At 42.8% G+C, this 72,089-nt stretch overlaps 7 non-coding genes across 7 annotated transcripts; all 7 read right to left on the reverse strand.

Annotated features, from left to right (window-relative positions):
• Positions 1 to 6,269: 6,269 nt before the first annotated feature.
• On the reverse strand, positions 6,270 to 6,351 carry TRNAL-UAG (transfer RNA leucine (anticodon UAG)). Its single transcript has one exon. It is a non-coding gene; the product is annotated as a tRNA-Leu (tRNA).
• A 17,915-nt stretch (positions 6,352 to 24,266) lies between these two features.
• On the reverse strand, positions 24,267 to 24,348 carry TRNAL-AAG (transfer RNA leucine (anticodon AAG)). Its single transcript has one exon. It is a non-coding gene; the product is annotated as a tRNA-Leu (tRNA).
• Positions 24,349 to 31,778: 7,430 nt separating this feature from the next.
• On the reverse strand, positions 31,779 to 31,860 carry TRNAL-AAG (transfer RNA leucine (anticodon AAG)). Its single transcript has one exon. It is a non-coding gene; the product is annotated as a tRNA-Leu (tRNA).
• A 6,916-nt stretch (positions 31,861 to 38,776) lies between these two features.
• TRNAQ-UUG (transfer RNA glutamine (anticodon UUG)) lies at positions 38,777 to 38,858 on the reverse strand. The gene has a single exon. It is a non-coding gene; the product is annotated as a tRNA-Gln (tRNA).
• A 1,348-nt stretch (positions 38,859 to 40,206) lies between these two features.
• TRNAL-AAG (transfer RNA leucine (anticodon AAG)) lies at positions 40,207 to 40,288 on the reverse strand. Its single transcript has one exon. It is a non-coding gene; the product is annotated as a tRNA-Leu (tRNA).
• Positions 40,289 to 41,665: 1,377 nt separating this feature from the next.
• TRNAL-UAG (transfer RNA leucine (anticodon UAG)) lies at positions 41,666 to 41,747 on the reverse strand. The gene has a single exon. It is a non-coding gene; the product is annotated as a tRNA-Leu (tRNA).
• Positions 41,748 to 43,097: 1,350 nt separating this feature from the next.
• On the reverse strand, positions 43,098 to 43,179 carry TRNAL-UAG (transfer RNA leucine (anticodon UAG)). The gene has a single exon. It is a non-coding gene; the product is annotated as a tRNA-Leu (tRNA).
• Positions 43,180 to 72,089: the final 28,910 nt, after the last annotated feature.

Genomic DNA, 72,089 nt, shown 5'->3' on the forward strand with positions numbered 1-72,089 from the left:
GGGTCACACCATAAGTTTGTCCCCTTTTATGCCCATATCAGCCAGAGATGCAGATGTTTTATGTGCAGCATGAGATGGTGCATTATCATGCAGAAAAATGATCTTGCTGTGAAATACACGGTTCTTCTTCTTGAACCATGGCAGGAAGTGCTGTTTGAGAAAATCCACATACATTATGGAGTTCATCTTTAGCGCCTTCAGGGATCCTAAAGGGGCCGACAATCTCTCTCCCCATGATTCCAGCCCAAAACATTACTCCACCTCCTCCTTGTTGGCGCTGTAGCCGTGTTTGCGTGGGGTGTCCATCAACCAGCCATCCTCCACTCCATCCATCTGGACCATCGAGCGCTGCACGGCACTCATCCGTGAACAAAACAGTTTTGAAATCAGTCTTCATGTAATGTTTGGCCCACTGGAGCCGTTTCTGCTTGTGTGAAGTGGATAGAGGAGGTCGACAGGATGGCGTATGCACAGCTGCAAACCTCTGAAGGACCCTGCATCTTGTTGTTCGGGGGACGTTGGAGGCACAAGCAGCTTCAAAAACTTGTCTGCTGCTATGACAAGGCTTTTTTGCCGCTGCTCTTTCAACCTGACGTAATTGCCTGTAGGAAAGAGTCCTCAATTTGCCCTTATCAGCACACACACGTGTGTACTGTGAATAAGCTACATACTTCTTGATTGCCAAGACACTTCATCCTGATCATCGCACAATGTTGATTGTAGTCATGCCTTGACCTAAACACTCCACAATTTGTTGCTTCTCAGCAGCCGACACATCCTTTTTCTTTCCCATTTTGGCAGAAAATGTAGGCTGCTTAATAATGTGAGACAGCCTTCTAAAGTAGTCTTGCCTTTCATTGGACACACCTGCCAAACTAATTAGCACAGGTGTCTGCAATTGCTTACAGTGATATAAAGAGCCCTGACACACATCACCATCAATGAGTTTAATTGACAAACAAACAAATTCTTCCCTTATCACTCCTAAACACTTTTTGCATAATAATTTGGAACACAGTGTACATGTGCTTTTCCACAAAACACCAGTGGTTCACGTAGTAAATCTTACAGTTCTAACTTGCCAACCGTGGTCTGTATGGAGTTGTTCAATAAAGGGCCCAAAATTAAGATAACATAGATGGGAGAGGTCTCTATGAATAGGAAATCCTAAGTATTTGATACCCTGTGAGGGCCAGGCAAAGGGAAAGTTGGACTGGATGGAATCCTATATGGATTTGGGGAGGGAGACATCGAGGGCCTCAGACTTCGCTGCATTGATTTTAAAATTTGACCATGTAACAAAGTGATCTATTTCAGCCATAACAGCATGGATGGATATATGTGATTGAGTGATATATACTAGGACATCATCAGCAAATAGAGAGCACTTGTACTCGGTGCCTCCCACCTCAATCCACCTAATATTGGGGTTATGGCGAATTGATGAGAGCAGGTGCTCCGTCACTAGGATGTATAAGAGAGGGGACAGAGAACATCCCTGCCTTGTCCCATTGGTTATTGTGAAAGGTGATGAAAATGTTCTGACGCGCCCCCTGGGCCTTGGGACACCCGGAGTCGGACCCTTTTTGGTGGATGCTGGTGGTTGTAGTCTCCGTGGCGGCGACCCGGTTCCGTGGCTCAGGGCGGTCAAACCAGTGGCGCAACTATTTATGTGGTTTTGATGTTTTAATGTCCGACTACGCCACCCGTGGATTGCGGTCGAGGCGAACCGCCGCTCCAGGGCAGACCGCTGAGGCTGGTGTTGTGGGTGCAGCAGAGCGTAGCATAACTCCCCACGGGAGGAGTATAGCCTCAGGGCAGTGTATGCGGAGGATGGGGGCGATGGTGCAGGGCAGCAGCAGTAATGACACGGAGTCAGTGATGCAGTTTAGGGCCTTTACTCACAGTTCTTATTATCCAGACCACGTCTGCAGGTAACGGCTGCCCACGTCGTACTGTGTTCACCAGGTGAGGGGCTCAGACAACTCCCAGATAACTTTGGAGTGCTTCACAGGACCCCATTTGTGTGTCCTTTGTCTGGCCTTTCTTACCAACCCTTCTGTCCGGCTGCCTCGGGCCTCCTCTTGGTAAACTTGGCGCCAGTTTCCCTGACCCTATGTGGTGCCTTCCTAGCGGGTGTAGCGAGGGGCTGCGCCACATAAAATGTCACAGCCTCCTGTTTCTAGCTGAGGGTCGTTTCCTGCCTCCACTAGTTTCGGGGACCGGTCTCCCCCTTTGGCCTGACCCCTCCACGCAGGTGGATTCGGGCGTGCGGTGGCGACTCGCCCGTCCGCACCCCTGAGATCCCTTCGTTCCTCATTCCTGGAGCCTTCTCCGCTCCTCTTCCTTCCTTCTCCCTCTTCCAGGCCTGGGCCTCTGTTACTAGGCCCGCCTCCGGAGCAGAGCTCATGCAGAGCCCCTGCTCCCAGCCACTTCTGCTCAGACTTCTCTGCACTGAACTAAGATGGTGCCCACCTTTTATACTCCCTTCTCAATGCACCCAGGAACTGCTTCCTCCCTGCTCCTGCACTACAGGGTTCCCCTTCCTCAGTGTTCCCTCCCCCCACTCCAGCCAGGGACAGGGACTGTCGTGCCCATCTCAGGGACATATTGGTCGCCCTGCCCCACGGCAATGTGGTGTAATGCATTCAGGTGTCGGGTCCTGATCCACACTACATCCTTACCTGAGAGTGAGATATCACACCTCTGGGTGAGGTGCAATACCTTTGTAGCAACCGAGCCCACAGGGTGCTACAGTTCCATTTATCTTCAGCCTAGGTGACGTATTGCGATACAGGGCTGTGATTTTGGCTATAAAAGGGTCCCCTAGACCCCTACCCCAAGCTTTTTAAGAGAATCATATATGGCGTGCCAGGAGACTCTATGGAATGCTTTCTCAGCATCCAACGAGAGTATCTAATTACAAATTTTTAACTGCATCTAGCCCAGGAAATACTTTGTGCCTAGTAGCAGGGTCTGCTAGTCAGCGGATTATCCCGGCTGTTAAGCAAGCTACACCACCTGTAGTTTGGACACTTCATTTTTTCAAAGGAAATGCTTCGGGACCACGGGATACTCAGTGAAGAGCATCAGGAGGCACCACAAGGCATAGGGGCTCGGACTGGCAGTATGATGCCTTGCGGTGGACAGCCGAGCTCGATCCTTATAAAAGCTTTTTAACTGCAGCAGCTTTAGTGGACGCTACTGGAGCTGGAATTACGCGGCTGCTGGCATGAGACTTGCCCTCCAATAGATCCTTGTAAATGGATTTAAAGTGTATTTATTCAAATTAGAGAGACAATTTAAATTAAAAAGCTTAGAGCTGCCTCCACCACAGGGGGGCTCGCTCGACCCACCAGCGGACAGGCACCAGTATTGGGAGAGGGGGGCTGGCCGTCAGGGTTCACCGCTGCTCTGGCACAAACCCGGCGACACGGAGGTGGCACGGGCAGGAGCGGACTGAACGTGTCGGCTTCTCACTTTTTGGATTTTAGAAGGGCATGACATGCCTATATCTGTGTCTCCCCCTCCTTTTACTCCTCCACGTCTTTTCTTTTCGCCTGACTATATGTACTTGTCACTTTTCCATGTGTTTGTTGTGTCTTCTGAGCAGTTTGTCAGCTTTTGGACACCTTTGAAGGTGTTTTCTATGTGTTTCTATGTGTTTTTGTTTGCCTGCCATTGATTTTAACGGTGTTCGAAGGTGTTCGACGAACAGTTCGACGAACAGTTCGGCGAACACACGGGTGTTCGACGAACCGAACCGAACTCGAACACTACGGGGGTGGCTCAACACTAGACATTATACAGCAGTGCAGAGCAGTGTAGCTATGAATCCATCATTAGGGTGACTTACTGGAAAGCAGCAGAAGCAGCATGGATCTGTTTATGTTTGCTAATCACTCTACTCATCCTGTATTGCTAATCCTTAAAAGGCAGAAGGGATATGAGCTAGCAGTTAGACTTCTTTTGACCAATATTGATTTTGGCAAATTTTGAGAATGGTTGATCATTGATTGAACTGACATGGAAGTAACATAGATGGTAAATTATGTAATTAATTCTGATGCCTAATGCCATCATGACCAATCATATGCAGTATTCATACGTATGACTTGTTCACATGTACCTTTTCTTCTACAGCTCAGAGAAGATCACTTGATGTTACATTTGCTTTCTTAGAGAGCACAGAAGCAAAATAGGAATTTAAGAGTTCAGTCTTCTCAACATAATTATTGACCACTTTACCCTTTCATCCTTTAAAAATCCTATAGCATGTTTGGCTTTTCTTTAACTTTTGACTTAGTTCCAAAATCCTTTCTTATTGCTTTTGGTCTCTCTTGCAAGCCTCACTTCATTACTAGCTTTAACTCTTCTAACGCTAGCCCAGCTTTCCTTGCAGACAACATTATATTCTTCTTTAGATATGAACCCTTCTTTTCATTTGATATTCAATTCTTTGTTCCTTTTTAGCAAGTTTTTAAGTTCAGTATTCAGCCATCCCGGTCTCCATAAATGCTTTCCATTCTTCCTTATTTTTGGGATTGTTACTGATTGTGCAGTGAGAATTTAATTAAGCAAAATCTGCCATCCTTTCTGGACATTTCTTTCCTTTAGAACATCCTACCTTTCCTTCCTTTTTACTGAGTCCATTAAAAACTGCCTTTCTACAGTACAAGCTTAAAATCTCAGTTTTCGCAGGTTTTCCACCTTTTGTAGTTCAAAAGTATAGGATAGAATTACCGCTGCCTCCTAAATTCTCAACCCCCTTTACTTCCTCAACTGTTTCCTAATTTTTGGTAAAAATTAGATTCAAATAAATAATGGATTTGAACCCACACCTCCATAGAGACTGGAGCCTTAATCCAGCGCCTTAGACCGCTCGGCCACGCTACCTCATAAGGATGTTCAAACTTATTTAAATCAGAAATTTGCTAATGATATAAGTTGCAGAAAACATTGTGTAACTAGACAAAAATACAAATGTTATTATGCATGAGCAATTTAGTTATCAGGGATTTGTTTGTACATTGACTCTGGGGTACCATTTTGCAAAACTTATTACTTGTATCCAGATATTTAACTAATCTTTCCTCTGTTTTCTCATCCGCTAATTTTTAGATAACACTGAATTAGGTGCTATAGATTACTTGCTATGATCTCCCATATACAGGACACTCAAACATGAAGGATTCCTACACCCCTGCCTGTACGTAACAGATAATCAGAAGCAGCAGCAAGGAAGACATTATACAGCAGTGCAGAGCAATGTAGCTATGAGTTCATCACTAGGGTGACTTACTGGAAAGCAGCAGAAGCAGCATAGCTCTGTTTATGTTTGCTAATCACTCTGCTCATCTTGTATTGATAATCCTAAAAAGGCAGCAGGGATATGAGCTAGCAGTTAGACTTCTTTTGACCAAGATTGATTTTGGCAAATTTTGAGAATGGTTGATCATTGATTGAACTGACATGGATGTAACATAGATGGTAAATGATGTAATTAATTCTGATGCCTAAAGCCAGCATGACCACCCATATGCAGCATTCATACGTATGACTTGTTCACATGTTCCTTTTCTTCTACAGCACAGTGAAGATCACTTGATGTTACATTTGCTTTCTTAGAGAACACAGAAGCCAAATAGGAATTTAAAAGTTCAGTCTTCTCAACATAATTATTGACCACTTTACCCTTTCATCCTTTAAAAATCCTATAGCATCTTTGGCTTTTCTTTTACTTTTGACTTACTTCCAAAATCCTTTCTTATTGCTTTTGGTCTCTCTTGCAAGCCTCAATTCATTACTGGCTTTAGCTCTTCTAACGCTAGCCCAGCTTTCCCTGCAGACAGCATTATATTCTTCTTTAGATATGAACCCTTCTTTCCATTTGATACTCATTTCTTTGTTCCTTTTTAGCAAGCTTTTAAGTTCAGTATTCAGCCATCCTGGTCTCCATAAATGCTTTCCATTCTTCCTTCTTTTCGGGATTGTTACTGATTGTGCAGTGATAATTAAATTTAGCAAAATCTCCCTTCCTTCCTGGACATTTCTTTCCTTTAGAGCATCCTACCTTTCCTTCCTTTTTACTGAGTCCATTAAAAACTTCCTTTCTACAGTCCAATCTTATAGTCTCAGTTTTCGCATATTTTCCTCCTTTTGCAGTTCAAAATTTAAGGATAGCATGATCGCTGCCTCCTAAGTTCTCAATCCCCTTTATTCCTCAACCGTTTCCTAATTTTTGGTAAAGATTAGATCCAAATAAATAATGGCAGCGGTGGGACTTGAACCCACGCCTCCAGAGAGACTGGAGCCTAAATCCAGCACCTTAGACCGCTCGGCCACGCTACCTCTTACAGATGTTTAAAGTTATTTATATCAGAAGTTTGCTTTTGATGTAAGTGGCAGAAAATATTTTATATCCAATAAGACAAAAAGACAAATGTTATTATGCAACAGCAACGTAATTATCAGGGAATTGTTTGTACATTGACTCTGGGGCACCATTTTACAAAACATATGACTTGTATCCAGATATTTAACTAATCTTTCCTATGTTGGCTCATGCGCTAATTTTTAGATATCACTGAATTAGGTGGTATAGATAACTTGCTATGATCTCCCATATACAGGACACTCAAACATGAAGGATTCCTAAACCCCTGCCTGTACGTAACAGATAATCAGAAGCAGCAGCAAGGAAGACATTATACAGCATTGTAGAGCAATGTAGCTATGAGTTCATCACTAGGGTGACTTACTGGAAAGCAGCAGAAGAAGCATGGCTCTGTTTATGTTTGCTAATCACTCTGCTCATCTTGTATTGATAATCCTAAAAAGGCAACAGGGATATGAGCTAGCAGTTAGACTTCTTTTGACCAAGATTGATTTTGGCAAATTTTGAGAATGGTTGATCATTGATTGAACTGACATGGATGTAACATAGATGGTAAATTATGTAATTCTGATGCCTAAAGCCAACATGACTATTCATATGCCGTATTCATACGTATGACTTGCTCACATGTTCCTTTTCACTTCTACAGCACGGTGAAGATCACTTGATGTTCCATTTGCTTTCTTAGAGAACACAGAAGCAAAACAGAATTTAAAAGTTCAGTCTTTTCAACATCATTATTGACCACTTTAACCTTTTCATCCTTTAAAAATCCTATAGCATCTTTGGCTTTTCTTTAACTTTTGACGTACTTCCAAATCCTTTCTTATTGCTTTTGGTCTCTCTTGCAAGCCTCAGTTCATTACTGGCTTTAGCTCTTCTAACGCTAGCCCAGCTTTCCCTGCAGACAGCATTATATTCTTCTTTAGATATGAACCCTTCTTTTCATTTGATATTCATTTCTTTGTTCCTTTTTAGCAAGCTTTTAAGTTCAGTATTCAGCCATCCTGGTCTCCATAAATGCTTTCCATTCTTCCTTCTTTTCGGGATTGTTACTGATTGCGCAGTGAGAATTTAATTTAGCAAAATCTCCCTTCCTTCCTGAACATTTCTTTCCTTTAGAACATCATACCTTTCCTTCCTTTTTACTGAGTCCATTAAATACTGCCTTTCTACAGTCCAATCTTAAAATCTCAGTTTTCGCAGGTTTTCCACCTTTTGTAGTTCAAAAGTATAGGATAGAATTACCGCTGCCTCCTAAATTCTCAACCCCCTTTTCTTCCTCAACTGTTTCCTAATTTTTGGTAAAAATTAGATCCAAACAAATGATGGCAGCGGTGGGATTTGAACACTCGCCTCCAGAGAGACTGGAGCCTTTATACAGCGCCTTAGACCGCTAGGCCACGCTACCTCATACAGGTGTCCAAACTTATTTAAATCAGAAATTTGCTAATGATATAAGTTGCAGAAAACATTGTGTAACTAATTAGACAAAAATACAAATGTTATTATGCATGAGCAACGCAATTATCAGGGATTTGTTTGTACGTTGACTCTGGGGCACCATTTTGCAAAACATATGACTTGTATCCAGATATTTAACTAATCTTTCCTATGTTGGCTCATCCGCTAATTTTTAGATATCACTGAATTAGGTGGTATAGATTACTTGCTATGATCTCCCATATACAAGACACTCAAACATGAAGGATTCCTACACCCCTGCCTGTACGTAACAGATAATCAGAAGCAGCAGCAAGGAAGACATTATACAGCAGTGCAGAGCACTGTAGCTATGAGTTCATCACTAGGGTGACTTACTGAAAAGCAGAAGAAGCAGCATGGCTCTGTTTATGTTTGCTAATCACACTGCTCATCTTGTATTGATAATCCTAAAAAGGCAGCAGGGATATGAGCTAGCAGTTAGACTTCTTTTGACCAAGATTGATTTTGGCAAATTTTGAGAATGGTTGAACATTGATTGAACTGACATGGATGTAACATAGATGGTAAATGATGTAATTAATAGTGTTGAGCCACCCCCGTAGTGTTCGGGTTCGGTTCGGTTCGTCGAACACCGGGATGTTCGAGGAACTGTTCGTCGAACTGTTCGTCGAACACCTTAGAACACCGTCGAACACCGTTAAAACCAATGGCAGGCAAACAAAAACACATAGAAACACATAGAAAACACCTGCAAAGGTGTCCAAAAGCTGACAAACTGCTCAGAAGACACTCTCTTTAAAAAAGCCGGCCGGCAAATTCAGCAGCGGCATACACCGGTACCCGACAATTTAGACAAGAAGGAATAGAGCATCACACATAGATTAGATACATAGAAACATGTCAGTCACACATATAAGAAGCACAGTGACAGTGTTGGTTACTGCACTTGTCATTTAGTGTAAAGGATTTATTAAAAAAAATATTAGTGTTTTCATGCACCGTCTCTTTAAAAAAGCCGGCCGGCAATTCAGCATCTGTACCCGACAATTTAGAACAGAAAGAATAGAGCTTCACACATAGATTAGATAGATAGAAACATGTCAGTCACATATATAATAAGTACAGTGATAGTGTTGCTTACTGTACTTGTCATTTAGTGTAAAGGATTTATTTAAAAAAATAATAGTGTTTTCATGCACTGTCTCTTTAAAAAAGCCGGCCGGCAATTCAGCAGCGGTACCCGACCATTTAGAACAGAAAGATAGAGCATCACACATAGATTAGATAGATAGAAACATGTCAGTCACATATATATGAAGTACAGTGATAGTGTTGGTTACTGTACTTGTCATTTAGTATTAAAATAAAGGATTTATTATTAAAAAAAATTGGCGTGGGGTTCCCCTTAATTTTAGGCTCTAGCGGAGGTTAAGCAGACGGCTGGGGCAGATGTTTGAAGCCTGGGAAGGGGGTAATACCCACGGAGCTTCCCAGGCTACTAATATCAGCCCCCAGCTGAATACATAGCCTTTACTAGCTATTAAAATGGGGGACCCCCCAAAAAAAATGACGTGGGGTCCCCCCTAATTTAATAGCTAGCAAAGGCTAGGCAGACAGCTGGGGGCTGATATTAATAGCCCAGGAAGGGAGCCATGAATATTGGCCCCCTCCCAGGCTAGAAACACCAGCCGTCAGCCGCCCCAGAAATGGCGCATTCATAGGATGCGCCAATTCTGGCACTTAGCCTCGCTCTTCCACGCTGCCCTGGTGCGGTGGCAGGGGGTAATAGGGTTGGGGTTGATGTCAGCTTATAATGCCAGCTGACATCAAGCCCAGGTTAGTAATGGAGAGGCGTCTATAAGACACCCCCATTACTAACCCCATAGTCAAAGTTAAAAAAAACACAAACACCCAGAATAAAGTCCTTTAATTGAAATAAAGACACAATCCTTTATTGTTCTAAATTAAACCATACTTACCATCACGCCCATTCCAGCTGAAGCCAACGATCTCCTGCAATAAAAGAAAAATAATAAAGCAACCTCATCCTTACCTTTCCATGGTTCCCACGACAGCTTCAGCTCTGCTACATCGAGATGACAGGCTGGACCGCAGCAGAACGCTGCCATCCAGCCTGTCATACCGCAGACACTGAGAAGCGCAGGCTTGCTTGCGCTGCTCAGCGTCTCTCTGTGACGACATCCAGATGAGCCGAGTTCATGTCCAATGAACTCGGCTCACCTCATGCACGTCACTGACAGCGTGGGAAAATTCTCACGCTGAAGCGCTGATTGCAGGAGAATTTTCCCACGCTGTCAGTGACGTGCATGAGGTGAGCCGAGTTCATTGGACATGACCTCGGCTCATCTGGATGCCGTCACAGCGAGACAGTGAGGAGCGCAAGCATGCCTGCGCTTCTCAGTGTCTGCGGGATGAGAGGCTGGATGGCAGCGTTCTGCTGCGGTCCAGCCTGTCATCTCGATGTAGCAGAGCTGAAGCTGTCGTGGGAACCATGGAAAGGTAAGGATGAGGTTGCTTTATTATTTTTCTTTTATTGCAGGAGATCGTTGGCTTCAGCTGGAATGGGCGTGACGGTAAGTATGGTTTAATTTAGAACAATAAAGGATTGTGTCTTTATTTCAATTAAAGGACTTTATTCTGGGTGTTTGTGTTTTTTTTAACTTTGACTATGGGGTTAGTAATGGGGGTGTCTTATAGACGCCTCTCCATTACTAACCTGGGCTTGATGTCAGCTGGCATTATAAGCTGACATCAACCCCAACCCTATTACCCCCTGCCACCGCACCAGGGCAGCGTGGAAGAGCGAGGCTAAGTGCCAGAATTGGCGCATCCTATGAATGCGCCATTTCTGGGGCGGCTGACGGCTGGTGTTTCTAGCCTGGGAGGGGGCCAATATTCATGGCTCCCTTCCTGGGCTATTAATATCAGCCCCCAGCTGTCTGCCTAGCCTTTGCTAGCTATTAAATTAGGGGGGACCCCACGTCATTTCTTTTGGGGGGTCCCCCATTTTAATAGCTAGTAAAGGCTATGTATTCAGCTGGGGGCTGATATTAGTAGCCTGGGAAGCTCCGTGGGTATTACCCCCTTCCCAGGCTTCAAACATCTGCCCCAGCCATCTGCTTAACCTCCGCTAGAGCCTAAAATTAAGGGGAACCCCACGCCAATTTTTTTAATAATAAATCCTTTATTTTAATACTAAATGACAAGTACAGTAACCAACACTATCACTGTACTTCATATATATGTGACTGACATGTTTCTATCTATCTAATCTATGTGTGAAGCTCTATTCTGTCTGTTATAAATTGTCGGGTACCGCTGCTGAATTGCCGGCCGGCTTTTTTAAAGAGACGGTGCATGAAAACACTATTATTTTTTTTGATAAATCCTTTACGCTAAATGACAAGTACAGTAAGCAACACTGTCACTGTACTTCGTATATATGTGGCTGACATGTTTCTATCTATCTAATCTATGTATGATGCTCTATTCTGTCTGTTATAAATTGTCGGGTACCGCTGCTGAATTGCCGGCCGGCTTTTTTAAAGAGACGGTGCATGAAAACACTATTATTTTTTTAAATAAATCCTTTACACTAAATGACAAGTACAGTAATCAACACTGTCACTGCACTTCTTATATATGTGACTGACATGTTTCTATCTATCTAATCTATGTGTGAAGCTCTATTCTGTCTGTTATAAATTGTCGGGTACCGCTGCTGAATTGCCGGCCGGCTTTTTTAAAGAGACGGTGCATGAAAACACTATTATTTTTTTTGATAAATCCTTTACGCTAAATGACAAGTACAGTAAGCAGCACTTTCACTGTACTTCGTATATATGTGGCTGACATGTTTATATCTATCTAATCTATGTGTGAAGCTCTATTCTTTCGGTTCTAAATTGTCGGGTACAGGTGTATGCCGCTGCTGAATTGCCGGCTTTTCATGTTTCACTGTTGGCACTGTTCCCATCGATTTGGGCAATCACTGTAATGCCACAACCACCATGGCTGTGGCATTACAGTGAGTGGCAGACAATCCCTGCATGATTGGTGCTCTAAATAGCGCCAGACATGCAGGACACGCTTTTGGTGCACGAACAGTTATCGAACATAACCTCGAACAGCCGAATTTTTTGCATATCGTTCGGGTTCGTCGAACAACTCGAACACCGCCCAAAACAGCTCGAATTTGAGATTGGCGAACAGTTCGAGTAGAACACCGCTCATCTCTAGTAATTAATTCTGATGCCTAAAGCCAGCATGACCACTCATATGCAGTATTCATACGTATGACTTGTTCACATGTTCCTTTTCTTCTACAGCACAGTGAAGATCACTTGATGTTACATTTGCTTTCTTAGAGAACACAGAAGCCAAATAGGAATTTAAAAGTTCAGTCTTCTCTAGAGATGTGCGTTGTTCTACTCGAATTGTTCGCCAATCTCAAATTTGAGCTGTTTTGGGCGGTGTTCGAGCCGTTCGGCGAACACGAACAATTTGAGAAAAATTCGGCTGTTCGAGGTTATGTTCGATAACTGTTCGTGCACCAAAATCATAACTGGATTTTTTCTCAGTAATGATGAAAATTAATGTTAATACGCAGTTTGAGTGTACAGCGGGGTGGGGGGAGGAGCAGGGGATGGATCTCTGCAGGAACAATGAAGATCTCCATTTTTTTTTCTCTTTCCCGCATTTGCAGTGGGGAGGTGCAATCTGTCAGCCTATCAGCAGCGCACACACGGAGCGAAGTGCTTTTTTTCACACAAGCAAGGGCATGTGTCATTGGCAGTGTATGTCACATGTCCTTGCCCTATAAGACAAAGCCATTTTCCCCGTCGCCACCATTTTCTCACTGCTGCAGCTGCGTGTTAGACGGCACCGCTGTTGCTGTGTGCGCTAAACCTTGTTAATTTCAAGCCAATTTTCGCACAAATATACAGATAGCTTGGGAGTAGGGAATAGTTGTGATTGCAGTCCTTTTAAGGACTAGGTTACAGCATTTCCTACGACTTTTATCAGGGAGGTCTGTGCTCTTAAATAGATAGATTGTGGGAGTAAAGACTAATTGTAATTGGAGTCCTTTTCAGGACTAGGCTCCATCAGTTCCTATCAGTTTTTGCCAGGCAGGTCTGTGCCAGTGCTGTGCAAGTTTTTTTCACAGCATTTGGCTGAATCTAGCAAAGCTAATCCTTTTTGGCCTATTGCAGAGTGTGTTAGTCAGTGGAGTAGCCTATCTGTGTTGCAAAATATACCACCTGTGTATAGAATACCAATTTTTTTACTGCACCTAGTGAAGTAAAATATTTTGGGCATAGCATCATTCTATTAGTCCATCTATACTGACCTCCATCAGGTTGCAAACTGAATATAATTTTTTTCTGCATCTCGCTCTGAAAAAATATTTGGCCTTCTAGCAGTGTGTCGGACTTTCTCTATTAGTCCATCTATACTGACCTCCATCAGGTTGCAAATTAAAAATAATTTTTATCTGCATCTACAGTACCTCTGAAAAAATATTTGGGCTTCTAGCTGTGTGTGGGACTTATTGTATTAGTCCATCTATACTGACCTCCATCAGGTTGCAAACTGAATATATTTTTTTCTGCATCTACCTCTGAAAAAATATTGGGCTTCTAGCTGTGTGTGGGACTTGTTGTATTAGTCCATCTATACTGACCTCCATCAGGTTGCAAACTGAATATATTTTTTTCTGCATCTACCTCTGAAAAAATATTGGGCTTCTAGCTGTGTGTGGGACTTGTTGTATTAGTCCATCTATACTGACCTCCATCAGGTTGCAAACTGAATATATTTTTTTCTGCATCTACCTCTGAAAAAATATTGGGCTTCTAGCTGTGTGTGGGACTTGTTGTATTAGTCCATCTATACTGACCTCCATCAGGTTGCAAACTGAATATATTTTTTTCTGCATCTACCTCTGAAAAAATATTGGGCTTCTAGCTGTGTGTGGGACTTGTTGTATTAGTCCATCTATACTGACCTCCATCAGGTTGCAAACTGAATATATTTTTTTCTGCATCTACCTCTGAAAAAATATTGGGCTTCTAGCTGTGTGTGGGACTTGTTCTATTAGTCCACCTATACTGACCTCCATCAGGTTGCAAATTCAAAATAATTTTTTGTATGCATCTAGCTCTGAAAAAATATTTGGCCTTCTAGCAGTGTGTGGGACTTTCTCTGTTAGTCCATCTATACTGACCTCCATCAGGTTGCAAGCTGAATATAATTTTTTTCGGCATCTAGCTCTGAAAAAATATTTGGCTTTCTAGCAGTGTGTCGGACTTTCTCTATTAGTCCATCTATACTGACCTCCATCAGGTTGCAAATTAAAAATAATTTTTATCTGCATCTACAGTACCTCTGAAAAAATATTTGGGCTTCTAGCTGTGTGTGGGACTTGTTGTATTAGTCCATCTATACTGACCTCCATCAGGTTGCAAACTGAATATATTTTTTTCTGCATCTACCTCTGAAAAAATATTGGGCTTCTAGCTGTGTGTGGGACTTGTTGTATTAGTCCATCTATACTGACCTCCATCAGGTTGCAAACTGAATATATTTTTTTCTGCATCTACCTCTGAAAAAATATTGGGCTTCTAGCTGTGTGTGGGACTTGTTGTATTAGTCCATCTATACTGACCTCCATCAGGTTGCAAACTGAATATATTTTTTTCTGCAACTACCTCTGAAAAAATATTGGGCTTCTAGCTGTGTGTGGGACTTGTTGTATTAGTCCATCTATACTGACCTCCATCAGGTTGCAAACTGAATATATTTTTTTCTGCATCTACCTCTGAAAAAATATTGGGCTTCTAGCTGTGTGTGGGACTTGTTGTATTAGTCCATCTATACTGACCTCCATCAGGTTGCAAACTGAATATATTTTTTTCTGCATCTACCTCTGAAAAAATATTGGGCTTCTAGCTGTGTGTGGGACTTGTTCTATTAGTCCACCTATACTGACCTCCATCAGGTTGCAAATTCAAAATAATTTTTTGTATGCATCTAGCTCTGAAAAAATATTTGGCCTTCTAGCAGTGTGTGGGACTTTCTCTGTTAGTCCATCTATACTGACCTCCATCAGGTTGCAAACTGAATATAATTTTTTTCGGCATCTAGCTCTGAAAAAATATTTGGCCTTCTAGCAGTGTGTCGGACTTTCTCTATTAGTCCATCTATACTGACCTCCATCAGGTTGCAAATTAAAAATAATTTTTATCTGCATCTACAGTACCTCTGAAAAAATATTTGGGCTTCTAGCTGTGTGTGGGACTTGTTGTATTAGTCCATCTATACTGACCTCCATCAGGTTGCAAACTGAATATATTTTTTTCTGCATCTACCTCTGAAAAAATATTGGGCTTCTAGCTGTGTGTGGGACTTGTTGTATTAGTCCATCTATACTGACCTCCATCAGGTTGCAAATTGAATATAATTTTTTTCTGCATCTAACCCAGCCAATAGTTTTGGCCTAATACCACAGTTTGGCCACTCAGCTCTGCTCGGTTACCATCCATTGTTTTTTTGTGCAAACAACTCCAGAGTTGTGAATTAGTTAACCACCAAAATGAGTGGAAAAAGGCCTGCTGCTGGTGGAAAGGGGAATAGGCGTGTTGGGAAGGGGAAAAAAGGCTGTGTCTGTGGGGTAGGTGTTAAAGCAACAGTAACATCTGCAGAAGAAAGACCATCTTCCAGCCAAACTAAAATGTCTACTTCTTTTAGCGGACAATGTGATAAGATCCCTTTCTTACGGCCACGCCAATCGCTACAAATTCCAGATGAGGCACAAAAACAGCAGGTGCTTCAACGGATATCAAGTGCTCCTTTAAGTGGGCTCTCCTCCACATCAACTTCAACATCACAAATACTCCAGTCCTCAAAGGTGTCACCCCAATCGCACTTGCTTCCTCACAGCTCCCAAATCTCCAGCTGCCCGTCTAAGTATGAGGTAGAACAGATGGTTGGGTCTGCAGAGCTGTTTACTCATACTATAGCCTGGGAATCAGAGGTCGACTCCAGCGCTTCTGTGAATCCAGACGAGGAAATGATCTCCACCAGCATGTCGCACACAACATCACCGCTTCTTTGAGAAACTCTGTGTGTGACAGGGTGCATTTCACCACAGACACTTGGACGAGTAGGCATGGACAGGGGCGTTACATGTCGCTGACTGGGCACTGGGTAACTATGGTGACAGCAGGACAAGGGGCTGCTGTCCAAGTCTTGCCGTCCCCACGAGTTGTGCGTCAATCCTCTTTATGTCAAAGTTCCTCCACTGCTTCTGCCTCCTCAACCTCCTCTCGGTCTTCCACCTGCACCCAAAGCCTGTCTGGTCATGCCACAAGCTTTCTAACTGCGCAGAAGGGATCCTTTCTAACTGCGCAGAAGGCATGTGATGGTGGGGGAGATGGTTTTACCAGGGCGCATGGTAGCAGCCAAACTAGTGAGGAAGGTGCAGGAGCCCAGGAAGAAGTGGAGGACGAACTGATGGAAGACTCATCAGATGAGGGAGACCTTGATCACATTTCTGTTGTGCGAGGTTGGGGGGAGAGGACAGAGGAAGGAAGCATGATTGTTACCTCGCCACCAACACAACAGGGACTTGGTGCTCCTGGATGCGCAACACACATGAGTGCCTTCTTTCTGCACTACCTGCAACATGACCCTCGAATTGTGAGAATTAGAAATAATCCTGACTACTGGGTTGCCACACTGTTAGATCCCCGGTACAAAAGTAAATTTGCAGAAATTATTCCTGCCATAGAAAGGGATGCACGCATGCAGGAGTATCAGCAGAGACTGTTGCAGAATCTTACATGTGCTTTTCCACAAAATACCAGTGGTGCACGTAGTGAATCTCACAGTTCCAACTTGCCAACCGTGGGACCGTCAAGTGTTCAGCACTCAAACCGTAACAGAACCACAGTATCTGCTGGTAACATCAATTTTGCGGAATCATTTCACCACTTTTTTAGCCCATCCTTTGCAAGGCCACAGGAGACAAGAAGTCTGACACATAGTCAACGCCTAGAGACGATGGTACAGGAGTATCTCCAAGTAAACATTGAAGCCACGACTGTGTCACTGGACTCTTGCTCTTTTTGGGCTTCCAATCTGGATAAATGGCCGGAGCTAGCCACTTACGCCTTGGAGATCTTGTCATGCCCCGCAGCCAGCGTTCTGTCTGAACATGTGTTCAGCGCTGCTGGTGGTGTGCTGACAGATAAGCGCACGCGGCTCTCCACTGATAATGTAGACAGACTCACGTTCATAAAGATGAACAAATCATGGATCCGAAACGACTTTTCTACCCCTGTGTCATCCTGGGGAGAGTAAAAGCTTGATGATTGGTTAAAATCACCCTACCAACCGTTTTAAGCTTTCAAATTACAAATCATGTTTATCTGTATCTTGACTGGAAAATAATTTGGACTTTGTAGCAGTGTGCAGCACTGATCCTATTAGGCCATCTATACTAATGCTTCACCAGATTTAAAATGAAAAATAATTTTTAGCTGCATCTAGCCCGGAAAATAATTTTGGGGCTCCGAGATGCGCAAGACACATAAGTGCCTTCTTGCTGCACTACCTGCAGCATGACCCTCATATTGTCAGAATTCGAAGTAATCATGACTACTGGGTTGCCACACTCTTAGATCCCCCAAACTTTTCGATTAACCTTTTCATTTTAATAAAGACCAAAAAAATGGTCATTTTTGAAATTATAAGCATTAGCAGGTTGTTAGAAACTGAAATCAAACAGTTTTCAACTCAAAACTTTATTCTAGGTGATGTTACATTTTCACATAGGACCCCTTGTTCGAAAGGAGCTTCTGAACTCTCTCGTCCATTGAATTTGTCAGGTTTTGGATGGTTTCTGCTTCAATTGTTTTGCATGAGGACAGAATACCCTCCCAGAGCTGTTGCTTAGATGTGAACTGCCTTCTGCCATCATAGACACTCCTTTTAATGATGTTCCAAAGGTTCTGAATGGGGTAGAGGTCAGGGGAGCATGGGGGTCACACCATAAGTTTGTCCCCTTTTATGCCCATATCAGCCAGAGATGCAGATGTTTTATGTGCAGCATGAGATGGTGCATTATCATGCAGAAAAATGATCTTGCTGTGAAATACACGGTTCTTCTTCTTGAACCATGGCAGGAAGTGCTGTTTGAGAAAATCCACATACATTATGGAGTTCATCTTTAGCGCCTTCAGGGATCCTAAAGGGGCCGACAATCTCTCTCCCCATGATTCCAGCCCAAAACATTACTCCACCTCCTCCATGTTGGCGCTGTAGCCGTGTTTGCGTGGGGTGTCCATCAACCAGCCATCCTCCACTCCATCCATCTGGACCATCGAGCGCTGCACGGCACTCATCCGTGAACAAAACTGTCTTGAAATCAGTCTTCATGTAATGTTTGGCCCACTGGAGCCGTTTCTGCTTGTGTGAAGTGGATAGAGGAGGTCGACAGGATGGCGTATGCACAGCTGCAAACCTCTGAAGGACTCTGCATCTTGTTGTTCGGGGGACGTTGGAGGCACAAGCAGCTTCAAGAACTTGTCTGCTGCTATGACAAGGCTTTTTTGCCGCTGCTCTTTCAACCTGACGTAATTGCCTGTAGGAAAGAGTCCTCAATTTGCCCTTATCAGCACGCACACGTGTGTACTGTGAATCAGCTACATACTTCTTGATTGCCAAGACACTTCATCCTGATCATCGCACAGTGTTGATTGTAGTCATGCCTTGACCTAAACACTCCACAATTTGTTGCTTCTCAGCAGCCGACACATCCTTTTTCTTTCCCATTTTGGCAGAAAATGTAGGCTGCTTAATAATGTGAAAGAGCCTTCTTAAGTAGTCTTGCCTTTCATTGGACACACCTGCCAAACTAATTAGCACAGGTGTCTGCAATTGCTTACAGTGATATAAAGAGCCCTGACACACATCACCATCAATGAGTTTAACTGACAAACAAACAAATTCTTCCCTTATCACTCCTAAACACTTTTTGCATAATAATTTGGAACGCAGTGTACATGTACTTTTCCACAAAACACCAGTGGTTCACGTAGTGAATCTTACAGTTCTAACTTGCCAACCGTGGTCTGTATGGAGTTGTTCAATAAAGGGCCCAAAATTAAGATAACATAGATGGGAGAGGTCTCTATGAATAGGAATTCGTAAGTATTTGATACCCTGTGAGGGCCAGGCAAAGGGAAAGTTGGACTGGATGGAATCCTATATGGATTTGGGGAGGGAGACATCGAGGGCCTCAGACTTCGCTGCATTGATTTTAAAATTTTACCATATAACAAAGTGATCTATTTCAGCCATAACAGCATGGATGGATATATGTGATTGAGTGATATATACTAGGACATCATCAGCAAATAGAGAGCACTTGTACTCGGAGCCTCCCACCTCAATCCACCTAATATTGGGGTTATGGCGAATTGATGAGAGCAGGTGCTCCGTCACTAGGATGTATAAGAGAGGGGACAGAGGACATCCCTGCCTTGTCCCATTGGTGATTGTGAAAGGTGATGAAAATGTTCTGACGCACCCCCTGAGCCTTCGGACACCCGGAGCCGGACCCTTTTTGGTGGATGCTGGTGGTTGTAGTCTTCGTGGCGGCGACCCGGTTCCGTGGCTCAGGGCAGTCAAACCAGTGGCGGAACTATTTATGTGGTTTTGATGTTTAAATGTACGACTACGCCACCCGTGGATTGCGGTCAGAGTGAACCGCCGCTACAGGGCAGACCGCTGAGGCTGGTGTTGTGGGTGCAGCAGATCGTAACATAACTCCCCACGGGAGGAGTATAGCCTCAGGGCAGTGTATGCGGAGGATGGTGGTGATGGTGCAGGGCAGCAGCAGTAACGACACGGAGTCAGTGATGCAGTTCAGGGCCTTTACTCACAGTTCTTATTATCCAGACCACGTCTGCAGGTAACGGCTGCCCACGTCGTACTGTGCTCACCAGGTGAGGGGCTCAGACAACTCCCAGATAACTTTGGAGCACTTCACAGGACCCCCTTTGTGTGTCCTTTGTCTGGCCTTTCTTACCAACACTTCTGTCCGGCTGCCTCGGGCCTCCTCTTGGTAAACTTGGTGCCAGTTTCCCTGACCCTATGTGGTGCCTTCCTAGCGGGTGTAGCGAGGGGCTGCGCCACATAAAATGTCAGAGCCTCCGGTTTCTAGCTGAGGGTCGTTTCCTGCCTCCACTAGTTCGGGGACCGGTCTCCCCCTTTGGCCTGACCCCTCCACGCAGGTGGATTCGGGCGTGCGGTGGCGACTCGCCCGTCCGCACCCCTGGGATCCCTTCATTCCTCGTTCCTGGAGCCTTCTCCACTCCTCTTCCTTCCTTCTCCCTCTTCCAGGCCTGGGCCTCTGTTACTAGGCCCACCTCCGGAGCAGAGCTCATGCAGAGCCCCTGCTCCCTGCCACTTCTGCTCAGACTTCTCTGCACTGAACTAAGATGGTGCCCACCTTTTATACTCCCTTCTCAATGCACCCAGGAACTGCTTCCTCCCTGCTCCTGCACTACAGGGTTCCCCTTCCTCAGTGTTCCCTCCCCCCACTCCAGCCAGGGACAGGGACTGTGGTGCCCATCTCAGGGGCATATTGGTCGCCCTGCCCCACGGCAATGTGGTGTAATGCATGCAGGTGTCGGGTCCTGATCCACACTCCATCCTTACCTGAGAGTGAGATATCACACCTCTGGGTGTGGTGCAATACGTCTGTAGCAACCGAGCCCTCAGGGTGCTGCAGTTCCATTTATCTTCAGCCTAGGTGACGTATTGTGATACAGGGCCGTGATTTTGGCTATAAAAGGGTCCCCTAGACCCCTACCCCAAGCTTTTTAAGAGAATCATATATGGCGTGCCAGGAGACTCTATGGAATGCTTTCTCAGCATCCAACGAGAGTATCTAATTACAAATTTTTAACTGCATCTAGCCCAGGAAATACTTTGTGCCTAGTAGCAGTGTCTTCTAGTCAGCGGATTATCCCGGCTGTTAAGCAAGCTACACCACCTGTAGTTTAGACACTTAATTTTTTCAAAGGAAATGCTTCGGGACCATGGGATACTTAGTGAAGAGCATCAGGAGGCACCCCAAGGCATAGGGGCTGGGACTGGCAGTAGGATGCCTTGCGGTGGACAGCCGAGCTCGATCCTTATAAAAGCTTTTAACTGCAGCAGCTTTAGTGGACGCTACTGGAGCTGGAATTATGCGGCTGCTGGCATGAGACTTGCCCTCCAATAGATCCTTGTAAATGGATTTAAAGTGTATTCATTCAAATTAGAGAGACAATTTAAATTAAAAAGCTTAGAGCTGCCTCCACCACAGGGGGGCTCGCTCGACCCACCAGTGGACAGGCACCAGTATTGGGAGAGGGGGGCTGGCCATCAGGGTTCACCGCGGCTCTGGCACAAACCCGGCGACACGGAGGTGGCACGGGCAGGAGCGGACTGGCCGTGTCGGCTTCTCACTTTTTGGATTTTAGAAGGGCATGACATGCCTATATCTGTGTCTCCCCCTCCTGTTACTCCTCCACCTCTTTTATTTTCGCATGACTATATGTACTTGTCACTTTTCCATGTGTTAGTTATGTCTTCTGAGCAGTTTGTCAGCTTTTGGACACCTTTGAAGGTGTTTTCTATGTGTTTCTATGTGTTTTTGTTTGCCTGCCATTGGTTTTAACGGTGTTCGAAGGTGTTCGACGAACAGTTCGACGAACAGTTTGGCGAACACATGGGTTTTCGACGAGCCGAACCGAACTCGAACACTACGGGGGTGGCTCAACACTAGTCTTCTCATCATCATTATTGACCACTTTACCCTTTTCATCCTTTAAAAATCCTTTCTTATTGCTTTTGGTCTCTCTTGCAAGCCTCAATTCATTACTGGCTTTAGCTCTTCTAACGCTAGCCCAGCTTTCCCTGCAGACAGCATTATATTCTTCTTTAGATATGAACCCTTCTTTCCATTTGATACTCATTTCTTTGTTCCTTTTTAGCAAGCTTTTAAGTTCAGTATTCAGCCATCCTGGTCTCCATAAATGCTTTCCATTCTTCCTTCTTTTCGGGATTGTTACTGATTGTGCAGTGAGAATTAAATTTAGCAAAATCTCCCATCCTTTCTTGACATTTCTTTCCTTTAGAACATCCTACCTTTCCTTCCTTTTTACTGAGTCCATTAAATACTTCCTTTCTACAGTCAAATTTTATAATCTCAGTTTGCCTCCTTTTGTAGTTCAAAATAAAAGGATAGCATGATCGCTGCCTCCTAAGTTCTCAATCCCCTTTATTCCTCAACCTTTTCCTAATTTTTGGTAAAAATTAGATCCAAATAAAAAATGGCAGCGGTGGTCATGCTCGGCCATGCTACCTCTTACAGATGTTTAAAGTTATTTATATCAGAAGTTTGCTTTTGATGTGAGTGGCAGAAAATATTTTATATCCAATAAGACAAAAAGACAAATGTTATTATGCAACAGCAACGTAATTATCAGGGAATTGTTTGTACATTGACTCTGGGGCACCATTTTACAAAACATATGACTTGTATCCAGATATTTAACTAATCTTTCCTATGTTGGCTCATGCGCTAATTTTTAGATATAACTGAATTAGTTGGTATAGATAACTTGCTATGATCTCCCATATACAGGACACTCAAACATGAAGGATTCCTACACCCCTGCCTGTACGTAACAGATAATCAGAAGCAGCAGCAAGGAAGACATTATACAGCAGTGCAGAGCAATGTAGCTATGAGTTCATCACTAGGGTGACTTACTGGAAAGCAGCAGAAGCAGCATGGCTCTGTTTATGTTTGCTAATCACTCTGCTCATCTTGTATTGATAATCCTAAAAAGGCAACAGGGATATGTGCTAGCAGTTAGATTTCTTTTGACCAAGATTGATTTTGGCAAATTTTGAGAATGGTTGATCATTGATTGAACTGACATGGATGTAACATAGATGGTAAATTATGTAATTCTGATGCCTAAAGCCAACATGACTATTCATATGCCGTATTCATACGTATGACTTGCTCACATGTTCCTTTTTACTTCTACAGCACGGTGAAGATCACTGGATGTTCCATTTGCTTTCTTAGAGAACACAGAATCAAAACAGGAATTTAAAAGTTCAGTCTTCTCAACATCATTATTGACCACTTTACCCTTTTCATCCTTTAAAAATCCTATAGCATCTTTGGCTTTTCTTTAACTTTTGACGTCCTTCCAAATCCTTTCTTATTGCTTTTGGTCTGTCTTGCAAGCCTCAGTTCATTACTGGCTTTAGCTCTTCTAACGCTAGCCCAGCTTTCCCTGCAGACAGCATTATATTCTTCTTTAGATATGAACCCTTCTTTTCATTTGATATTCATTTCTTTGTTCCTTTTTAGCAAGCTTTTAAGTTCAGTATTCAGCCATCCTGGTCTCCATAAATGCTTTTCATTCTTCCTTCTTTTCGGGATTGTTACTGATTGCGCAGTGAGAATTTAATTTAGCAAAATCTCCCTTCCTTCCTGATCATTTCTGGTTGATCATTGATTGAACTGACATGGTTGTAACATAGATGGTAAATTATGTAATTAATTCTGATGCCTAATGCCAACATGACCACTCATATGCAGTATTCATACGTATGACTTGTTCACATGTTCCTTTTCTTCTACAGCTCAGAGAAGATCACTTGATGTTACATTTGCTTGCTTCTAGAGCACAGAAGAAAAATAAGTATTTAAAAGTTCAGTCTTCTCAACATCATTATTGACCACTTTACCCTTTTCATTCTTTAAAAATCCTATAGCATCTTTGGCTTTTCTGTAACTTTTGACTTACTTCCAAAATCCTTTCTTATTGCTTTTGGTCTCTCTTGCAAGCCTCACTTCATTACTGGCTTTAGCTCTTCTAACGCTAGCCCAGCTTTCCCTGCAGACAGCATTATATTCTTCTTTAGATATGAACCCTTCTTTTCATTTGATATTCATTTCTTTGTTCCTTTTTAGCAAGCTTTTAAGTTCAGTATTCAGCCATCCTGGTCTCCATAAATGCTTTCCATTCTTCCTTCTTTTTGGGATTGTTACTGATTGTGCAGTGAGAATTTAATTATGCAAAATCTCCCATCCTTTCTGGACATTTCTTTCCTTTAGAACATCCTACCTTTCCTTCCTTTTTACTGAGTCCATTGAAAACTGCCTTTCTACAGTCCAATCTTAAAATCTCAGTTTTCGCAGGTTTTCCACCTTTTGTAGTTCAAAAGTATAGGATAGAATAACCGCTGTCTCCTAAATTCTCAACCCCCTTTACTTCCTCAACTGTTTCCTAATTTTTGGTAAAAATTAGATCCAAATAAATAATGGCAGCGGTGGGATTTGAACCCACGCCTCCATAGAGACTGGAGCCTTAATCCAGCGCCTTAGACCGCTCGGCCACGCTACCTCATACGGATGTTCAAACTTATTTAAATCAGAAATTTGCTAATGATATAAGTTGCAGAAAACATTGTATAACTAATTAGACAAAAATACAAATGTTATTATGCATGAGCAACGTAGTTATCAGGGATTTGTTTGTACATTGACTCTGGGGCACCATTTTACAAAACATATGACTTGTATCCAGATATTTAACTAATCTTTCCTTTGTTTTCTCATCCGCTAATTTTTAGATATCACTGAATTAGGTGGTATAGATTACTTGCTATGATCTCCCATATACAGGACACTCAAACATGAAGGATTCCTACACCCCTGCCTGTACGTAACAGATAATCAGAAGCAGCAGCAAGGAAGACATTATACAGCAGTGCAGAGCAATGTATCTATGAGTTCATCACTAGGGTGACTTACTGGAAAGCAGCAGAAGCAGCATGACTCTGTTTATGTTTGCTAATCACTCTGCTCATCTTGTATTGATAATCCTAAAAAGGCAGCAGGGATATGAGCTAGCAGTTAGACTTCTTTTGACCAAGATTGATTTTGGCAAATTTTGAGAATGGTTGATCATTGATTGAACTGACATGGATGTAACATAGATGGTAAATTATGTAATTCTGATGCCTAAAGCCAACATGACTATTCATATGCCGTATTCATACGTATGACTTGCTCACATGTTCCTTTTTACTTCTACAGCACGGTGAAGATCACTGGATGTTCCATTTGCTTTCTTAGTGTCACGCTGTCACAGTATACTGGAGGTAGGGGGCCTAAGCTGACCCTAAGCTGGGGCCCTGACTAGTCCCTCAACCTGGAGGTACTGTTAAAGGTACAGAGGTCCAGGCCGCCAGCGTAACCCCTACCTCCTGAAGATCCCTGCACCTCAGTAATCTAGTCCTGAGAAGGACCCCGATCACAACCAAAGGGAACAAGAAATAATATGCCCAAACACAGTATTTAGACGAACGAGACAGTACAAGGGAAAAACCAAAACCACCTTGCATACAAACAACTTCTCAACTACAACAGAGGGAAAACCAACGGGAAAGGAGATAAATGATAAAGCGAGGAAAGGGGAAAAACACTTCCAAATACACTTATCTCAGCAACTCCAAACACCACGATCCGCTCTGTCAGTCTGAATGAAATGCTTTCACCGACACCTCCCAAACAGACCAGCAGGTATATGAAGGAGTCTCACTACAGAAGTATTGATTGCAGCTGGGCGAGGCTGGACCTCGTCTAGCACAGAGAGAGAGAGAATTAACTCCCTCACTGCCGAGAAACACAAAGCACCAACAAGTCAGCTGCGAGAAGTCAGGCTGTGTACTCGTGACGATCTTCGTGGCAACACACCCGTGACAGTACCCCCCCTTCTACGAGGGGCCTCCGGACCCTCAGGGCCAGGTTTATCCGGGTGAGTCGTGTGGAAGGCCCGAACTAATCGGTCTGCGTTAATATCCGACGCAGGAACCCACATCCTCTCCTCAGGACCATACCCTTTCCAATGAACTAGGTACTGAAGGGACCGGCGATTAAAGCGTGAATCAATGACCCTCGATACTTGGAACTCCAAGTTACCATTGACCACAACTGGAGGGGGAGGTAAAGGTGACGGTACCACCGGCGCCACATACCTCTTAAGCAATGATCTGTGAAACACGTTGTGAATTTTAAACGTAGGGGGGAGGTCAAGACGGAATGCCACCGGATTAATAATAGAACTGATTCTGTACGGCCCGATGAACCTGGGACCCAGTTTCCAGGAGGGAACCTTAAGTTTAATATTCCTGGTAGACAACCATACCCGATCGTTCACACTTAGGTCCGGACCAGACACTCTCCTCCTATCAGCCATACGTTTGTATCGGTTCCCCATAGTATTCAGATTCTTCAGCACCCCTCTCCATACTGAAGCGAGTGATGAGGAAAAACGTTCCTCCTCAGGAACCCCCGAAGAGCCCCCCCCACTGAAAGTACAAAACTGGGGGTGAAAACCATATGCCCCAAAAAACGGGGACTTACCAGTGGACTCGCTCCGCCTATTATTAAGAGCAAACTCTGCCAGAGGTAAGAAAGAAGCCCAGTCCTCCTGGTTCTCTGACACAAAACACCGGAGATATGTCTCCAAGCTCTGGTTCATACGTTCCATCTGACCATTGGTCTGAGGATGAAAAGCCGATGAGAATGACAACTGCATCCCCCGCCGTGCACAAAACGCCTTCCAGAACTTAGACACAAACTGAGACCCCCGATCAGACACCACCTCGGAGGGTACCCCGTGAAGCCTCACAATCTCCCCAATGAACACCTGCGCAAGAGTTTTAGCATTAGGGAGAGCCGGAAGAGCGATAAAATGTGCCATCTTGCTGAACCTGTCCACTACAACGAGTATGACCGTTTTACCCGAAGACGGAGGGAGGTCCGTAATAAAGTCCATAGACAGATGAGTCCAAGGACGCTCCGGGATCTTCAAAGGTAAGAGGGCCCCAGACGGACGGGTATGTGAGGTCTTAGAGCGCGCACAAACCCCACAGGACGCGACAAAAGTTACCACCTCCTTATGTAAATTAGGCCACCAAAACCGACGCGAGAGGAGATCCACAGTTGCTTTACTCCCCGGGTGTCCTGCAAAAACTGAGTTATGGTGTGCCTCGATCACCTTTTGTCGCAACTGATCTGGAACAAACAGTCTCCCTGGAGGTCCAACAGGGGCGTCCCCCTGAGCCTCCAATACCTCCTCCTCCAGCTCAGAGCATACTGCCGAAACCACCACCCCCTCCTGAAGGATAGGAATCGGGTCGTCCGTATTCCCGGCCCCCGGGAAACTACGAGATAAGGCATCCGCCTTTACATTTTTTGACCCAGGACGATATGTAACGACAAAATTAAACCTGGTAAAAAACAATGACCACCTAGCTTGTCTGGGATTCAGACGTTTCGCGGACTCCAGATATAGCAGGTTCTTGTGATCGGTGATGACGGTGACCGGATGAACTGCCCCCTCCAGAAAATGGCGCCACTCCTCAAAAGCTAACTTAATGGCCAAGAGTTCCCTATTGCCGACATCGTAATTCCTCTCCGCGGACGACAATTTTTTAGAGAAAAAGGCGCACGGATGCCACTTACCAGGGGACGAACCCTGTGACAATACTGCTCCCACCCCTACCTCGGAAGCGTCTACCTCTACAATGAATGGCTGAGACGCATCAGGTTGAATGAGTATGGGCGCCGAGGCAAAACATTTTTTCAAAGAGGAGAATGCTTGACAAGCCTTGTCAGACCACCTAGAAAAATCCGTCCCCTTTTTAGTCATGTCAGTGAGAGGCTTAACCATGGACGAGAAATTACGAATGAACTTTCGGTAATAATTAGCAAACCCCAGGAAACGTTGTAGTGCCTTAAGATTCTCTGGCCGATCCCACTCAAGAACTGCCCGCACTTTCCCAGGGTCCATACGAAAACCGGACGCTGAAACCAGAAAGCCTAAAAACTGGAGTTCCTGTACTGCGAACACACACTTTTCCCATTTGGCATACAGCTTATTATCCCGCAAGATCTGTAACACCTGCCTAACGTGCTCCTGATGAGACACCAGATCCGGCGAGTAAATTAGGATATCATCCAGATATATGACAACAAACTGTCCCACCAAGCGGCGAAAAATGTCATTAACAAAGTGTTGGAACACCGCCGGGGCATTAGTCAGACCGAATGGCATGACAAGGTTCTCATAATGCCCCTCCGGAGTGTTAAACGCCGTCTTCCACTCATCCCCCTCCTTCATCCTAATCAGATTGTACGCCCCCCTGAGATCCAACTTAGAGAACCATTTGGCGCCCACGATCTGATTAAAGAGATCGGGAATAAGTGGGAGCGGATACGGATCTCGGACCGTAATCCGATTAAGTTCACGGAAATCCAGGCAAGGGCGTAGGCCTCCATCTTTCTTCTTAACAAAGAAGAACCCCGCAGCCACCGGTGAAGATGAAGGTCTAATATGCCCCTTAGCCAGACTTTCTGAGATATAATCCTTCATGGCCTGCCTCTCAGGACCAGAAAGGTTATACAACCTAGCTTTAGGTAACTTGGCCTCAGTGAGCAGTTTTACAGAACAGTCATACACGCGATGAGGAGGTAGTTCCTGACACCCTTTCTCCGAGAATACATCCTCAAAGTCCGCCAGAAATGGAGGTAAGACCCAAGGAGTAACCGCACCAATGACCGTGTTCATGCAGTTTTTATTACAGAATTTACTCCATTGGCTTATCTCCCTGGTTTGCCAATTAATAACCGGGTTATGCTTAGCTAACCAAGGAAGGCCCAACACAATAGGAGTGGGAAGACCCTCCAACACGTAGCAAGACAACAGTTCTTTATGTATTGCCCCCACTTGAAGTTTTACGTCATGCACAACTTGCAAAAAACTTCCCTGCCCGAGAGGCCTGGCATTGATCGAGAATATGGGGATGGGTTTAGCCAACTCACTCAACCGCATACCTTGAACCCGGGCAAACCGAGCATCAACCAGATTAGCCCCGGCCCCACTATCCAGAAGAACAGATATCCTCTCAGCTCTCGTACCCACCACCACCTCCGCCGGTACGAGAAACTGAGACGAACCTAGGGACGAAATACCTACTCCCAGATTGCCGTCCACCACACAACCTGGGATCAACAGTTTTCCGACGACTCTTCACTCTGCAAGGGACGGGATGGACACCCCCCAATAAAATGTCCCTTTCTCCCGCAGAAGAAACACCTTCCTGCCTTATTGCGCACCACCGGTCCCCTCCCCCGAAATGATGTCCCTCCTAATTGCATAGGCTCCTCAGGACTGACCAGGGGAACCACCATATGAGGGGACCTTGTAGGAGGTGGAGTCATCACAGGGGGTAGAGTTATCCCGCACCTCTCCCGAAGCCGTCTGTCCACGCGAATAGCAAGGGCCATAGCGGCTTCCAGAGACACGGGAGAGTCATACTGTGCCAACACATCCTGTAATTTGTCGGATAAACCATGACAAAACTGGCTCCTAAGAGCCGGGTCATTCCACTGGGTGTCCGTGGCCCACCTACGGAACTCCGAACAGAATTCCTCCGCCGGACGATCTCCCTGCTGGATCCTACGTAACTTAGACTCAGCAAGGGAGATCCGATCTGGGTCATCATATACGAGTCCCAGGGCAGCGAAAAACCTATCCACTGACTGGAGAGCCGGTGAACCCGGGGGAAGAGAGAACGCCCAAGATTGTGGGTCCCCTTGTAGGAGCGAGATGACAATTCCCACCCTTTGTTCTTCACTCCCCGATGACCGAGGCCGCAGCCGAAAGTACAATTTACATGCCTCCCGGAAAACAAAAAACTTGTCCCGCCCCCCAGTGAACCTATCAGGGAGAGCTACTTTAGGTTCTGGTCCGGCTTGCTCCTGAGGATGCCAAACCTTGGACCTAACATCCGCCAGCTCCATGGACAAACTCTGCAATTGCCGAGCTAGACCGGCTACTGGATCCATAGTAGCTGGAGAAAAACTAAGTGGGTCGGTGAAAATGTCACGCTGTCACAGTATACTGGAGGTAGGGGGCCTAAGCTGACCCTAAGCTGGGGCCCTGACTAGTCCCTCAACCTGGAGGTACTGTTAAAGGTACAGAGGTTCAGGCCGCCAGCGTAACCCCTACCTCCTGAAGATCCCTGCACCTCAGTAATCTAGTCCTGAGAAGGACCCCGATCACAACCAAAGGGAACAAGAAATAATATGCCCAAACACAGTATTTAGACGAACGAGACAGTACAAGGGAAAAACCAAAACCACCTTGCATACAAACAACTTCTCAACTACAACAGAGGGAAAACCAACGGGAAAGGAGATAAATGATAAAGCGAGGAAAGGGGAAAAACACTTCCAAATACACTTATCTCAGCAACTCCAAACACCACGATCCGCTCTGTCAGTCTGAATGAAATGCTTTCACCGACACCTCCCAAACAGACCAGCAGGTATATGAAGGAGTCTCACTACAGAAGTATTGATTGCAGCTGGGCGAGGCTGGACCTCGTCTAGCACAGAGAGAGAGAGAATTAACTCCCTCACTGCCGAGAAACACAAAGCACCAACAAGTCAGCTGCGAGAAGTCAGGCTGTTTACTCGTGACGATCTTCGTGGCAACACACCCGTGACACTTAGAGAACACAGAAGCAAAACAGGAATTTAAAAGTTCAGTCTTCTCAACATCATTATTGACCACTTTAACCTTTTCATCCTTTAAAAATCCTATAGCATCTTTGGTTTTTCTTTAACTTTTGACGTCCTTCCAAATCCTTTCTTATTGCTTTTGGTCTGTCTTGCAAGCCTCAGTTCATTACTGGCTTTAGCTCTTCTAATGCTAGCCCAGCTTTCCCTGCAGACAGCATTATATTCTTCTTTAGGTATGAACCCTTCTTTTCATTTGATATTCATTTCTTTGTTCCTTTTTAGCAAGCTTTTAAGTTCAGTATTCAGCCATCCTGGTCTCCATAAATGCTTTTCATTCTTCCTTCTTTTCGGGATTGTTACTGATTGCGCAGTGAGAATTTAATTTAGCAAAATCTCCCTTCCTTCCTGAACATTTCTGGTTGATCATTGATTGAACTGACATGGTTGTAACATAGATGGTAAATTATGTAATTAATTCTGTTGCCTAATGCCAACATGACCACTCATATGCAGTATTCATACGTATGACTTGTTCACATGTTCCTTTTCTTCTACAGCTCAGAGAAGATCACTTGATGTTACATTTGCTTGCTTCTAGAGCACAGAAGCAAAATAAGAATTTAAAAGTTCAGTCTTCTCAACATCATTATTGACCACTTTACCCTTTTCATTCTTTAAAAATCCTATAGCATCTTTGGCTTTTCTGTAACTTTTGACTTACTTCCAAAATCCTTTCTTATTGCTTTTGGTCTCTCTTGCAAGCCTCACTTCATTACTGGCTTTAGCTCTTCTAACGCTAGCCCAGCTTTCCCTGCAGACAGCATTATATTCTTCTTTAGATATGAACCCTTGTTTTCATTGGATATTCAATTCTTTGTTCCTTTTTAGCAAGCTTTTAAGTTCAGTATTCAGCCATCCTGGTCTCCATAAATGCTTTCCATTCTTCCTTCTTTTTGGGATTGTTACTGATTGTGCAGTGAGAATTTAATTAAGCAAAATCTCCCATCCTTTCTGGACATTTCTTTCCTTTAGAACATCCTACCTTTCCTTCCTTTTTACTGAGTCCATTGAAAACTGCCTTTCTACAGTCCAATCTTAAAATCTCAGTTTTCGCAGGTTTTCCACCTTTTGTAGTTCAAAAGTATAGGATAGAATAACCGCTGTCTCCTAAATTCTCAACCCCCTTTACTTCCTCAACTGTTTCCTAATTTTTGGTAAAAATTAGATCTAAATAAATAATGGCAGCGGTGGGATTTGAACCCACGCCTCCATAGAGACTGGAGCCTTAATCCAGCGCCTTAGACCGCTCGGCCACGCTACCTCATACGGATGTTCAAACTTATTTAAATCAGAAATTTGCTAATGATATAAGTTGCAGAAAACATTGTATAACTAATTAGACAAAAATACAAATGTTATTATGCATGAGCAACGTAGTTATCAGGGATTTGTTTGTACATTGACTCTGGGGTACCATTTTACAAAACATATGACTTGTATCCAGATATTTAACTAATCTTTCCTTTGTTTTCTCATCCGCTAATTTTTAGATATCACTGAATTAGGTGGTATAGATTACTTGCTATGATCTCCCATATACAGGACACTCAAACATGAAGGATTCCTACACCCCTGCCTGTACGTAACAGATAATCAGAAGCAGCAGCAAGGAAGACATTATACAGCAGTGCAGAGCAATGTATCTTTGAGTTCATCACTAGGGTGACTTACTGGAAAGCAGCAGAAGCAGCATGGCTCTGTTTATGTTTGCTAATCACTCTGCTCATCTTGTATTGATAATCCTAAAAAGGCAGCAGGGATATGAGCTAGCAGTTAGACTTCTTTTGACCAAGATTGATTTTGGCAAATTTTGAGAATGGTTGATCATTGATTGAACTGACATGGATGTAACATAGATGGTAAATGATGTAATTAATTCTGATGCCTAAAGCCAGCATGACCACTCATATGCAGCATTCATACGTATGACTTGTTCACATGTTCCTTTTCTTCTACAGCACAGTGAAGATCACTTGATGTTACATTTGCTTTCTTAGAGAACACAGAAGCCAAATAGGAATTTAAAAGTTCAGTCTTCTCAACATCATTATTGACCACTTTACCCTTTCATCCTTTAAAAATCCTATAGCATCTTTGGCTTTTCTTTTACTTTTGACTTACTTCCAAAATCCTTTCTTATTGCTTTTGGTCCCTCTTGCAAGCCTCAATTCATTACTGGCTTTAGCTCTTCTAACGCTAGCCCAGCTTTCCCTGCAGACAGCATTATATTCTTCTTTTGATATGAACCCTTCTTTCCATTTGATACTCATTTCTTTGTTCCTTTTTAGAAAGCTTTTACGTTCAGTATTCAGCATCCTGGTCTCCATAAATGCTTTCCATTCTTCCTTCTTTTCGGGATTGTTACTGATTGTGCAGTGAGAATTAAATTTAGCAAAATCTCCCATCCTTCCTGGACATTTCTTTCCTTTAGAACATCCTACCTTTCCTTCCTTTTTACTGAGTCCATAAAAAACTGCCTTTCTACAGTCCAATCTTATAATCTCAGTTTTCGCATATTTTCCTTCTTTTGTATTTCAAAATTATAGGATAGCATGATCGCTGCCTCCTAAGTTCTCAATCCCCTTTATTCCTCAACTGTTTCCTAATTTTTGGTAAAAATTAGATCCAAATAAATGATGTCAGCGGTGGGATTTGAACCCATGCCTCCAGAGAGATTGGAACCTAAATCCAGCACCTTAGACCACTCGGCCACGCTACTTCTTACAGATGTTTAAAGTTATTTATATCAAAAATATTTTATATCCAATAAGACAAAAAGACAAATGTTATTATTCAACAGCAACATAATTATCAGGGAATTGTTTGTACATTGACTCTGGGGCACCATTTTACAAAACATATGACTTGTATCCAGATATTTAACTAATCTTTCCTCTGTTGGCTCATCTGCTAATTTTTAGATATCACTGAATTAGGTGGTATAGATTACTTGCTATGATCTCCCATATACAGGACACACAAACATGAAGGATTCCTACACCCCTGCATGTACGTAACAGATAATCAGAAGCAGCAGCAAGGAAGACATTATACAGCAGTGCAGAGCAGTGTAGCTGTGAATCCATAACTAGGGTGACTTACTGGAAAGCAGCAGAAGCAGCATGGCTCTGTTTATGTTTGCTAATCACAATGCTCATCCTGTATTGATAACCCTAAAAATGCAGCATGGACATGAGCTAGCAGTTAGACTTCTTTTGACCAAGATTGATTTTGGCAAATTTTGAGAATGGATGATCATTGATTGAACTGACATGGATGTAACATAGATGGTAAATTATGTAATTAATTCTGATGCCTAAAGCCAACATGACCACTCATATGCAGTATTCATACGTATGACTTGTTCACATGTTCCTTTCCTTCTACAGCACAGTGAATATCACTTGATGTTAAATGTGCTTTCTTAGAGACCACAGAAGCAAAATAGGAATTTAAAAGTTCAGTCTTCTCAACATCATTTATGACCATTTACCCTTTTCATCCTGTAAAAATCCTATAGCATCTTTGGCTTTTCTTTAACTTTTGTCTTACATCCAAAATCCTTTCTTATTGCTTTTGGTCTCTCTTTGAAGCCTCACTTCATTACTGGCTTTAGCTCTTCTAACAATAGCCCAGCTTTCACTGCAGACAGCATTATATTCTTCTTTAGATACGAACCCTTCTTTCCATCTGATATTCATTTCTTTGTTCCTTTTTAGCAAGTTTTTAAGTTCAGTATTCAGCCATCCTGGTATCCATAAATGCTTTCCATTCCTCCTTTTCTTCGGGATTGTTACTGATTGTGCAGTGAGAATTTAATTTATCTAAAATTTCTTCCTTAATGGACATTTCTTTTCTTTAGAACATACTACCTTTCCTTCCTTTTTTCTGAGTCCATTAAAAACTGCCTTTCTACAGTCCAATGTTAAAATCTCAGTTTTCGCAGGTTTTCCTCCTTTTGTAGATTAAAACTAAAGGATAGCATGATCGCTGCCTCCAAAGTTCTAAATCCCCTTTACTTCCTCAACTGTTTCCAAATTTTTGGTAATAATTACATCCAAATTAATAGTGGCAGTGGAGGGATTTGAACCCACAGCTCCAGAGAGACTGAAGCCTAAATCCAGCACCTTAGACCACTCGGACACGCTACCTCTTACAGATGTTCACAGTTATTTATATCAGAAGTTTGCTTTTGATGTAAGTGGCAGAAAATATTTTATATCCAATAAGTCAAAAATACAAATGTTATTATGCATGAGCAACGTAGTTATCATGGATTTGTTTGTACATTGACTCTGGGGCACCATTTTACAAAACATATGACTTGTATCCAGATATTTTACTAATCTTTCCTCTGTTGGCTCATCCGCCAATTTTTAGATATCACTGAATTAGGTGGTATAGATTACTTGCAATGATCTCCCATATACAGGACACTCAAACATGAAGGATTCCTACACCCCTGCCTGTAGGTAAGAGATAATCAGAAGCAGCAGCAATAAAGACATTATACAGCAGTGCAGAGCAGTGTAGCTATGAATCCATCACTTGGGTGACTTACTGGAAAGCAGCAGAAGCAACATGGCTCTGTTTATGTTTGCTAATCACTCTGCTCATCCTGTATCGATAACCCTAAAAAGGCAGAAAGGATATGAGCTAGCAGTTAGACTTCTTTTGACCAAGATTGATTTTGGCAATTTTTGAGCATGGTTGATCATTGATTGAACTGACATGTATGTAACGTAGATGGTAAATTATGTAATTAATTCTGATGCCTAAAGCCAACATGACCACACATATGCAGTATTCATACGTATGACTTGTTCACATGTTCCTTTTCTTCTACAGCACAGAGAGGATCACGTGATGTTACATTTGCTTTCTTAGAGAACACAGAAGCAAAATAGGAATTTAAAAGTTCAGTCTTCTCAACATCATTATTGACCACTTTACCCTTTTCATCCTTTAAAAATCCTATAGCATCTTTGGCTTTTCTTTAACTTTTGACTTACTTCCAAAATCCTTTCTTGTTGCTTTTGGTCTCTCTTGAAGCCTCACTTCATTACTGGCTTTAGCTCTTCTAACACTAGCCCAGATTTCCCTGCAGACAGTATTATATTCTTCTTTAGATATGAACCCTTCTTTCCATTTGATCTTCATTTCTTTGTTCCTTTTTAGCAAGCTGTTAAGTTCAGTATTCAGCCATCCTGGTCTCCATAAATGCTTTCCATTCTTCCTTCTTTTCGGGATTGTTACTGATTGTACAGTGAGAATTTAATACAGCAAAATCTCCCATCCTTCCTGGACATTTCTTTCCTTTAGAACATCCTACCTTTTCTTCCTTTTTACTGAGTCCATTAAAAACTGCCTTTCTACAGTCCAATCTTAAAATCTCAGTTTTCGGAAGGTTTTCCACCTTTTGTAGTTCAAAATTGTAGGATAGAATGACCGCTGCCTCCGAAATTCTAAATCCCCTTTACTTCCTCAACCGTTTCCTTATTTTTGGTAAAAATTAGATCCAAATAAATAATGGCAGAAGTGAGATTGGAACCCATGCCTCCAGATTAACTGGAACCTTACTTGAGATTACTGGAGATTACTTGCTATGATCTCCCATATACAGGACACTCAAACATGAAGGATTCCTACATCCCTTCCTGTACGTAACAGATAATCAGAAGCAGCAGCAAGGAAAACATTATACAGCAGTGCAGAGCAGTGTAGCTATGAATCCTTCACTAGGGTGACTTACTGGAAAGCAGATGAAGCAGAATGGCTCTGTTTATGTTTGCTAATCACTCTGCTCATCCTGTATTGATAACCCTAAAAAGTAAGCAGGGATATGAGCTAGCAGTTAGACTTCTTTTGACCAAGATTGATTTTGACAAATTTTGAGAATGGTTGATCATTGATTGAACTGACATGGATGTAACATAGATGGTAAATTATGTAATTAATTCTGATGCCTAAAGCCAACATGACCACACATATGCAGTATTCACACGTATGACTTTTTCACATGTTCCTTTTCTTCTACAGCACAGAGAAGATCATTTGATGCTACATTTGCTTTCTTAGAGAACACAGAAGCAAAATGGGAATTTAAAAGTTCAGTCTTCTCAACATCATTTATGACCTTTTACCCTTTTCAGCCTGTAAAAATCCTATAGCATCTTTGGCTTTTCTTTAACTTTTGTCTTACTTCCAAAATCCTTTCGTATTGCTTTTGGTCTCTCTTTCAAGCCTCACTTCATTACTGGCTTTAGCTCTTCTAACACTAGCCCAGCTTTCCCTGCAGACAGCATTATATTCTGTTTTAGATATGAACCCTTCTTTTCATCTGATATTCAATTCTTTGTTCCTTTTTAGCAAGTTTTTAAGTTCAGTATTCAGCCATCCTGGTATCCATAAATGCTTTCCATTCCTCCTTTTCTTCGGGATTGTTACTGATTGTGCAGTGAGAATTTAATTTAGCTAAAATTTCTTCCTTCCTGGATATTTCTTTTCTTTAGAACATCCTACCTTTCCTTCCTTTTTACTGAGTCCATTAAAAACCGCCTTTCTACAGTCCAATCTTAAAATCTCAGTTTTCGCAGGTTTTCCTCATTTTGTAGATTAAAACTATAGGATAGCATGATCGCTGCCTCCTAAGTTCTCAATCCCCTTTACTTACTCAACTGTTTCCAAATTTTTGGTAAAAATTACATCCAAATAAATAATGGCAGTGGTAGGATTTGAACCAACAGCTCCAGAGAGACTGGAGGTGTAATCCAGCGCCTTAAACAGCTCAGCCACGTTACCTCTTACAGATATTCAAAGTTATTTATATCAGAAGTTTGCTTTTGATGTAAGTGGCAGAAAATATTTTATATCCAATAAGACAAAAATACAAATGTTATTATGCATGAGCAACGTAGTTATCAGGGATTTGTTTGTACATTGACTCTGGGGCACCATTTTACAAAACATATGACTTGTATCCAGATATTTTACTAATCTTTCCTCTGTTGGCTCATCCTCCAATTTTTAGATATCACTGAATTAGGTGGTATAGATTACTTGTAATGATCTACCATATACAGGACACTCAAACATGAAGGATTCCTACACCCTGCCTGTAGGTAACAGATAATCAGAAGCAGCAGCAAGCAAGACATTATACAGCAGTGCAGAGCAATGTAGCTATGAGTTCATCACTAGGGTGACTTACTGGAAAGCAGCAGAAGCAGCATGGCTCTGTTTATGTTTGCTAATCACTCTGCTCATCTTGTATTGATAATCCAAAAAAGGCAGCAGGGATATCAGCTAGCAGTTAGACTTCTTTTGACCAAGATTGATTTTGGCAAATTTTAAGAATGGTTGATCATTGATTGAACTGACATGGATGTAACATAGATGGTAAATGATGTAATTAATTCTGATGCCTAAAGCCAGCATGACCACCCATATGCAGCATTCATACGAATGACTTTTTCACATGTTCCTTTTCTTCTACAGCACAGTGAAGATCACTTGATGTTACATTTGCTTTCTTAGAGAACACAGAAGCCAAATAGGAATTTAAAAGTTCAGTCTTTTAAACATCATTATTGACCACTTTACCCTTTCATCCTTTAAAAATCCTATAGCATCTTTGGCTTTTCTTTTACTTTTGACTTACTTCCAAAATCCTTTCTTATTGCTTTTGGTCTCTCTTGCAAGCCTCAATTCATTACTGGCTTTAGCTCTTCTAACGCTAGCCCAGCTTTCCCTGCAGACAGCATTATATTCTTCTTTAGATATGAACCCTTCTTTCCATTTGATACTCATTTCTTTGTTCCTTTTTAGCAAGCTTTTAAGTTCAGCATTCAGCCATCCTGGTCTCCATAAATGCTTTCCATTCTTCCTTCTTTTTGGGATTGTTACTGATTGTGCAGTGAGAATTAAATTTAGCAAAATCTCCCTTCCTTCCTGGACATTTCTTTCCTTTAGAACATCCTACCTTTCCTTCCTTTTTACTGAGTCCATTAAAAACTTCCTTTCTACAGTCCAATCTTATCGTCTCAGTTTTCGCATATTTTCCTCCTTTTGTAGCTCAAAATTATAGGATAGCATGATCGCTGCCTCCTAAGTTCTCAATCCCCTTTATTCCTCAACCGATTCCTAATTTTTGGTAAAAATTAGATCCAAATAAATAATGGCAGCGGTGGGATTTGAACCCACGCCTCCAGAGAGACTGAAGCCAAATTCCAGCACCTTAGACCGCTCAGCCACACTACCTCTTACTGATGTTTAAAGTTATTTATATCAAAAATATTTTATATCCAATAAGACAAAAAGACAAATGTTATTATGCAACAGCAATGTAATTATCAGGGAATTGTTTGTACATTGACTCTGGGGCACCATTTTACAAAACATATGACTTGTATCCAGATATTTAACTAATCTTTCCTATGTTGGCTCATGCGCTAATTTTTAGATATCACTGAATTAGGTGGTATAGATAACTTGCTATGATCTCCCATATACAGGACACTCAAACATGAAGGATTCCTACACCCCTGCCTGTACGTAACAGATAATCAGAAGCAGCAGCAAGGAAGACATTATACAGCATTGTAGAGCAATGTAGCTATGAGTTCATCACTAGGGTGACTTACTGGAAAGCAGCAGAAGCAGCATGGCTCTGTTTATGTTTGCTAATCACTCTGCTCATCTTGTATTGATAATCCTTAAAAGGCAACAGGGATATGAGCTAGCAGTTAGACTTCTTTTGACCAAGATTGATTTGGGCAAATTTTGAGAATGGTTGATCATTGATTGAACTGACATGGATGTAATATAGATTGTAAATTATGTAATTGTGATGCCTAAAGCCAACATGACTATTCATATGCCGTATTCATACGTATGACTTGTTAACATGTTCCTTTTCTTCTACAGCACAGTGAAGATCATTTGATGTTACATTTGCTTTCTTAGAGAGCACAAAAGCAAAATAGGAATTTTAAAGTTCAGTCTTCTCAACATTATTATTGACCACTTTACCCTTTTCATCCTTTAGAAATCCTATAGCATCTTTGGCTTTTCTTTAGCTTTTGACTTAGTTCCAAAATCCTTTCTTATTGTTTTTGGTCTCTCTTGCAAGCCTCACTTCATTACTGGCTCTAGCTCTTCTAACGCTAGCCCAGCTTTCCCTGCAGACAGCATTATATTCTTCTTTAGATATGAACCCTTCTTTTCATTTGATACTCAATTCTTTGTTCCTTTTTAGCAAACTTTTAAGTTCAGTATTCAGCCATCCTGGTGTCCATAAATGCTTTCCATTCTTCCTTCTTTTTGGGATTGTTACTGATTGTGCAGTGAGAATTTAATTTAGCAAAATCTCCCATCCTTTCTGGACATTTCATTCCTTTAGAACATCCTACCTTTCCTTCCTTTTTACTGAGTCCATTGAAAACTGCCTTTCTACAGTCCAATCTTAAAATCTCAGTTTTCGCAGGTTTTCCTCCTTTTGTAGTTCAAAAGTATAGGATAGAATTACCGCTGCCTCCTAAATTCTCAACCCCCTTTACTTCCTCAACTGTTTCCTAATTTTTGGTAAAAATTAGATCCAAATATATAATGGCAGCGGTGGGATTTGAACCCACGCCTCCAGAGAGACTGTAGCCTTAATCCAGCGCCTTAGACCGCTCGGCCACGCTACCTCATATGGATGTTCAAACTTATTTAAATCAGAAATTTGCTAATGATATAAGTTGCAGAAAACATTGTATCACTAATTAGACAAAAATACAAATGTTATTATGCATGAGCAACGTAGTTATCAGGGATTTGTTTGCGCATTGACTCTGGGGCACCATTTTACAAAACATATGACTTGTATCCAGATATTTAACTAATCTTTCCTCTGTTTTCCCATCCGCTAATTTTTAGATATCACTGAATTAGGTGGTATAGATTACTTGCTATGATCTCCCATATTCAGAACACTCAAACATGAAGGATTCCTACACCCCTGTCTGTACGTAACAGATAATCAGAAGCAGCAGCAAGGAAGACATTATACAGCAGTGCAGAGCAATGTAGCTATGAGTTCATCACTAGGGTGACTTACTGGAAAGCAGCAGAAGCAGCATGGCTCTGTTTAAGTTTGCTAATCACTCTGCTCATCCTGTATTGATAACCCTAAAAAGGCAGCTGGGATAAGAGCTAGCAGTTAGACTTCTTTTGACCAAGATTGATTTTGGCAAATTTTGAGAATGGTTGATCATTGATTGAACTGACATGGATGTAACATAGATGGTAAATGATGTAATTAATTCTGATGCCTAAAGCCAGCATGACCACTCTTATGCAGTATTCATACATATGACTTGTTCACATGTTCCTTTTCTTCTACAGCACAGTGAAGATCACTTGATGTTACATTTGCTTTCTTAGAGAACACAGAAGCCAAATAGGAATTTAAAAGTTCAGTCTTCTCAACATCATTATTGACCACTTTACCCTTTCATCCTTTAAAAATCCTATAGCATCTTTGGCTTTTCTTTTACTTTTGACTTACTTCCAAAATCCTTTCTTATTGCTTTTGGTCTCTCTTGCAAGCCTCAATTCATTACTGGCTTTAGCTCTTCTAACGCTAGCCCAGCTTTCCCTGCAGACAGCATTATATTCTTCTTTAGATATGAACCCTTCTTTCCATTTGATACTCATTTCTTTGTTCCTTTTTAGCAAGCTTTTAAGTTCAGTATTCAGCCATCCTGGTCTCCATAAATGCTTTCCATTCTTCCTTCTTTTCGGGATTGTTACTGATTGTGCAGTGAGAATTAAATTTAGCAAAATCTCCCATCCTTCCTGGACATTTCTTTCCTTTAGAATATCCTACCTTTCCTTCCTTTTTACTGAGTCCATTAAAAACTTCCTTTCTACAGTCCAATCTTATAATCTCAGTTTTCGCATATTTTCCTCCTTTTTTCGTTCAAAATTATAGGATAGCATGATCGCTGCCTCCTAAGTTCTCAATCCCCTTTATTCCTCAACTGTTTCCTAATTTTTGGTAAAAATTAGATCCAAATAAATGATGGCAGCAGTGGGATTTGAACCCATGCCTCCAGAGAGATTGGAGCCTAAATCCAGCGCCTTAGACCACTCGGCCACGCTACCTCTTACAGATGTGTAATTTATTTATATCAAAAATATTTTATATCCAGTAAGACAAAAAGACAAATGTTATTACTCAACAGCAACGTAATTATCAGGGAATTGTTTGCACATTGACTCTGGGGCACCATTTTACAAAACATATGACTTGTATCCAGATATTTAACTAATATTTCCTATGTTGGCTCATGCGCTAATTTTTAGATATCACTGAATTAGGTGGTATAGATAACTTGCTATGATTTCCCATATACAGGACAATCAAACATGAAGGATTCCTACACCCCTACCTGTACATAACAGATAATCAGAAGCAGCAGCAAGTAAGACATTATACAGCATTGTAGAGCAATGTAGCTATGAGTTCATCACTAGGGTGACTTACTGGAAAGCAGCAGAAGCAGCATGGCTCTGTTTATGTTTGCTAATCACTCTGCTCATCTTGTATTGATAATCCTAAAAAGGCAGCGGAGATATGAGCTTGCAGTTAGACTTCTTTTGACCAAGATTGATTTTGGCAAATTTTGAGAATGGTTGATCATTGATTGAACTGACATGGATGTAACATAGATGGTAAATTATGTAATTAATTCTGATGCCTGAAGCCAACATGACTATTCATATGCCGTATTCATACGTATGACTTGCTCACATGTTCCTTTTTACTTCTACAGCACAGTGAAGATCACTTGATGTTACATTTGCTTTCTTAGAGAACACAGAAGCAAAACAGGAATTTAAAAGTTCAGTCTTCTCAACATCACTATTGACCACTTTACCCTTTTCACCCTTTAAAAATCCTATAGCATCTTTGGCTTTTCTATAACTTTTGACTTACTTCCAAATCCTTTCTTATTGCTTTTGGTCTCTCTTGCAAGCCTCAGTTCATTACTGGCTTTAGCTCATCTAACGCTAGCCCAGCTTTCCCTGCAGACAGCATTATATTCTTCTTTAGATATGAACCCTTCTTTCCATTTGATACTCATTTCTTTGTTCCTTTTTAGAAAGCTTTTACGTTCAGTATTCAGCATCCTGGTCTCCATAAATGCTTTCCATTCTTCCTTCTTTTCGGGATTGTTACTGATTGTGCAGTGAGAATTAAATTTAGCAAAATCTCCCATCCTTCCTGGACATTTCTTTCCTTTAGAACATCCTACCTTTCCTTCCTTTTTACTGAGTCCATTAAAAACTGCCTTTCTACAGTCCAATCTTATAATCTCAGTTTTCGCATATTTTCCTCCTTTTGTATTTCAAAATTATAGGATAGCATGATCGCTGCCTCCTAAGTTCTCAATCCCCTTTATTCCTCAACCGTTTCCTAATTTTTGGTAAAAATTAGATCCAAATAAATTATGGCAGCGGTGGGATTTGAACCCATGCTTCCAGAGAGATTGGAGCCTAAATCCAGCGCCTTAGACCACTCAGCCACGCCACCTCATACAGATGTTCAAACTTATTTAAATCAGAAATTTGCTAATGATATATGTGTCAGAAAACATTGTATATCTAATTAGACAAAAATACAAATGCTATTATGCATGAGCATTGTAGTTATCAAGGATTTGCTTGAACATTGACTCTGGGGAACCATTTTGCAAAACATATGACTTGTATCCAGATATTTAACTAATCTTTCCTCTGTTGGCTCATCCGCTAATTTTTAGATATCACTGAATTAGGTGGTATAGATTACTTGCTATGATCTCCCATATACAGGACACACAAACATGAAGGATTCCTACACCCCTGACTGTACGTAACAGATAATCAGAAGCAGCAAGGAAGACATTATACAGCAGTGCAGAGCAGTGTAGCTGTGAATCCATAACTAGGGTGACTTACTGGGATGCAGCAGAAGCAGCATGGCTCTGTTTATGTTTGCTAATCACTCTGCTCATCCTGTATTGATAACCCTAAAAATGCAGCATGGATATCAGCTAGCAGTTAGACTTCTTTTGACCAAGATTGATTTTGGCAAATTTTGAGAATGGTTGATCATTGATTGAACTGACATGGATGTAACATAGATGGTATATTATGTAATTAATTCTGATGCCTAAAGCCAACATGACCACTCAGATGCAGTATTCATACGTATGACTTGTTCACATGTTCCTTACCTTCTACAGCACAGTGAATATCACTTGATGTTAAAAGTGCTTTCTTAGAGAACACAGAAGCAAAATAGGAATTTAAAAGTTCAGTCTTCTCAACATCATTTATGACCATTTACCCTTTTCATCCTGTAAAAATCCTATAGCATCTTTGGCTTTTCTTTAACTTTTGTCTTACTTCCAAAATCCTTTCTTATTGCTTTTGGTCTCTCTTTGAAGCCTCACTTCATTACTGGCTTTAGCTCTTCTAACACTAGCCCAGCTTTCCCTGCAGACAGCATTATATTCTTCTTTAGATATGAACCCTTCTTTCCATCTGATATTCATTTCTTTGTTCCTTTTTAGCAAGTTTTTAAGTTCAGTATTCAGCCATCCTGGTATCCATAAATGCTTTCCATTCCTCCTTTTCTTCGGGATTGTTACTGATTGTGCAGTGAGAATTTAATTTATCTAAAATTTCTTCCTTCCTGGACATTTCTTTTCTTAAGAAAATACTTCCTTTCCTTAATTTTTACTGAGTCCATTAAAAACTGCCTTTCTACAGTCCAATGTTAAAATCTCAGTTTTCGCAGGTTTTCCTCCTTTTGTAGATTAAAACAAAAGGATAGCATGATCGCTGCCTCCTAAGTTCTCAATCCCCTTTACTTCCTCAACTGTTTCCAAATTTTTGGTAATAATTACATCCAAATAAATAATGGCAGCGGAGGGTTTTGAACCAACAGCTCCAGAGAGACTGATGCCTAAATCCAGCGCCTTAGACCACTCGGCCACGCTACCTCTTACAGATGCTCAAAGTTATTTATATCAGAAGTTTGCTTTTGATGTAAGTGGCAGAAAATATTTTATATCCAATAAGTCAAAAATACAAATGTTATTATGCATGAGCAACATAGTTATCATGGATTTGTTTGTACATTGACTCTGGGGCACCATTTTACAAAACATATGACTTGTATCCAGATATTTTACTAATCTTTCCTCTGTTGGCTCATCCGCTAATTTTTAGATATCACTGAATTAGGTGGTATAGATTACTTGCAATGATCTCCCATATACAGGACACTCAAACATGAAGGATTCCTACACCCCTGCCTGTAGGTAACAGATAATCAGAAGCAGCCTCAAGAAAGACATTATACAGCAGTGCAGAGCAGTGTAGCTATGAATCCATCACTTGGGTGACTTACTGGAAAGCAGCAGAAGCAGCATGGCTCTGTTTATGTTTGCTAATCACTCTGCTCATCCTGTATCGATAACCCTAAAAAGGCAGAAGGGATATGAGCTAGCAGTTAGACTTCTTTTTACCAAGATTGATTTTGGCAATTTTTGAGCATGGTTGATCATTGATTGAACTGACATGGATGTAACGTAGATGGTAAATTATGTAATTAATTCTGATGCCTAAAGCCAACATGACCACACATATGCAGTATTCATACATATGACTTGTTCACATGTTCCTTTTCTTCTACAGCACAGAGAGGATCACTTGATGTTACATTTGCTTTCTTAGAGAACACAGAAGCAAAATAGGAATTTAAAAGTTCAGTCTTCTCAACATCATTATTGACCACTTTACCCTTTTCATCCTTTAAAAATCCTATAGCATCTTTGGCTTTTCTTTAACTTTTGACTTACTTCCAAAATCCTTTCTTATTGCTTTTGGTGTCTCTTGCAAGCCTCACTTCATTACTGGCTTTAGCTCTTCTAACACTAGCCCAGATTTCCCTGCAGACAGTATTATATTCTTCTTTAGATATGAACCCTTCTTTCCATTTGATCTTCATTTCTTTGTTCCTTTTTAGCAAGCTGTTAAGTTCAGTATTCAGCCATCCTGGTCTCCATAAATGCTTTCCATTCTTCCTTCTTTTCGGGATTGTTACTGATTGTACAGTGAGAATTTAATACAGCAAAATCTCCCATCCTTCCTGGACATTTCTTTCCTTTAGAACATCCTACCTTTTCTTCCTTTTTACTGAGTCCATTAAAAACTGCCTTTCTACAGTCCAATCTTAAAATCTCAGTTTTCGCAGGTTTTCCACCTTTTGTAGTTCAAAATTGTAGGATAGCATGACCGCTGCCTCCGAAATTCTAAATCCCCTTTACTTCTTCAACCGTTTCCTTATTTTTGGTAAAAATTAGATCCAAATAAATAATGGCAGCAGTGAGATTGGGACCCATGCCTCCAGATAAACTGGAACCTTACTTGAGATTACTGGAGATTAATTGCTATGATCTCCCATATACAGGACACTCAAACTTGAAGGATTCCTACATCGATTCCTGTACGTAACAGATAATCAGAAGCAGCAGCAAGGAAAACATTATACAGCAGTGCAGAGCAGTGTAGCTATGAATCCTTCACTAGGGTGACTTACTGGAAAGCAGATGAAGCAGAATGGCTCTGTTTATGTTTGCTAATCACTCTGCTCATCCTGAATTGATAAACCTAAAAAGTCAGCAGGGATATGAGCTAGCAGTTAGACTTCTTTTGACCAAGATTGATTTTGACAAATTTTGAGAATGGTTGATCATTGATTGAACTGACATGGATGTAACATAGATGGTAAATTATGTAATTAATTCTGATGCCTAAAGCCAACATGACCACACATATGCAGTATTCACACGTATGACTTGTTCACATGTTCCTTTTCTTCTACAGCACAGAGAAGATCATTTGATGCTACATTTGCTTTCTTAGAGAACACAGAAGCAAAATAGGAATTTAAAAGTTCAGTCTTCTCAACATCATTTTTGACCATTTACCCTTTTCATCCTGTAAAAATCCTATAGCATCTTTGGCTTTTCTTTAACTTTTGTCTTACTTCCAAAATCCTTTCGTATTGCTTTTGGTCTCTCTTTCAAGCCTCACTTCATTACTGGCTTTAGCTCTTCTAACACTAGCCCAGCTTTCCCTGCAGACAGCATTATATTCTGCTTTAGATATGAACCCTTCTTTTCATCTGATATTCATTTCTTTGTTCCTTTTTAGCAAGTTTTTAAGTTCAGTATTCAGCCATCCTGGTATCCATAAATGCTCTCCATTCCTCCTTTTCTTCGGGATTGTTACTGATTGTGCAGTGAGAATTTAATTTAGCTAAAATTTCTTCCTTCCGGGATATTTCTTTTCTTTAGAACATCCTACCTTTCCTTCCTTTTTACTGAGTCCATTAAAAACCGCCTTTCTACAGTCCAATCTTAAAATCTCAGTTTTCGCAGGTTTTCCTCATTTTGTAGATTAAAATTATAGGATAGCATGATCGCTGCCTCCTAAGTTCTCAATCCCCTTTACTTACTCAACTGTTTCCAAATTTTTGGTAAAATTTACATCCAAATAAATAATGGCAGCGGTAGCATTTGAACCAACAGCTCCAGAGAGACTGGAGCCGTAATCCAGCGCCTTAAACCGCTCGGCCACGCTACCTCTTACAGATATTCAAAGTTATTTATATCAGAAGTTTGCTTTTGATGTAAGTGGCAGAAAATATTTTATATCCAATAAGACAAAAATACAAATGTTATTATGCAACAGCAACATAGTTATCAGGGATTTGTTTGTACATTGACTCTGGGGCACCATTTTACAAAACATATGACTTGTATCCAGATATTTTACTAATCTTTCCTCTGTTGGCTCATCCTCCAATTTTTAGATATCACTGAATTAGGTGGTATAGATTACTTGTAATGATCTCCCATATACAGGACACTCAAACATGAAGGATTCCTACACCCCTGCCTGTAGGTAACAGATAATCAGAAGCAGCAGTAAGAAAGACATTATACAGCAGTGCAGAGCAGTGTAGCTATGAGTTCATCACTAGGGTGACTTACTGGAAAGCAGCAGAAGCAGCATGGCTCTGTTTAAGTTTGCTAATCACTCTGCTCATCCTGTATCGATAACCCTAAAAAGGCAGAAGGGATATGGGCTAGCAGTTAGACTTCTTTTGACCAAGATTGATTTTGGCAATTTTTGAGCATGGTTGATCATTGATTGAACTGACATGGATGTAACGTAGATGGTAAATTATGTAATTAATTCTGATGCCTAAAGCCAACATGACTACACATATGCAGTATTCATACATATGACTTGTTCACATGTTCCTTTTCTTCTACAGCACAGAGAAGATCACTTGATGTTACATTTGCTTTCTTAGAGAACACAGAAGCAAAATAGGAATTTAAAAGTTCAGTCTTCTCAACATCATTATTGACCACTTTACCCTTTTCATCCTTTAAAAATCCTATAGCATCTTTGGCTTTTCTTTAACTTTTGACTTACTTCCAAAATCCTTTCTTATTGCTTTTGGTGTCTCTTGCAAGCCTCACTTCATTACTGGCTTTAGCTCTTCTAACACTAGCCCAGATTTCCCTGCAGACAGTATTATATTCTTCTTTAGATATGAACCCTTCTTTCCATTTGATCTTCATTTCTTTGTTCCTTTTTAGCAAGCTGTTAAGCTCAGTATTCAGCCATCCTGGTCTCCATAAATGCTTTCCATTCTTCCTTCTTTTCGGGATTGTTACTGATTGTACAGTGAGAATTTAATACAACAAAATCTCCCATCCTTCCTGGACATTTCTTTCCTTTAGAACATCCTACCTTTTCTTCCTTTTTACTGAGTCCATTAAAAACTGCCTTTCTACAGTCCAATCTTAAAATCTCAGTTTTCGCTGGTTTTCCACCTTTTGTAGTTCAAAATTGTAGGATAGCATGACCGCTGCCTACAAAATTCTCAATCCCCTTTACTTCCTCAACCGTTTCCTTATTTTTGGTAAAAATTAGATCCAAATAAATAATGGCAGCAGTGAGATTTGAACCCATGCCTCCAGATAAACTGGAACCTTACTTGAGATTACTGGAGATTACTTGCTATGATCTCCCATATACAGGACACTCAAACATGAAGGATTCCTACATCCCTTCCTGTATGTAACAGATAATCAGAAGCAGCAGCAAGGAAAACATTATACAGCAGTGCAGAGCAGTGTAGCTATGAATCCTTCACTATAGTGACTTACTGGAAAGAAGATGAAGCAGCATGTCTCTGTTTATGCTTGCTAATCACTCTGCTTATCCTGTATTGATAACCCTAAAAAGTCAGCAGGGATATGAGCTAGCAGTTAGACTTCTTTTGACCAAGATTGATTTTGGCAAATTTTGAGAATGGTTGATCATTGATTGAACTGACATGGATGTAACATAGATGGTAAATTATGTAATTAATTCTGATGCCTAAAGCCAACATGACCACACATATGCAGTATTCATACGTATGACTTGTTCACATGTTCCTTTTCTTCTACAGCACAGAGTAGATCATTTGATGTTACATTTGCTTTCTTAGAGAACACAGAAGCAAAATAGGAATTTAAAAGTTCAGTCTTCTCAACATCATTTATGACCACTTTACCCTTTTCATCCTTTAAAAATCCTAAAGCATCTATGGCTTTTCTTTAACTTTTGACTTACTTCCAAAATCCTTTTTTATTGCTTTTGGTCTCTCTTGCAAGCATCACTTCATTACCGGCTTTAGCTCTTCTAACACTATCCCAGCTTTCCCTGCAGACAGCATTATATTCTTCTTTAGATATGAACCCTTCTTTCCATTTGATACTCATTTCTTTGTTCCTTTTTAGCAAGCTTTTAAGTTCAGTATTCAGCCATCCTGGTCTCCATAAATGCTTTCCATTCTTCCTTCTTTTCGGGATTGTTACTGATTGTGCAGTGAGAATTAAATTTAGCAAAATCTCCCATCCTTCCTGGACATTTCTTTCCTTTAGAACATCCTACCTTTCCTTCCTTTTTACTGAGTCCATTAAAAACTTCCTTTCTACAGTCCAATCTTATAATCTCAGTTTTCGCATATTTTCCTTCTTTTGTAGTTCAAAATTATAGGATAGCATGATCGCTGCCTCCTAAGTTCTCAATCCCCTTTATTCCTCAACCGTTTCCTAATTTTTGGTAAAAATTAGATCCAAATAAATAATGGCAGCGGTGGGATTTGAAACCACGCATCCAGAGAGACTGGAGCCTAAATCCAGCGTCTTAGACCGCTCGGCCACGCTACCTCTTACAGATGTTTAAAGTTATTTATATCAGAAGTTTGCTTTTGATGTAAGTGGCAGAAATTATTTTATATCCATTAAGACAAAAAGACAAATGTTATTATGCAACAGCAACGTAATTATCAGGGAATTGTTTGTACATTGACTCTGGGGCACCATTTTACAAAACATATGACTTGTATCCAGATATTTAACTAATCTTTCCTATGTTGGCTCAAGCGCTAATTTTTAGATATCACTGAATTAGGTGGTATAGATAACTTGCTATGATCTCGCATATACAGGACACTCAAACATGAAGAATTCCTACACCCCGGCCTGTACGTAACAGATAATCAGAAGCAGCAGCAAGGAAGACATTATACAGCAGTGCAGAGCAATGTAGCTATGAGTTCATCACTAGGGTGATTTACTGGAAAGCAGCAGAAGCAGCATGGCTCTGTTTATGTTTGCTAATTACTCTGCTCATCTTGTATTGATAATCCTAAAAAGGCAGCAGGGATATGAGCTAGCAGTTAGACTTCTTTTGACCAAGATTGATTTTGGCAAATTTTGAGAATGGTTGATCATTGATTGAACTGACATGGATGTAACATAGATGGTAAATTATGTAATTAATTCTGATGCCTAAGGCCAACATGACTATTCATATGCCGTATTCATATGTATGACTTGCTCACATGTTCCTTTTCTTCTACAGCACAATGAAGATTACTTGATGTTACATTTGCTTTCTTAGAGAACACAGAAGCAAAACAGGAATTTAAAAGTTCAGTCTTCTCAACATCATTATTGACCACTTTACCCTTTTCATCCTTTAAAAATCCTATAGCATCTTTGGCTTTTCTTTAACTTTTGACTTACTTCCAAAATCCTTTCTTATTGCTTTTGGTCTCTCTTGCAAGCCTCACTTCATTACTGGCTTTAGCTCTTCTAACGCTAGCCCAGCTTTCCCTGCAGACAGCATTATATTCTTCTTTAGATATGAACCCTTCTTTTCCATTTGATATTCATTTCTTTGTTCCTTTTTAGCAAGCTTTTAAATTCAGTATTCAGCCATCCTGGTCTCCATAAATGCTTTCCATTCTTCCTTCTTTTCGGGATTGTTACTGATTGTGCAGTGAGAATTTAATTTAGCAAAATCTCCCATCCTTCCGGGACATTTCTTTCCTTTAGAACATTCTACCTTTCCTTCCTTTTTACTGAGTCCATTAAAAACTGCCTTTCTACAGTACAATCTTAAAATCTCAGTTTTCACTGGTTTTCCACCTTTTGTAGTTCAAAAGCATAGTATAGAATTAACGCTGCCTCCTAAATTCTCAATGCCCTTTACTTCCTCAACTGTTTCCTAATTTTTGGTAAAAATTAGATCCAAATAAATAATGGCAGCAGTGGGATTTGAACCCACATCTCAAGAGAGACAGTAGCTTTAAACCAGCGCCTTAGACCGCTCGGCCACACCACCTCATACGGATGTTCAAACTTATTTAAATCAGAAATTTGCTAATGATATAAGTGGCAGAAAACATTGTATATCTAATTAGACAAAAATACAAATGTTATTATGCATGAGTAATGTAGTTATCAGGGATTTGTTTGTACATTGACTCTGGGGCACCATTTTACAAAACATATGACTTGTATGCAGATATTTAACTAATCTTTCCTCTTTTTTTCTCATCCGCTAATTTTTAGATATCACTGAATTAGGTGGTATAGATTACTTTCTATGATCTCCCATATACAGGACACACAAACATGAAGGATTCCTACACCCCTGCCTGTACGTAACAGATAATCAGAAGCAGCAGCAAGGAAGACATTATACAGCAGTGCAGAGCAATGTAGCTATGAGTTCATCACTAGGGAGACTTACTGGAAAGCAGCAGAAGCAGCATGGCTCTGTTTATGTTTGCTAATTACTCTGCTCATCCTGTATTGATAACTATAAAAATGCAGCATGGATATGATCTAGCAGTCAGACTTCTTTTGACCAAGATTGATTTTGGCAAGTTTTGAGAATGGTAGATCATTTATTGAACTGACATGGATGTAACATAGATGGTAAATTATGTAATTAATTCTGATGCCTAAAGCCAACATGACCACTCATATGCAGTATTCATACATATGACTTGATCACATGTTCCTTTCCTTCAACAGCACAGTGAATATCACTTGATGTTACATTTGCTTTCTTGGAGAACACAGAAGGAAAATAGGAATTTAAAAGTTCAGTCTTCTCAACATCATTATTGACCACTTTACCCTTTTCATCCTGTAAAAATCCTTTAGCATCTTTGGCATTTCTTTAACTTTTGTCTTACTTCCAAAATCCTTTCGTATTGCTTTTGGTCTCTCTTTCAAGCCTCACTTCATTACTGGCTTTAGCTCTTCTAACACTATCCCAGCTTTCCCTGCAGACAGCATTATATTCTGCTTTAGATATGAACCCTTCTTTTCATCTGATATTCATTTCTTTGTTCCTTTTTAGCAAGTTTTTAAGTTCAGTATTCAGCCATCCTGGTCTCCATAAATGCTTTCCATTCTTCCTTCTTTTCGGGATTGTTACTGATTGTGCAGTGAGAATTTAAAACAGCAAAATCTCCCATCCTCCCTGGACATTTCTTTCCTTTAGAACATCCTACCTTTTCTTCCTTTTTACTGAGTCCATTAAAAACTGCCTTTCTACAGTCCAATCTTAAAATGTCAGTTTTCGCAGGTTTTCCACCTTTTGTATCTCAAAATTGTAGGATAGCATGACCGCTGCCTCCTAAATTCTCAATCCCCTTTACTTCCTCAACCGTTTCCTTATTTTTGGTAAAAATGAGATCCAAATAAATAATGGCAGCAGTGAGATTTGAACCCATGGCTCCAGATAAACTGGAACCTTACTTGAGATTACTAGAGATTACTTGCTATGATCTTTCATATACAGGACACACAAACATGAAGGATTCCTACATCCATTCCTGTACGTAACAGATAATCAGAAGCCGCAGCAAGGAAAACATTATACAGCAGTGCAGAGCAGTGTAGCTATGAATACTTCACTATAGTGACTTACTGGAAAGCAGATGAAGCAGCATGGCTCTGTTTATGTTTGCTAATCACTCTGCTCATCCTGTATTGATAACTATAAAAATGCAGCATGGATATGAGCTAGCAGTTAGACTTCTTTTGACCAAGATTGATTTTGGCAAGTTTTGAGAATGGTTTATCATTGATTGAACTGACATGGATGTAACATAGATGGTAAATTATGTAATTAATTCTGATGCCTAAGGCTATGTGCCCACGTTGCATTTATGAAGCAGAAAATTTCTGCTGCATAAATGCATGTCCTCTCCCGGAAAAACGCATGCGGAATTCCGCACGCGTTTATCGCGCATTTTTCGCGCGTTTATCACGCGTTTTCCACATGCGGAATTGCCTTGCGTTTTTTATGCATTGGACTAAGGTAATTCCGCTTGCGGAAACGCAAAATTAAATGACATGCTGCGGATTTTTGAACGCGGCATAAACGCTGCAGAAAAATCCGCAGCATGTGCATAGAACTTGCGGAATCACATTGGGGACCATGGGGTGCGGATATACATGCGTTTTTCAAGCGTTTACGCTGCGGAAATTGCGCAGCATATACGCTTGAAAAATGCTACGTGGGCAAACAGCCTAAAGCCAACATGACCACCCATATGCAGTATTCATACGTATGACTTGTTCACATGTTCCTTTCCTTCTACAGCACAGTGAATATCACTTGATGTTACATTTGCTTTCTTGGAGAACACAGAAGCAAAATAGGAATTTAAAAGTTCAGTCTTCTCAACATCATTTATGACCATTTACCCTTTTCATCCTGTAAAAATCCTATAGCATCTTTGGCTTTTCTTTAACTTTTCTCTTACTTCCAAAATCCTTTCATATTGCTTTTGGTCTCTCTTTCAAGCCTCACTTCATTACTGGCTTTAGCTCTTCTAACACTAGCCCAGCTTTCCCTGCAGACAGCATTATATTCTGCTTTAGATATGAACCGTTCTTTTCATCTGATATTCATTTCTTTGTTCCTTTTTAGCAAGTTTTTAAGTTCAGTATTCAGCCATCCTGGTATCCATAAATGCTTTCCATTCCTCCTTTTCTTCGGGATTGTTACTGATTGTGCCGTGAGAATTTAATTTAGCTAAAATTTCTTCCTTCCTGGACATTTCTTTAGAATATCCTACCTTTCCTTCCTTTTAACTGAGTCCATTAAAAACCGCGTTTCTACAGTCCAATCTTAAAATCTCAGTTTTCGCAGGTTTTCCTCCTTTTGTAGATTAAAACTATAGGATAGCATGATCGCTGCCTCGTAAGTTCTCAATCCCCTTTACTTACTCAACTGTTTCCAAATTTTTGGTAATAATTACATCCAAATAAATAATGGCTGTGGCGGGATTTGAACCCACAGCTCCAGAGTGACTGGAGCCGTAATCCAGCACCTTAAACCGCTCGGCCACGCTACCTCTTACAGATGTTCAAAGTTATTTATATCAGAAGTTTGCTTTTGATGTAAGTGTCAGAAAATATTTTATATCCATAAGACAAAAATACAAATGTTATTATGCATGAGCAACGTAGTTATCAGGGATTTGTTTGTACATTGACTCTGTGGCACCATTTTACAAAACATATGACTTGTATCCAGATAATTTACTAATCTTTCCTCTGTTGGCTCATCCTCCAATTTTTAGATATCACTGAAGTAGGTGGTATAGATTACTTGCAATGATCTCCCATATACAGGACACTCAAACATGAAGGATTCCTACACCCCTGCCTGTAGGTAACAGATAATCAGAAGCAGCAGCAAGGAAGACATTATACAGCAGTGCAGAGCAGTGTAGCTATGAATCCATCACTAGGGTGACTTACTGGATAGCAGCAGAAGCAGCGTGGCTCTCTTTAAGTTTGCTAATCACTCTGCTCATCCTGTATCGATAACCCTAAAAAGACAGAAGGGATATGAGCTAGCAGTTAGACTTCTTTTGACCAAGAATGATTTTGGCAATTTTTGAGCATGGTTGATCATTGATTGAACTGACATGGATGTAACGTAGATGGTAAATTATGTAATTAATTCTGATGCCTAAAGCCAACATGACCACACATATGCAGTATTCATACATATGACTTGTTCACATGTTCATTTTCTTCTACAGCACAGAGAAGATCACTTGATGTTACATTTGCTTTCTTAGAGAACACAGAAGCAAAATAGGAATTTAAAAGTTCAGTCTTCTCAACATCATTATTGACCACTTTACCCTTTTAATCCTTTAAAAATCCTATAGCATCTTTGGCTTTTCTTTAACTTTTGACTTACTTCCAAAATCCTTTCTTATTGCTTTTGGACTTTTTTGCAAGCCTCATTTCATTACTGGCTTTAGCTCTTCTAGCGCTAGTCCAGCTTTCCCTGCAGACAGCATTATATTCTTCTTTAGATATGAACCCTTCTTTTTATTTGATATTCATTTCTTTGTTCCTTTTTAGCAAGCTTTTGAGTTCAGTATTCAGCCATCCTGGTCTCCATAAATGCTTTCCATTCTTCCTTCTTTTTGGGATTGTTACTGATTGTGCAGTGAGATTTTAATTTAGCAAAATCTCCCATCCTTCCTGGACATTTCTTTCCTTTAGAACATCCTACCTTTCCTTCCTTTTTACTGAGTCCATTAAAAACTGCCTTTCTACAGTACAATCTTAAAATCTCAGTTTTCGCTGGTTTTCCACCTTTTGTAGTTCAAAAGTATAGGATAGAATTACCGATGCCAACTGAATTCTCAATCCCCTAAACTTCCTCAACCGTTTTATAATTTTTGGTAAAAATTAGATCCAAATAAATAATTAAAGGCAGCGGTGGGATTTGAACTTATTTAAATTAGAAATTTACCAATGATTAGAGAGGAGCGTTGTTCTACTTGAACTGTTCGCCAATCTCAAATTCAAGCTGTTTTGGGCGGTGTTCGAGCCGTTCGGCGAACACGAACGATTTGAGAAAAATTCGGCTGTTCGAGGTTATGTTCGATAAATGTTCGTGCACCAAAATCATAACTGGATTTTTTCTCAGTAATGATGAAAATTAATGTTAATACGCAGTTTGAGTGTACAGCGGGGTGGGGGGAGGTGCAGGGGATGGATCTCAGCAGGAATAATGAAGATCTCCATTTTTTTTTCTCTTTTCCGCATTTGCAGTGGGGAGGTGCAGTCTGTCAGCCTATCAGCAGCGCACACACGGAGCGAACAGCTGTTTTTCACACAAGCAAGGGCATGTGTCATTGGCAGTGTATGTCACATGTCCTTGCCCTATAAGACCAAGCCATTTTCCCCGTTGCCACCATTTTCTCACTGCTGCAGCTGCATGTTAGACGGCACCGCTGTTGCTGTGTGCGCTATACCTTGTTAATTTCAAGCCAATTTTCGCACAAATCTACAGATAGCTTGGGAGTAGGGAATAGTTGTGATTGCAGTCCTTTTAAGGACTAGGTTACAGCATTTCCTACGACTTTTATCAGGCAGGTCTGTGCTCTTAAATAGATAGATTGTGGGAGTAAAGACTAATTGTAATTGGAGTCCTTTTCAGGACTAGGTTACATCAGTTCCTATCAGTTTTTGCCAGGCAGGTCTGTGCCAGGGATGTGCAAGTTTTTTTCACAGCATTTGGCTGAATCTAGCAAAGCTAATCCTTTTTGGCCTATTGCAGAGTGTGTTAGTCAGTGGAGTAGCCTATCTGTGTTGCAAGATATACCACCTGTGTATAGAATACCAATTTTTTTACTGCAACTAGTGAAGTAAAATCTTTTGGGCATAGCATTGTTCTATTAGTCCATCTATACTGACCTCCATCAGGTTGCAAATTGAATATAATTTTTTTCTGCATCTAGCTCTGAAAAAATATTTGGGCTTCTAGCAGTGTGTGGGACTTGTTCTATTAGTCCATCTATACTGACCTCCATCAGGTTGCAAACTGAATATAATTTTTTTCTGCATCTAGCTCTGAAAAAATATTTGGCCTTCTAGCAGTGTGTGGGACTTTCTCTATTAGTCCATCTATACTGACCTCCATCAGGTTGCAAATTAAAAATAATTTTTATCTGCATCTAGATCTGAAAAAATATTTGGCCTTCTAGCAGTGTGTGGGACTTTCTCTATTAGTCCATCTATACTGACCTCCATCAGGTTGCAAATTAAAAATAATTTTTATCTGCATCTACCTCTGAAAAAATATTTGGGCTTCTAGCTGTGTGTGGGACTTGTTCTATTAGTCCATCTATACTGACCTCCATCAGGTTGCAAACTGAATATAATTTTTTTCTGCATCTAGCTCTGAAAAAATATTTGGCCTTCTAGCAGTGTGTGGGACTTTCTCTATTAGTCCATCTATACTGACCTCCATCAAGTTGCAAATTAAAAATAATTTTTATCTGCATCTAGCTCTGAAAAAATATTTGGCCTTCTAGCAGTGTGTGGGACTTTCTCTATAAGTCCATCTATACTGACCTCCATCAGGTTGCAAATTAAAAATTATTTTTATCTGCATCTAGCTCTGAAAAAATATTGGGCTTCTAGCTGTGTGTGGGACTTGTTCTATTAATCCATCTATACAGACTTCCATCAGGTTGCAAACTGAATATAATTTTTTTCTGCATCTACCTCTGAAAAAATATTGGGGCTTCTAGCTGTGTGTGGGACTTGTTCTATTAGTCCATCTATACTGACCTCCATCAGGTTGCAAACTGAATATAATTTTTTTCTGCATCTAGCTCTGAAAAAATATTTGGCCTTCTAGCAGTGTGTGGGACTTTCTCTATTAGTCCATCTATACTGACCTCCATCAGGTTGCAAACTGAATATATTTTTTTTCTGCATCTACCTCTGAAAAAATATTTGGGCTTCTAGCTGTGTGTGGGACTTTCTCTACTAGTCCATCTATACTGACCTCCATCAGGTTGCAAATTAAAAATAATTTTTATCTGCATCTACCTCTGAAAAAATATTGGGCTTCTAGCTGTGTGTGGGACTTGTTCTATTAATCCATCTATACAGACTTCCATCAGGTTGCAAACTGAATATAATTTTTTTCTGCATCTACCTCTGAAAAAATATTTGGGCTTCTAGCTGTGTGTGGGACTTGTTCTATTAGTCCATCTATACTGACCTCCATCAGGTTGCAAACTGAATATAATTTTTTTCTGCATCTAGCTCTGAAAAAATATTTGGCCTTCTAGCAGTGTGTGGGACTTGTTCTATTAGTCCACCTATACTGACCTCCATCAGGTTGCAAATTCAAAATAATTTTTTGTCTGCATCTGGCTCTGAAAAAATATTTGGCCTTCTAGCAGTGTGTCGTACTTTCTCTATTAGTCCATCTATACTGACCTCCATCAGGTTGCAAACTGAATATATTTTTTTTTTGCATCTACCTCTGAAAATATATTTGGGCTTCTAGCTGTGTGTGGGACTTTCTCTATTAGTCCATCTATACTGACCTCCATCAGGTTGCAAATCGAATATAATTTTTTTCTCCATCTAACCCAGTCAATAGTTTTGGCCTAATACCACAGTTTGGCCACTCAGCTCTGCTTGGTTCCCATCCATTGTTGTTTTGTGCAAACAACTCCAGAGTTGTGAATTAGTTAACCACCAAAATGAGTGGAAAAAGGCCTGCTGCTGGTGGAAAGGGGAATAGGCATGTTGGGAAGGGGAAAAAAGGTTGTGTCCGTGGGGTAGGTGTTAAAGCAATAGTAACATCTGCAGAAGAAAGACCATCTTCCAGCCAAACTAAAATGTCTACTTCTTTTAGCGGACAATGTGATAAGATCCCTTTCTTACGGCCACGCCAATCGCTACCAATTCCAGATGAGGCACAAAAACAGCAGGTGCTTCAATGGATATCAAGTGCTCCTTTCAGTGGGCTCTCCTCCACATCAACTTCAACATCACAAATACTCCAGTCCTCAAAGGTGTCACCACAATCGCACTTGCTCCCTCACAGCTCCCAAATCTCCAGCTGCCCATCTGAGTATGAGGTAGAACAGATGGTTGAGTCTGCAGAGCTGTTTACTCATACTATAGCCTGGGAATCAGAGGTCGACTCCAGCGCTTCTGTGAATCCAGACGAGGAAATGATCTGCACTGATGCCCAGAATCTTTATGAGTCGGATCCAGGACCAGACGCAGAAGGTTCTGACCATAATGTAGACCCTCATTCCCAAACTGTAACTCCTGTTGGTGGAGACAATGAGGAAGACGATGATGAGACTCAAATACCTGATTGGAGCGACAACTTTAGTTTTTTGTCAGGGCAGGAACAGGTTGGCTCTGAGGACGATGGGTGTGATAACGCACAGTGTGATGATGATGAGGTTGGAGATCCCACTTACTGTCAACCCACAGTCAGCCAAGAGATGAGGTCAGCAGAGGAGGTGGAGGAAGATGCTAGTGACGACGAGGTCAGGTTGCGCCTTCCTGGACAGAGACGTAGTACTGGAAGCACATCAACAACTGCATCCTCAAACACAACTCTGTCTCTCACCACAAGTCGTGGTGGCTCTTCAGGTCGCATGGGTGCTAAGCCTTGCATAGCCTGGGCATTTTTTCAGATCGATAAAGATGACCCAACTCGTGTTATCTGTAACATTTGTCAGCAAAAGCTAAGTAGAGGCCAAAAAATACATAGTTTGAGTACTTCATGCATGAACCGGCACATGGACATGAAGCATAAGTTGCAGTGGGAAGCTCAGTGTGCTACAATGCGGCCTAGCCGGCCGGGCCAACCACCGTCTGCCATATCTTGTGCATCCACGGCCTCTTCATCCTCTGTGACTGGGGGGACAGCAGTCACACCTGTTTTGGGGCGCAGACCTGCCACCTCTTTACCCGCAACAGCCAGCGTGATTGCCAGGTCATCATTTTCTTTGGAGGTGGTAACACCAGCTGGTGTTGAGCGCTGTCCGACATTGATAGCACCACCTTTGGATCAAGGCAACCTAACATATCCGCCTGCATCTTCCTCACAGACCGACAGTTTGCCGGGGACACCCTTATCAACCCAGTCTAAGCACAATAGCCAGCCCTCGGTCCCTCAGATGTGGACAAGTAAAAGACCATTTCCTCCTAGCCATGAGAAAGCTAAGAGGTTGAATTTCACCATCTGCAAGCTCTTGGCTACAGAAATGCTGCCTTTCCGCCTGGTGGACACAGAGGATTTTCGAGACCTTATGTCCGTCGCAGTGCCCCAGTACCAGATGCCCAGTCGGCACTACTTCTCAAAGAAAGGTGTGCCTGCGCTCCACCAGCATGTCGCACACAACATCACCGCTTCTTTGAGAAACTCTGTGTGTGACAGGGTGCATTTCACCACAGACACTTGGACGAGTAGGCATGGACAGGGGCGTTACATGTCGCTTACTGGGCACTGGGTAACTATGGTGACATCAGGACAAGGGGCTGCTGTCCAAGTCTTGCCGTCCCCACGAGTTGTGCATCAATCCTCTTTATGTCAAAGTTCCTCCACTGCTTCAAACTCCTCAACCTCCTCTCGGTCTTCCATCTGCACCCAAAGCCTGTCTGGTCATGATACAAGCTTTCTAACTGCGCAGAAGGGATCCTGCACACCTCCTTACTATGCTGGCAGTAGGGCTCAACGTCATCAGGCGGTTTTTACTTTGAAATGTCTGGGAAATGTGAGTCACACAGCTGAGGAGTTGTGGTCAGCTCTGGAGAACCAATTTCATGAATTTTTGTCTCCACTGGACCTGAAACCAGGGAAGGCCGTGTGCGACAATGCTGCAAACCTGAGTGCGGCCCTTCGCCGGGGCAATGTCACACACGTGCCTTCTATGGCTCACGTGTTGAACCTGGTTGTCCAGCAATTTTTAGCCCACTATCCCAGACTAGATGGCCTTCTGCAGAGGGCACGGTCGCTGTGTGCTCACTTCCGCCGTTCGCATCCCGCAGCTCAGCGACTTACATCTCTACAGAAGTCGTTGGGCCTGCCACTTCACCGGCTAAAATGCGATGTGCCTACCCTGTGGAATTCAACTCTGCACATGTTGCAGCGACTGTGGCAGCACCGACAAGCCCTGGTGCAATACGTTCTGACGTATAGCCTGGGCCAACGAAATCCAGAGGTGGGGCAAATCACACTGGAGGAGTGGTCTCAGATCAGGGACCTATGCACCCTTCTGCACCGTTTTGAAATGGCGACGAAGATGTTTAGTGCTGACGATGCCATTATCAGCATGACTATTCCGGTGATTTACATGCTGGAGCATATGTCAAACAGAATTCGGAGTCAGGTGGTGGCACAAGAGGAGGTGGAGGAAGTAGAGGAGGAGGAGTTGTATGCGGAAGGGCTAACATCTGCAAGGTCCAGACGGTCGGCAGCACCAAGGCGGCAGGCATGTGAGGGTGGGGGAGATGGTTTTACCAGGGCGCATGGTAGCAGCCAAACTAGTGAGGAAGGTGCAGGAGCCCAGGAAGAAGTGGAGGACGAACTGATGGAAGATTCATCAGATGAGGGAGACCTTGATCACATTTCTGTTGTGCGAGGTTGGGGGGAGAGGACAGAGGAAGGAAGCATGATTGTTACCTCGCCACCAACACAACAGGGACTTGGTGCTCCTGGATGCGCAACACACATGAGTGCCTTCTTGCTGCACTACCTGCAACATGACCCTCGAATTGTGAGAATTAGAAATAATCCTGACTACTGGGTTGCCACACTGTTAGATCCCCGGTACAAAAGTAAATTTGTCGAAATTATTCCTGCCATAGAAAGGGATGCACGCATGCAGGAGTATCAGCAGAGACTGTTGCAGAATCTTACATGTGCTTTTCCACAAAACACCAGTGGTGCACATAGTGAATCTCACAGTTCCAACTTGCCAACCGTGGGACCGTCAAGTGTTCAGCACTCAAACCGTAACAGAACCACAGTATCTGCTGGTAACATCAATTTTGCGGAATCATTTCACCACGTTTTAGCCCATCCTTTGCAAGGCCACAGGAGACAAGAAGTCTGACACGTAGTCAACGCCTAGAGACGATGGTACAGGAGTATCTCCAAGTAAACATTGAAGCCATGACTGTGTCACTGGACCCTTGCTCTTTTTGGGCTTCCAATCTGGATAAATGGCCGGAGCTAACCACTTACGTCTTGGAGATCTTGTCATGCCATGCAGCCAGCGTTCTGTCTGAACGTGTGTTCAGCGCTGCTGGTGGTGTGCTGACAGATAAGCGCACGCGGCTCTCCACTGATAATGTAGACAGACTCACGTTCATAAAGATGAACAAATCATGGATCCGAAACGACTTTTCTATCCCTGTGTCATCCTGGGGAGAGTAAAAGCTTGATGATTGGTTAAAATCACCCTACCAACCGTTTTAAGCTTTCAAATTACTAATCATGTTTATCTGTATCTTGGCTGGAAAATAATTTGGGCTTTGTAGCAGTGTGCAGCACTGATTCTATTAGGCCATCTATAATAAGCTCCACCAGATTTAAAATTACTAATCATATTTATCTGTATCTTGGCTGGAAAATAATTTGGGCTTTGTAGCAGTGTGCAGCACTGATCCTATTAGGCCATGTATAATAAGCTCCACCAGATTTAAAATTAATAATAATTTTTAGCTGCATCTAGCCCGGAAAATAATTTTGGGGCTCCGAGATGCGCAAGACACATAAGTGCCTTCTTGCTGCACTACCTGCAACATGACCCTCATATTGTCAGAATTCGAAGTAATCATGACTACTGGGTTGCCACACTCTTAGATCCCCCAAACTTTTCGATCAACCTTTTCATTTTAATAAAGACCAAAAAAATGGTCATTTTTGAAATTATAAGCATTAGCAGGTTATTAGAAACTGAAATCAAACAGTTTTCAACTCAAAACTTTATTCTAGGTGATGTTACATTTTCACATAGGACCCCTTGTTCGAAAGGAGCTTCTGAACTCTCTCGTCTATTGAATTTGTCAGGTTTTGGATGGTTTGTGCTTCAATTGTTTTGCATGAGGACAGAATACCCTCCCAGAGGTGTTGCTTAGATGTGAACTGCCTCCCGCCATCATAGACACTCCTTTTGATGATGATCCAGAGGTTCTGAATGGGGTAGAGGTCAGGGGAGCATGGGGGTCACACCATAAGTTTGTCCCCTTTTATGCCCATATCAGCCAGAGATGCAGATGTTTTATGTGCAGCATGAGATGGTGCATTATCATGCAAAAAAAGGATCTTGCTGTGAAATACACGGTTCTTCTTCTTGAACCATGGCAGGAAGTGCTGTTTGAGAAAATCCACATACATTATGGAGTTCATCTTTAGCGCCTTCAGGGATCCTAAAGGGGCCGACAATCACTCTCCCCATGATTCCAGCCCAAAACATTACTCCACCTCTTCCTTGTTGGCGCTGTAGCCATGTTTGCGTGGGGTGTCCATCAACCAGCCATCCTCCACTCCATCCATCTGTACCATCGTGCGCTGCACGGCACTCTTCCATGAACAAAACAGTTTTGAAATCAGTCTTCATGTAATGTTTAGCCCACTGGAGCCGTTTCTGCTTGTGTGAAGTGGATAGAGGAGGTCGACAGGATGGCGTATGCACAGCTGCAAACCTCTGAAGGACCCTGCATCTTGTTGTTCGGGGGACGTTGGAGGCACCAGCAGCTTCAAAAACTTGTCTGCTGCTATGACAAGGCTTTTTTGCCGCTGCTCTTTTAACCTGACGTAATTGCCTGTAGGAAAGAGTCTTCAATTTGCCCTTATCAGCACGCACACGTGTGTACTGTGAATCAGCTGCATACTTCTTGATTACCAAGACACTTCATCCTGATCATCGCACAATGATGATTGTAGTCATGCCTTGACCTAAACACTCCACAATTTGTTGCTTCTCAGCAGCCGACACATCCTTTTTCTTTCCCATTTTGGCAGAAAATGTAGGCTGCTTAATAATGTGAGACAGCCTTCTTAAGTAGTCTTGCCTTTCATTGGACACACCTGCCAAACTAATTAGCACAGGTGTCTACAATTGCTTACAGTGATATAAAGAGCCCTGACACACATCACCATCAATGAGTTTAACTGACAAACAAACAAATTCTTCCCTTATCACTCCTAAACACTTTTTGCATAATAATTTGGAACACAGTGTACATGTGCTTTTCCACAAAACACCAGTGGTTCACGTAGTGAATCTTACAGTTCTAACGTGCCAACCGTGGTCTGTATGGAGTTGTTCAATAAAGGGCCCAAAATTAAGATAACATAGATGGGAGAGGTCTCTATGAATAGGAATTCCTAAGTATTTGATACCCTGTGAGGGCCAGGCAAAGGGAAAGTTGGACTGGATGGAATCCTATATGGATTTGCGGAGGGAGACATCGAGGGCCTCAGACTTCGCTGCATTGATTTTAAAATTTGACCATGTAACAAAGTGATCTATTTCAGCCATAACAGCTTGGATGGATATATGTGATTGAGTGATATATACTAGGACATCATCAGCAAATAGAGAGCACTTGTACTCGGTGCCTCCCACCTCAATCCACCTAATATTGGGGTTATGGCGAATTGATGAGAGCAGGTGCTCCGTCACTAGGATGTATAAGAGAGGGGACAGAGGACATCCCTGCCTTGTCCCATTGGTAATTGTGAAAGGTGATGAAAATGTTCTGATGCACCCCCTGGGCCTTGGGACACCCGGAGCCGGACCCTTTTTGGTGGATGCTGGTGGTTGTAGTCTTCGTGGCGGCGACCCGGTTCCGTGGCTCAGGGTGGTCAAACCAGTGGCGGAACTATTTATGTGGTTTTGATGTTTAAATGTCCGACTACGCCACCCGTGGATTGCGGTCAGAGTGAACCGCCGCTGCAGGGCAGACCGCTGAGGCTGGTGTTGTGGGTGCAGCAGAGCGTAGCATAACTCCCCACGGGAGGAGTATAGCCTCAGGGCAGTGTATGCGGAGCATGGGGGTGATGGTGCAGGGCAGCAGCAGTAACGACACGGAGTCAGTGATGCAGTCCAGGGCCTTTACTCACAGTTCTTATTATCCAGACCACGTCTGCAGGTAACGGCTGCCCACGTCGTACTGTGCTCACCAGGTGAGGGGCTCAGACAACTCCCAGATAACTTTGGAGCGCTTCACAGGACCCCCTTTGTGTGTCCTTTGTCTGGCCTTTCTTACCAACCCTTCTGTCCGGCTGCCTCGGGCCTCCTCTTGGTAAACTTGGCGCCAGTTTCCCTGACCCTATAGGGTGCCTTCCTAGCGGGTGTAGCGAGGGGCTGCGCCACATAAAATGTCAGAGGCTCCGGTTTCTAGCTGAGGGTCGTTTCCTGCCTCCACTAGTTTCGGGGACCGGTCTCACCCTTTGGCCTGACCCCTCCACGCAGGTGGATTCGGGCGTGCGGTGGCGACTCGCCCGTCCGCACCCCTGGGATCCCTTCATTCCTCATTCCTGGAGCCTTCTCCGCTCCTCTTCCTTCCTTCTCCCTCTTCTTGGCCTGGGCCTCTGTTACTAGGCCCGCCTCCGGAGCAGAGCTCGTGCAGAGCCCCTGCTCCCTGCCACTTCTGCTCAGACTTCTCTGCACTGAACTAAGATGGTGCCCACCTTTTATACTCCCTTCTCAATGCACCCAGGAACTGCTTCCTCCCTGCTCCTGCACTACAGGGTTCCCCTTCCTCAGTGTTCCCTCCCCCCACTCCAGCCAGGGACAGGGACTGTCGTGCCCATCTCAGAGGCATATTGGTCGCCCTGCCCCACGGCAATGTGGTGTAATGCATGCAGTTGTCGGGTCCTGGTCCACACTCCATCCTTACCTGAGAGTGAGATATCACACCTCTGGGTGAGGTGCAATACCTCTGTAGCAACCGAGCCCTCAGGGTAATACAGTTCCATTTATCTTCAGCCTAGGTGACGTATTGCGATACAGGGCCGTGATTTTGGCTATAAAAGGGTCCCCTAGACCCCTTCCCCAAGCTTTTTAAGAGAATCATATATGGCGTGCCAGGAGACTCTATGGAATGCTTTCTCAGCATCCAACGAGAGTATCTAATTACAAATTTTTAACTGCATCTAGCCCAGGAAATACTTTGTGCCTAGTAGCAGTGTCTGCTAGTCAGCGGATTTTCCCGGCTGTTAAGCAAGCTACACCACCTGTAGTTTGGACACTTAATTTTTTCAAAGGAAATGCTTCGGGACCACGGGATACTCAGTGAAGAGCATCAGGAGGCACCCCAAGGCATAGGGGCTGGGACTGGCAGTAGGATGCCTTGCGGTGGACAGCCGAGCTCGATCCTTATAAAAGCTTTTTAACTGCAGCAGCTTTAGTGGACGCTACTGGAGCTGGAATTAAAGTGTATTCATTCAAATTAGAGAGACAATTTAAATTAAAAAGCTTAGAGCTGCCTCCACCACAGGGGGGCTCGCTCGACCCACCAGCGGACAGGCACCAGTATTGGGAGAGGGGGGCTGGCCGTCAGGGTTCACCGCGGCTCTGACACAAACCCGGCGACACGGAGGTGGCACGGGCAGGAGTGGACTGAACGTGTCGGCTTCTCACTTTTTGGATTTTAGAAGGGCATGACATGCCTATATTTGTGTCTCCCCCTCCTTTTACTCCTCCACCTCTTTTCTTTTCGCATGACTATATGTACTTGTCACTTTTCCATGTGTTAGTTGTGTCTTCTGAGCAGTTTGTCAGCTTTTGGACACCTTTGAAGGTGTTTTCTATGTGTTTCTATGTGTTTTTGTTTGCCTGCCATTGGTTTTAACGGTGTTCGAAGGTGTTCGACGAACAGTTCGACGAACAGTTCGGCGAACACACGGGTGTTCGACGAACCGAACCGAACTCGAACACTGCGGGGGTGGCTCAACACTAATAATGATATAAGTGGCAGAAAACATTGTATATCTAATTAGACAAAAATACAAATGTTATTATGCATGAGCAACGTAGTTATCAGGGATTTGTTTGTACATTGACTCTGGGGCACCATTTTACAACACATATGACTTGTATGCAGATATTTTACCAATCTTTCCTCTGTTGGCTCATCCGCTAATTTTTAGATATCACTGAATTAGATGGTATAGATTACTTGCTATGAGCTCCCATATACAGGACTCTCAAACATGAAAGATTCCTACACCCCTGCCTGTACGTAACAGATAATCAGAAGCAGCAGCAAGGAAGACATTATTCAGCAGTGCAGAGCAGTGTAGATATGAATCCATCACTAAGGTGACTTACTGGAAAGCAGCATGGCTCAGTTTATATTTGCTAATCTCTCTGCTCATCCTGTATTAATAACCCTAAAAAGGCAGCAGGGATATGAGCTAGCAGTTAGACTTCTTTTGACAAAGATTTTTTTTGGCAAATTTTGAGAATGCTTTATCATTGATTGAACTGACATGTGTAGCGTCGGCGTCCCTGCCTCCTGCTAGGCAGAGACGCCGCTCCTTTCACCTCCCTGTTCCGTCCTCGGCATCCTCTTCCCGTGCTCGCCACTACCTGGGCACTGTGCTTAGGGCGCGCGCGCGCTTCCTCTCTCTTAAAGGGGCCGCTCGCGCCATCCTTAGGAGTCCCCGGCCAATTGCCTGTGGAACTCCCATATATAAGGCACCTCCTCCAAAATGGAGGTGCCCGAGAAAAGTTGTTGCAATGCCTTTCACCTCTGCTTCAGCCCTCAGGTCCCATTGCCAGTATGCTTTCCAGCTCTGTCTACCTGCTTGTATTCCTGCGGTCCGACAGTCTGTCTACCTGCATCCGTGTTATGCACACGCCCGGGCTAAGCGGCGTGTGCGTGTGATTGGTAGTGATTCCACTGGACCGTGCCGGACAGTGAATGCCTGGAGGGGCGTGACTAAGTATTCACCCGATCCGACCAGGGTCGCACGACGGCATACGACGCCAAGGAGGAACCGAGCAGAGGGACCAGGTGCTACTCCAGGACAGACCCCGGACACGGCTGTTGACCCACACAGGGAAATACAGGAACAGGCTGGTAGGCTGGCACACAGACTGGAGGGTATAGGCAGGCACGACTGGTATGCAGGCAGGCGGGTATGCAGGCAGGGGGGTAAAGGCAAGCACAGCTAGAGTGCAGACAGGGAGGCACTAGCAGGTAGGAACACAGGCGGGATAGGACCCAGTACACACCGGGACTCAGGAACAATACAGGCAGAGGGTTACAGGCAAGCACAGCTAGAGTGCAGACAAGGCTGAGCAGGGAGGACAGGGCTCTGTTCACACGGAACAGACAGGAAGGGAAAGACAGAGCCAGATACTCACACAGTACTTGCAGAGACAACAAGCAGGAGTTAGGTACGAGTTCAGACTCTGCAGAAAAAGGAAGGGAACGGACATAGAGGCAAAACAGGTAAAGGACAGGAGAGAGTTCAGACTGGAACTGAGTGTACGGAGGAGACCGACACTGCAGAGGGATACAGGAGCGGGTCTGGGAATACGGCCCCCAGAGAGGCGGAACGAACAGGCAAGGAGCGTGTTCAGACAGGACAGACCAGACACAGGAGCGGGTCTAGGAAATCGGCCACTAGAAGGCGAGAGGAACAGGCTAGGAGCGTGTTCAGACAGGACAGACAAGAGAACACAGAAAGGAGTCAGTTCAGACACGGGAGCTGATACCGCAAAGCAGGAGACATACAGGACTCAGTTCAGACACGGGAGCTGATACCGCAAAGCAGGAGACATACAGGACTCAGTTCAGACACGGGAACTGATACAAAAAGCAGGAGACAAGAGACGGGACCTGGCACCTTCAGAGTGCAAGCACACACTGAAGGAAACACTATGCTCAGGCAGGGATAGAAGGGAGCTGCTGAGCTATATACCAAGTGACAGACAGCAATAGGCTGAGGACGCACAAGGGGTGTGACCCACAGCAGGTACAAAAGGCAGGAAGTGATCGGGCGCCGCCCTTAAGCAGCAGAAACAGACACAAACAGACAGCATGGAGGGAAGCCAGAGAGACATTCTGGACAGGAGATCAAGTGCGCCCTCTTGCACAGTGGGAGATGGACCACCATGCAAGGACGCCGCCAGGTATGTTACAGTACCTCCCCCCTTACGCCCCCTCTTCTTCAGGCCTGCCAGAATCTTCCGCAGGGAATTCGAGGGCCAGTCGTTCACTGGGTTGGAGGGGGACAGAGACTTAAGGGTAATCTCTGCTTCGAGGTACATCTTGTCAAGCTCACAGGAAGAAATAGACGGGTTATCACGTACATAATGAGGAAAAGTCACTGTCTCTTTGTTATCTGGTGGTATCCCGGAGGATTCAGGAAACAACTGGAGGTCCTCCGCCGGGTCAGAAGAGTGCAGAGGCTCAGAGAAAACAACTGCTTCAGAGTACACTAGGTCGGACTCACTGGAGGAAGCAGGCGAGGTATCGGGTACCGAGTATAGGAAAGTCTCTGTCCATTCACCACCAGGTGGCACCCCGAAGGGTTCTGGAGACAGCTGGCGGTCCTCCGCCTGGTCAGAGGGGTGTAGAGACTCAGGAGTAACCTCTGCTTCGGAGTACACTAAGTTGGACTCACTGGACGAAGCGAGCGAGGTATCAGGTACAGAGTATAGGAGAGTCTCTGTCCTTTCGCTACCAGGTAGCACCCCGAAGGGTTCAGGAAACAACTGGAGATCCTCCGCCTGGTCGGAGGGGTGTAGAGACTCGGAGGTAACTACCACTTTGGGGTACCCATTGTCAGGCTCACAGGACGAAGCGGACAAAGTATTGAGTACCGGGTGTAGAGAAGTCTCTCTCCATTTGTCATCGAGTGGTATCCCGGAGGGTTCAGGAGGCAACAGGGGATCCTCCGCCAGGTAGTAGAGGTGCACAGACTCTGAGGTAACCACAGCTTTGGAGCATCCTTGGACATGCACACCGGTTAAAGAGAAAGAAGCATCTGATGCCGGGTGCAGGAAGTTCTCCTGTGTGGAGTCTGGATGGGCAGAAGTCTCTTCGGCCAGGAGAACTGGTGCACTACCCACGCACATTACCCATTGGGGTTTCTCCGGGATACAGGGAGATGAAGCTTCAGTAGGGACTCCAAGGCTGGGGTCAGGAGGTCTCAGGGAGGACAGACCCTGGCGTGACGGCTTGCCTCTAAGTCTAGCACGTCTGGACTGCCTCTTGAGGTTGAGAGAAGTATTCCGGAAAGCGTAGTCACCCTGTGAGGATTCTGGGTGGGCAGTAGTCTCATTGGGCTGGAGGACTATTGCGCTACCCACACACATTACCCGTCGGGGCTGCTCCGGGATATTGGGAAGTGAAGCTTCAGCAGGGGCTTCAGAGTTAGGGTCCTCGAAGACCATACGAAAGGCCACCAGGAAGGCCTGCAGGTCAAGGATGACAGGATCCCATGCTTCCCATAGGGGGGTGACCCATTTCAAGGCATCACCCGCTAGGTAGTCAATCATAAAGGCCACTTTAGCCCAATCGGAAGGAAAATAGAGAGGGTAGGCCTTAAAGTGTAGCATGCATTGCTCCACAAATGCACGACACTGTCTTGGATCCCCATAGTAACGTGGCGGATCCGCAGGAACGAGGGCTGATAGATCCATCTGGACGGGTGCGTAACTCGCCTGGAACTCAGCTAAAGGGGGAAAAAATTTATTTATTTTATTTTAATGCATGTATTCGCTGGAAAAACTTCTCAAAGAGCGAAGGCCGTGGGGCTCAACGGGAACCATGGCCTGAGCATGCTGTTATGCACACGCCCGGGCTAAGCGGCGTGTGCGTGTGATTGGTAGTGATTCCACTGGACCGTGCCGGAGAGTGAATGCCTGGAGGGGCGTGACTAAGTATTCACCCGATCCGACCAGGGTCGCACGACGGCATACGACGCCAGTGCACCAAGGAGGAACCGAGCAGAGGGACCAGGTGCTACTCCAGGACAGACCCCGGACACGGCTGTTGACCCACACAGGGAAATACAGGAACAGGCTGGTAGGCTGGCACACAGACTGGAGGGTATAGGCAGGCACGACTGGTATGCAGGCAGGCGGGTATGCAGGCAGGGGGGTAAAGGCAAGCACAGCTAGAGTGCAGACAGGGAGGCACTAGCAGGTAGGAACACAGGCGGGATAGGACCCAGTACACACCGGGACTCAGGAACAATACAGGCAGAGGGTTACAGGCAAGCACAGCTAGAGTGCAGACAAGGCTGAGCAGGGAGGACAGGGCTCTGTTCACACGGAACAGACAGGAAGGGAAAGACAGAGCCAGATACTCACACAGTACTTGCAGAGACAACAAGCAGGAGTTAGGTACGAGTTCAGACTCTGCAGAAAAAGGAAGGGAACGGACATAGAGGCAAAACAGGTAAAGGACAGGAGAGAGTTCAGACTGGAACTGAGTGTACGGAGGAGACCGACACTGCAGAGGGATACAGGAGCGGGTCTGGGAATACGGCCCCCAGAGAGGCGGAACGAACAGGCAAGGAGCGTGTTCAGACAGGACAGACCAGACACAGGAGCGGGTCTAGGAAATCGGCCACTAGAAGGCGAGAGGAACAGGCTAGGAGCGTGTTCAGACAGGACAGACAAGAGAACACAGAAAGGAGTCAGTTCAGACACGGGAGCTGATACCGCAAAGCAGGAGACATACAGGACTCAGTTCAGACACGGGAACTGATACCGCAAAGCAGGAGACATACAGGACTCAGTTCAGACACGGGAACTGATACAAAAAGCAGGAGACAAGAGACGGGACCTGGCACCTTCAGAGTGCAAGCACACACTGAAGGAAACACTATGCTCAGGCAGGGATAGAAGGGAGCTGCTGAGCTATATACCAAGTGACAGACAGCAATAGGCTGAGGACGCACAAGGGGTGTGACCCACAGCAGGTACAAAAGGCAGGAAGTGATCGGGCGCCGCCCTTAAGCAGCAGAAACAGACACAAACAGACAGCATGGAGGGAAGCCAGAGAGACATTCTGGACAGGAGATCAAGTGCGCCCTCTTGCACAGTGGGAGATGGACCACCATGCAAGGACGCCGCCAGGTATGTTACAATCCGCCTGTCTGTCTATGGACCTGTCCGCCTGCGGATCAGGAAGCACCTGCCTGATACCTGCCTGATACCTGCCTGACACCTGCCTG

Source organism: Phyllobates terribilis, unplaced genomic scaffold, assembly GCF_046119375.1.
Source record: "Phyllobates terribilis strain yellow unplaced genomic scaffold, ASM4611937v1 Scaffold_11__3_contigs__length_659146591, whole genome shotgun sequence".
Lineage (NCBI taxonomy): Eukaryota > Metazoa > Chordata > Amphibia > Anura > Dendrobatidae > Phyllobates > Phyllobates terribilis.